The sequence below is a fragment of the Quercus lobata genome, chromosome 1 (genome assembly GCF_001633185.2).
Source record: "Quercus lobata isolate SW786 chromosome 1, ValleyOak3.0 Primary Assembly, whole genome shotgun sequence".
In the NCBI taxonomy this organism is placed as follows: domain Eukaryota; kingdom Viridiplantae; phylum Streptophyta; class Magnoliopsida; order Fagales; family Fagaceae; genus Quercus; species Quercus lobata.
The window spans coordinates 17032817-17093764 of NC_044904.1; the positions used below are offsets into that span (position 1 = coordinate 17032817).

The 60948-nt window shown below is 38.7% G+C and overlaps 4 protein-coding genes across 14 annotated transcripts in view; 1 reads left to right on the forward strand and 3 right to left on the reverse strand.

Moving 5' to 3' along the window:
* The window catches only part of LOC115981393 (pentatricopeptide repeat-containing protein At4g28010), a 5425-nt gene extending 5323 nt beyond the window's left edge, over positions 1-102 (reverse strand). Inside the window, exon 1 of the mRNA XM_031103533.1 lies at positions 1-102. This exon is cut by the window's left edge and continues 2492 nt beyond it. The gene's annotated coding sequence lies outside the window, so the exon portion shown is untranslated.
* Positions 103-1610: 1508 nt separating this feature from the next.
* LOC115949906 lies at positions 1611-2643 on the reverse strand. Its single transcript, XM_031067171.1, has 2 exons — positions 2299-2643; positions 1611-2216 (listed from the first exon to the last, which is right to left on the reverse strand). Exons 1-2 carry the CDS (start codon positions 2641-2643, stop codon positions 1611-1613), a joined length of 951 nt encoding a protein of 316 aa, XP_030923031.1.
* A 176-nt stretch (positions 2644-2819) lies between these two features.
* LOC115949911 (putative nuclease HARBI1) lies at positions 2820-3981 on the reverse strand. Its single transcript, XM_031067177.1, has 3 exons — positions 3896-3981; positions 3363-3577; positions 2820-3250 (listed from the first exon to the last, which is right to left on the reverse strand). Exons 1-3 carry the CDS (start codon positions 3979-3981, stop codon positions 2820-2822), a joined length of 732 nt encoding a protein of 243 aa, XP_030923037.1.
* Positions 3982-31009: 27028 nt separating this feature from the next.
* On the forward strand, positions 31010-60273 carry LOC115981402 (rho GTPase-activating protein 7). Of its 11 annotated transcripts, none has more exons than XM_031103551.1 (23): positions 31010-31111; positions 31444-31597; positions 33041-33077; positions 35449-35525; positions 37240-37310; positions 37390-37468; positions 37584-37722; positions 37853-37972; positions 39179-39256; positions 39420-39475; positions 39555-39624; positions 40927-41014; positions 43508-43751; positions 44161-44382; positions 45202-45555; positions 45654-45703; positions 46269-46329; positions 46413-46496; positions 53657-53788; positions 53858-54027; positions 54995-55064; positions 59110-59349; positions 59654-60273. In XM_031103551.1, the coding sequence occupies exons 2-23, from the start codon at positions 31547-31549 to the stop codon at positions 59837-59839; spliced, it is 2679 nt and encodes an 892-aa protein (XP_030959411.1). In that variant the 5' UTR covers positions 31010-31111; positions 31444-31546; the 3' UTR covers positions 59840-60273. The 11 variants fall into 11 exon arrangements, with proteins under 11 accessions (XP_030959411.1, XP_030959415.1, XP_030959405.1 ...); XM_031103555.1 differs by having other exon boundaries at positions 31039-31115; XM_031103545.1 differs by having other exon boundaries at positions 31048-31357.
* The last annotated feature ends 675 nt before the right edge of the window (positions 60274-60948 follow it).

Consider the following 60948-nt stretch of genomic DNA (forward strand, 5'->3'; position numbering starts at 1 on the left):
AACTAATGTTGTTAGTAACACATCAACTCGAAATCCAAACAGTGATTTTGGTGTTTGGTTAGCATTTGGCACGCCAATTAGGGCTGTAGGCTTACTATGAACTTTGTTTTTGTTTTAATGGTAAATTACCCTTTAAAGTTTTGGGTTGACTCCCAAAATTTCAATAGCATGATTTTATATTTGAAGTTTGGGGAAATTATTAGGTATTTTTGAAGTACTATAAATGTGTAGTCATTTATCTTAGGCTCCGCTTGGGAGTTCATAAAGGAATAGAATGGAATGGAATGGAATAATCATTAAAGGAATGAAATGAAATTGAATGGAATGGAATGGAAAGTAAAAATGAATGAAATGGAATGGAATTGAATGAAATTTAAAAATCGTGTTTGGATGTTATAAAATAAAGGAATGGAAATGAATGGAATGGAATGGAAAGTAAGAGTCTGTTTGGTTTAAGTGTTTCCGTAACTTAATTCTCAGTTTCCATAACTCATAACTCAAAAATGGTGGGACCTAGAGCAAAAAGGTTGTTTGGCCAAACGATAACTCTGTTTCCATCACTCAATTCTCTGATTTTTGAGTTATGAGTTATGGAAACTGAAAACAACAAAATGCTGTTTTCAGTTTCCATAACTCATAACTCAATGGCATTTTCGTAAATAAACACACACGAGGGACCCACAGCCGCAACTTTTGACTACCTTTTTTTTTTTTTTTTTTTTTTGGGTTGGCGTTGGCTGTTCGTTCCTTTTTTTTTTTTTTTTTTTTTACTGGTTCGTCTGTTCTGTTCTATTCTCTTTTTTTTCTTTAGTACCTAGACTCACCAAACTTAGTGAAAAAAAAAAAAAAAAAAAAAAAAAAAAAACCAAGATCGAACAGCCAACCCAGGAGGAAAAAAAAAAAAAAAAGAAGCTGCTAGTGGAAAAAAAAAAAAAACTGCACTGTGATAGGCGTGGGCCCTCCAAATAGTGTGAAAAATAGTGAGTGATGGAAACTGAGTGATGAAGGCAAACGGATGTGAAAAATTGAGTGATGAGTGATGAGTTATGAGTGATGAAAATTGAGTGACGGAAATTGAGTGACGAAAAAGGCTTACCCAAACAGGCTCTAAGTAATCCTGTTTGGAAGTAACATTGGAAGGAATTGAATGGAATCTTTTTATAATAACATTACTATTATACCCCTCATTTTAAAAAATATAAAAAATAATTAATGAGAACTTATAATTACTTTGAAATGTTTAGAATTTAGTGGATGATGTGAAACTAGTTAGCCACAATTGGGTCTGTGTTAAACTATTGAATTACAATATAGTTTTTCAAGGTAAATAGATTGCATCATGCTAAGACCAGAGGTGATAGAACTATTAACAAATCAATTTCCTGATATAAAACTAAAATAATTCTAGTTTAAGGAAAAAATAAAATATTATTGTAGCTAAAAAACAAGTTATGTATATTTCTATGTTGTAAAGTAATTCACGAATCACATATTTATTCTTAACAAAATAAATATTCTCTAACAATGCAAACAAATATCTTAAAAAAATAAAAAACTCCAGTAATGAGTCTTGCTAAAATAAAACAAAATAACATAATCCATTCCAAAACTCAGGTTGGCCAAAAAATCCTACACTTTTTTAAATTTTTAGACCTAGACATCAGTGTCAATAAGACACATTTGCGCTCATGATCTGGGCAACCAAGGAACATCTCCTTATATGTTGGATTTTCCATCAAAAATATGTAGGCCTCAGTCTTTGATATTGGATCTAAGTCCAATATGCCCAAAATTGTGTGAACTTCTGCTCCATATGACTTTGAAAAGCACTTTGCCATAACCTCAGTCGCCCTATCAATTGCCTTTGATACATTATCAAATGATTGGGAAATTACATTCCCGAGTTCATCATCTTCTGCCAGTCGTCTTTTCTTGCTTTTAGAAGACATTGCATCTTGTGATGACACTCGAGAACGTGCAACATTAATTTCTGGTGACCTCTGATCATTTTCCACTTCAAAGTTCTCCAAAGAAACTTCATTTTGAGATATCAAATTATCAATCTCATCAATAGTGGTAGATGCAGCATACCTAGCACGTTTCTCCTTTGCAGTTTCAGCATGATCACCTTTTACTCTATCTTTAGCCCAAAGTTGTGCCATCTTAGAGTAATTAGGTATAGGTGTTGTCATCCACTTCTTGGCTGCAGGTTTAGACTGTTACAAACCAATACAAATGGTTAAACAACAGATATAATTATGTAATACAAAATTAAACTCACAAAAAATGGTAATTTACCGCTATGAGTGGCTCCCAAACTTCTGGTTCAGCTATCCACATATTTAAAGAATCATTCCATCCAAAACCACTCAATCCATCTTTAAATATGTCATAGCATTCATGAAAATTCTTTTTCAGTGTCTTCTGTCGATTTTTCACCTTATCCTTGTTAATCTCCATGTCAAATTTTTCAACTAACTCTTTCACTATGTCATCATATGCCTTAGAGGTAAAAGTTCCATTAACTCTATCACCTATGATCACCTGATGTAAAAAAGTATCCACTAAAGCATCATCCATAACACTATTCCATTGTACTTCTTTGCTTGGATCTCCACCATTCTTCTTTGATATCTTACCCATGCTATAATTAATAGGACAAAAAACACATATAAAATATTATGTAAATATTAATATTAATTATCAAAAGATAGAGAGCAATATCAAAATGAAAAGAGAAATTTGCATAACATTTAGATCAAAGTAATTGAAACATGGCATAGTCTTAAATGACATGACAACAATAAGCCCAAAAGCTATCACATTTGGACATAGTTTTGCCACATGGCTAATGCTATAGAATCTCTTATAATATCTCCTTGCCTAGCATCCTCATCATCTTCTCCTGAAGTAGGGGCCACACGTTTACGATGAAAATGCAAAACCTCTTCATCAACTTCAGCAATAAGACTTTCATCAAGATCGACACCCATTAAATAATTATGAAGTATGCAACATGCTAAAATAATTTCATTTTGTGTGTCAACACAATAATTAGGCTCTGTAGTACTTGCTATGATAGGAAATCTTTTTTTAAGTACACCAAATGCTCTTTCAATAGCAGTACGCAATGATGCATGTCGCAAATTAAACAATTCTTTAGCATTTTCAGGGGGACGAACAGAGTACTCTTTTAAATGATAACGCACTCCCCTATAAGGTGCAATCAAACGACTTCTATTCATGTATCCTGCATCAACAAGATAATATTTACCTAATAAACAATAACAACCATTAATTATATAAGACAAATTTTTTAATTATAAAGAATACACCCTAATACGTATTTGAATTAAATTTACCTTGTGGGATTTTTAAGTTATCGTTTCTAGTTAAAGCATTCTTTATTATTCTTGAATCAGAAGCAGTTCCTTCCCAACCTGGTAATACATATGTGAATTTTAAATCAAATGAGCATGCTGCCAACACATTTTGTGTTGTGTAGCCCTTCCTACCCCGATATCTTGGTGCATCCTCATTAGACACTTTGACACGAACATGTATTCCATCAAGTGCCCTAATACAATCCTGAGATTAACATTATATCTTAAAAATATTTACCTTAAAATATATTTGTACTAAACTACTATTAAATATAAATTATATGCATGATATATTTACCTTAAAATATGGGTTGAACCTACTACTTTGTAGTATTTCAAGTGGCACTTGGGTTCCATCAGGTTGTCGAAGGAATTGATCCTCTAACATAATTATTGATCTTAACATGTTATGAAAATGGCGACTAATGGTCTCACGGGAACGACAAAAAAAGAAGGACATTGTACGATGCGTCTGATTATGTGCTAGCATGTGAAGAAACTTGCCAACTTACTCTTCAACTGTGGCACGCTGTGTGTCTTGAAGATCACCATCTCTTCGCAAAATGTCACACAAACCTTGAAAAACTTGTGGACCCATGCGTATTACATCATAGCATTTTCACTATTCCTAAGTCGAGACATTATTTCATCACGAACTTTTTGTTTTTCTATGGTTGATTGTGTAGGAATGTGGGTAACACGTCTTCTTTTTAGTCGTTGCCTTTGATGGATAATGTAACACAAATAACGGCATGCAGCATGAACTAAGGCTAGTTTTCGCATAAACTCCGAAAAAATTATGGTCTTAAGTACCTCATCATTCAAATTCATCTATGTAAAAAAATAGTTATGTTATCAGTCCAACTTAAAAAATTATGGGCACATTTTCTAAAAAAATATTTACGTTATTAGTCTAACTAATTATGAATGTGTTACAACTAATTTAAAAATAAAATTGTTTAACTATAAACATTAGCATTCATTAACACAAAAGACAATGACAGGAATTAAAGCACACATAATAGAGCAAAAAAATAGAGAACACCCTATTGTATTTTGACAAATTGCAAGACAAATTGCAAAAAAAAAAGTTATATATATAATATATTTATCTATATATTTTAATTTAAAAAAATTTAAGCATTTTTATTTGTCAATAAAATACATTAAAAAAGTCACATTGTATCCTAAAATATAGTACACTATACAATGACAGTGCACGTCCACTAGCACCTGAGAGTGCGCCAAAGCCCAAAAGGGCTATAGTCTTTAAGTCTTCACCACTTATATTGCATGTTCATTTTTATACGTGTGGCACTTTATTATGCTCAACACTAGAATGTGTTCGGGTTGGCTACTCTAAATCCTTTGGTTCAAGACATGTCTTTCTTTCTCAAGAGACCAAAATAAAAAGACAAAAAGGGGATGACAAGACAAAAAGGGGATGACAAGACAAAAAGTAAATTTTCTTCTTCCATCTACAGTGATAGCAACGGCAACATAGAACTAGATGAAGCAAAATAATTTTCATTGCATGTACAAACTTATAGCTTTAAATGTTAAGAGCATCTCCAGCAATCTCTCCAAATTTTTGCCTAATTTTTGCTTGTTTGGAGAATGAACAGTGACATTTAGCTTTTAACTACCCACTTTTTCAAATACACTTTTCAACAGACTCTCTATCACATTCTCTATCTCATTTAAATATTATATCTTCATTCATTCTTTATTCTTTTTTTATCATCATTTATTCTTTCTATATTCATTACTAACAATTATATTTTTCAATGAAAAGTATTATATTCACAACATTTTTCGCAATACTTTCACAAGAATCACATCAAAATCTTATGTGAAAAGTTGTTACTAGTTCTAATTTGAATCCACCACTGAAATTATATTTTTACTCACCAATATTAGTTAATTACTTAAAATTTATTGTGAAAATATTGCGATAGAATTTCTAAGTGGTTATTTCTTATTCTTTTCCTTCCTTTCATCCACACGTTCCCTTTTATTTATTTATTTTTTTTCTCTTGGTTTTTCCTCCACCACACACGTATCCCACTATCTCCACCTACCCTTCTTTTTCTTTTTCTTTTTCTAGATCATTCCGGACCACTTGTGTGGTAGCCTCCAGAACAAGAGCATATCTCCACTTCTCCCTCTCTGTTTCTTTTTCTTTCTTTCTCTTTCTCTTACACAAACACACAAATTTCTCTCTCTCTATCTCACACAAACAAATTCTCTCTCATACACACATAGATCACCGGCAGAGAAGTGGAGATTGGCGTTCTACACAGATCGGCGTTCTACATTTTTTTTATTTTTTTTGGTTTGATTAGTTTTATTTTATTGCTCAGATTTCATTAGGCTTATGAGAAATATTGTTTTTGTGTTTCAAATCTTTCGATTGGGTTTTGCGTTTTTGTTTTGATTGTGGTATGTTACCGTTGAGATAGAGAAGCACGAGAGAGTGAAGAACGAAAGCGAAAAGGAATGAGAGAGAAAGAATTATTTTTTAATTCAACCGGTATTAGTTTAATGAGAAATAATCTTTGCAAAAGCTACAGTGATTGCTACAGTACTCTCCAGGCCTAGAGAGCTACTGTAGCAAATCTAAATTTTTTTTTTGGAGATAGAGAGGCTGTTGGAGGGCTGTTTTTGTGTGAACAGTGGCTTTTCTCTCCAAAATTTGGAGATGGCCAGCCCTGTTGGAGATGCTCTAAACCTATAGCTTTAAATGTTGGTTGCATCTACATGCTTTTATGCCTAGCTCAACATAAACGGGTAAACTGGGGAGATTCAAACAATGGGAGTATATATATATATATATTTTCTGTGTTGTGTTTGTTGATATATACAGGTGTTCGGCAATAAGCAAATAAGCAATTTAAACTTGTTCAAACAGGTGTTCGGCAAGCCACCACTACAATCTAGTCATATCACATGGTTGTTTCACGTAATTTACAGAATATGTACCCTGTTCCAACATACTGAATACAGGGGAATGAAAGGAAAAAAAAAAAAAAGAAAAAAAGCAAAACAAAACAATTGAAACAATGAAAGCAAAACAATTGAAAAACTTTTTAATAGTAAATAAATCAATGAAATCAAAACAATTGAAAAACTCACAGTTGGGATTAGCAGTAGCGTGAGACAGGAGCAGCAAAGAGATAGCAAAAATATTGGTACGGCTGGTTGTGATTAGCAGCAACGTGAGAAAGGAGCAACAAAGAGAGGGCAAAAATATTGGTATGGCTGGTTTGGTTGAGAATACATAGGGCTAAGATTCTAGGAATTTCAATAAAATTTTCATTAAACCTAAATCCATTCCCTCCTATTCCTCTCAATTTTGGGGGAACAAAAATTTGAGATTTTGAGGCCTTAGGAGGGAATGAGTATTTCCTCTTAACCATTCCATTTCCTTCCACCTAAACTCGCAAACAAGGGAATGGAAAGCTCATTCCCTCCGTTAAAACTCTCAAGCAAGAGGGAGGGAAGAATATTCTAAAAATATTTTTTTCATTCCATTCCATTCCATTCTATTCCCTCCTCCCAAGCAGAGCCTATCATGAATTTAATTAGTGGAATCTACTATTCATATGAGAGAAGGGAGTACACATTTATGATATTCTGGAAGTATACAATAATTTTCCCTGAAGTTAGGTTTCGTTAACAATTCAACCTATAGTTAATTTTTGTTGTTAAGTGACACATCGCCTTGCTAATGTCTTCTATTTTTACCAAATAAGCATCAAAACTAGTCATTTTAACTGTCTCCTACTCTAAAAAAAAAAAAAGTTAAAAATAAATTATAAACAGCGAAAAATATCCTGCTATATTTTCACCGTGTAAATTAAACTAAGTGAAGTGATTGGTCATCCAGTTCATTGGTAGAAGAGAATTCCCCGAAATATTTTTAATTTAGTAAAGAAAAAAAAAAACCTATAAATTTTACACCAATGAGATAACATTATCTTTTTTATTTTTTATCTTTCTCTTGGCATATCTACAATTAGTCCTCCAAATGCACGTGATCCTACGGAGACCTTTGGATCCAAGCTTCGGTGCTCAAGATAATTTTGGTCACGAGAGACGATGTTTTGACTTGCCTTGATCAAGCTTTGATAATGATGCATCGTAGAGGAGTTGCAAAGCAGAGGAGCTAGGTTCGTGGGTTTCACCAAGTTGAAGAATTGGATTTGTGGGTTGTGTTTTGGATTTTAGAGTTAGGTCTTCACGGTGTCAATTAAGCTAGATGTTAGTATTTTAACTCTAGGCTAAAACTACGTAGTTTTGATGTTTATTTGGCAAAAATAGAACATATCAGCATGATGATGTATCACTTAATAGTAAAAATTAACCGTGGGGAGTGAATTGGTAATAGAACCAAACTTCAGGGTGTAAAATCAAGTTTTTGAAACTTTAGGGTATAAAATCTAGTCAACCCCAAACTTTAGGGGTGTAATTTGCAATTTACCCATTTTTTTCCTACATTTTTCAATTAATTACGATTTTTTTTTTTTTTTACATTTTATAGATACTGTAAGGACGCGATTTGCAATGAACTGTAACAATGTTGGGTTCGCACGTAAAAAGGCCCAGACAATATGATTTGTAGAGCGTGGGTGTAAAGAACTAGGTTAACTGTGGTCTCTTCAAAAGATTCACTCTCACGTATATTAAAGGTCTAAAGTTGGTACAACGATCGTTTTCTTTGATGATCAATACAATTCTTTTTCTCTCCTTTTGCTCTCCTCCTTTTTTTTTTCCTGTGCTTTTCTCTCTTTTCTTTTTGTGTTTCCATTCCCCTCTTGCATGTTCTTCTTTCAGTTTATATACCACCCTTTGCCTTCCATCCTTACCGTACACGTGTAGGTTGGGTTCGGAGGATTTCTTTCTGTCCCATCCAGCACCTCCTAGAACTTCCTTACAGCTGCCTCTTTACTGTTCAGGTATCACCTCCACATTAATGCTGCCAGAGAGTTGGTTGAGAAGTCATTAATGCGGAGGCAGCTATGGTTACAGATATTTTGTTTATCTTTTCCCTTTTACCCTTGGTCTGTGATCCTATCTGTATTGGTGACATGATTCTGAGGCCCGGCTGCCACAAGGCCGCACCCTGTTCGTCCTCAGACGCACAGTGCCGAGGAGTATGGCATCCTCGGTCGAATACAGCACCTCACTCTCGTGATATTGATTACCCCCCCTTCAGTAATTACCTTATGACTGGATTTGGCCTCCTTGGACGGATACGCATTCTCGGATGGGCCACAGGCCCAACAATCCTGACCTTAATGGGTCTATTGATCGAATTGCCCCCCACAATAGCCCCTAAAAATCCTACTTTTCGACTCCTCGGGAGAGAAGGTGGATTTTGACGTCACAAGCTTGTACCGATGCGTGTTTTGGGGCATGCCCTTGACGCTTCAACATCCCGATTTTGGCAGCATTAAATTTTGACAACGCCCCTGTCTCTCACGTTCGACGGTGAGATCTAAATCCAACGGCAAAAGGCTTCCCTTGTTTTGTGAGCGAGAACTTCACCGCTCACAAACCTCACATGACTATAAAGGCGTTCCCTAATTAAACCTGTACTTCACTTTCGATGATGGTTCCAGAGCTCATACATTGAAATTGCCCTTCTCCAGCCTTCGTTATTCTCCTGGTGACTACAAATAATCGTACGTTGTCCGAGGTCCTTCATTTGAACCTATAAGTCATTTTGAAGTTTTTACCACTTTCGTTTCAAACCCAATAGTCCTTTCTACTAAGTTTTTTAGAAAAATGGGGAAACAAAAGAATCCATTTCGATGTCTCGTTGAGTCTGAGGAAGGTATTAGAAACTTTCGCTCTAAGTATAAAATCCCCCCAACGGTGGGGATGAGGTATGCCGCCCAAGGGGAGTGGGTTGATGCTAGGCAAACTGGGGAAGTAGTTATCCCCATGATCGCCTTTATAGAGGGCGGGATGACTATCCCCATGGGTAGTATTACTAGGAGTTACCTCAACTTCTTTAGGCTATCCCCCACCCAGTGTGCTCCAAATATGTTTAGGGTCTTGAGAAGCATAGATGCTCTGAATAAGAGAATGGACCTAAAGCTAACCCATCATGACGTGAATTGGGTGTACAACCTCCATCGCTTAGCTGACTAGGGATACTATCTCAAATCGAGATACCCTGAAGTAAGGCTAATTCAGTGCCTCCCTACCTCAAATAAGAACCTAAAGGAGGATTTCCTTATTCTCTCAGGGGAATGGCATGATGGTTTGCCCTGCCCGACAGTGGAGGGAACACCAGGTGGGCGCGTAATCATAGATCTATACTATTTAGTTCGTGAACACATTTTGTTCGCTTTTTCCTTTTTTTATTATTTTTTACTCTTACAATTTTAACTCTAGAATCAACGGTTTTGCAGATAGACGCTACACGAAACCCAATCTCAAGTTGGTCAATAAGGCGAGCCTAGATAGGTTATTGAAGGCTGAAATATACATGAATGAGGCTGACGGTCAGCTTCGGGCAGCACACTTAATTCTCGGCTATACCCCTATTTCTTTTGCTTTTCAGGCGCCGAAGTGTGTGATTAGGGCACGCGATCCTCGGCTTCACCGTATCAGTGTTGTCTACGAAGGGTTCATTGTTCCAGAGGGTATTCCGCTTCCCCAGCACACACCTCGCACAAAGCCTCTTTTCGTAGCCAGCGTCTCGGCGGGAACTTCTTCACCCTCACCTTCCCTCAGGAAAAAGGGAATAAAAAGGGGAAGGAAAAAGGAAAGAGGCAAGGAAACCGTTGTAACAGTATCTGAGTCCTCGGACGATTTCGGGGTTTTTGATCAACCCACAAGCCCCGAGGAAGACCCCGACGAGATGGGGATACAAAGAAAACCCCAGAAAAGCTTGTTGGAGCTGATGGAAGGTCAGCCGGGAAAGAATGTACCTACAAAAACAATACCATCCCAGGCTTCATCTCTTCCAGCTAGGTCTCTTCCTCCTGCTCCTCGCCACCCTTCTCGGTCATCCCCACAACCAGCGCTTCCCAACGCTGCTGAGCAGAAAAAGCGCAGAGAACAGAAGGGCAAAGAGGTGGCGGATACGAGTAAGTCTCGTTCCACTCGAGAGGAGGATGTCCAACGAGCTACAAAGCAGCAGAAAACTAAGCACCAAGCCCCGCGGGGCCAAGAGAAATCTGATTCCCCACATCCTGAGCCACAAGCATGGTTGCCAGTACCTATGCACGGTGGGGAGCCCCTGCGAGATGATGCCTCTATAAGGGACTTTAACGGCGGCATTGGGTGTCACGTTGCCTCGGCCATAGAGGAAGCCTTATTGCTTCCGAAAGATATGGCCGAGATAAAGAATATGAGGAAGAATGAACTTATCCTCGACAACAAACGATATTTGGGAATGGTAAGAAACTATCTTTTATCCTTTTCATTCTATGACTGTTACTCACTAATAGGCACTTTTCATTGACTATAGTGTTAACCCCCCCTTTTTTTTTTTACAGATCATCTAAAATACTTTCAAGCTAGATGAGATGCTCAATGCTTGCTCCGATCAGCTAGATGGCGAAAGGAAAAGACGGGCAATGGCTATACAGACTTTGTCCAAATCTGAATAGGACTTGGCCGACGCAAGGAAAAAACTACAGGTCGAAGAAGAAGCTCGCAAGAGCGCTAAGTCGGCATCAGAAGGCTACTAGAAGCAAGCCGAGGAACAAGCAAGGCTTCTGCGCGAGGCGAATGCCGAGCTGAAGAAGACTCAGGAGCAAGCTCTTGCTCTTAAGAAGCACCTAGAGGAAACTCAGAAGCTAAGGGAGCGAGCTAAAAAGTTCAAAGAGCAAGCCGAGAAAGCGAGAATCAACGCCGAACAGACAATGAACGAAGCCGAGCAGAAAGGCTACGAAGTTGGTATAGTTGAAACTGAGAAGGCTTTGAAAGCCGAGATTCTGGAGGTATGCCACATCTACTACGCAAGAACTTGGAGCGAGGCTCTTAACCGTGCTGGGGTTGAAGCCTCATCTAAGCTACGTAGGCCGGAGAACGTATTCTATCCCGAGGCAATACGCCCCTCAATTCTTCAACCCTGTCAGGCTGATGCTCCTTCTCCAATTATTAACCTCAACGAGGAATTTTTGCCTCGCAATTCTCCTCCTCGCGGCCAACCGGGACCAACTAAAGAGGGACTGGCCCCTCCAGGAGCTTCCCCAGACAAGATCACCACCGCTTCGGAGGCAGAGACGACATCCCTGGGTTTTCAACAGGAATTGGACTCCACAGTTCTACCAACTGGGGGCATTACCAAAGCCAAAGATGGAATCGCAACTTTTGAGGCAGACCTACCAGCCAGCCAGATTCCACAGATCCAGTTGAAATTAAAAAAGTAGAACTTGTTTTGTAACTTTAAATGGACACTTAGTAGAGGATTTCCTTGCTCATTTTCTTATCGCTCTTGCGGCTCCATGTTATCTTTGCACTCAGTCACTTTGTCGTTGTAATTTTGTATGGGTTCATTTCAACCACCTTCTTCATTGTACGCCAACTTGCGTCCAAAGCTCTCTCTCTGACTCCTCAATGAATGTTATAGGGCATTATTTCCCGTCAAGTTTATGATTAGAAGATTTATCACAACTCTGTTACCATTCAATAATTCAATACACAACATAAAAGGTTAATTTTTACCAAATTTGCGGTCCGAGGACCTGGCATAACTTAATTTCTTTTTAACAATTCAATATAAATCATAGGATGTTAATTTCCACTAAGTTTGCAATCTGAGGACCTGGCATAACTTAGTTTCTGTTTAACAATTCAATATAAATCATAGGATGTTAATTTCCACTAAGTTTGTGATCCGAGGATCTGGCACAACTTAGTTTCTGTTTAACATTTCAATATAAATTATAGGATGTTAATTTCCACTAAGTTTGCGATCCGAGGACCTGGCACAGTTTAGTTTCTGTTTAACATTTCAATATAAATTATAAGATGTTAATTTCCACTAAGTTTGCGATCCGAGGACCTGGTATAACTTAATTTTTGTTTAACAATTCAATATAAATCATAGGATGTTAATTTCCACTAAATTTTCGATCCGAGGACCTGGCACAGCTTAGTTTCTGTTTAACATTTCAATATAAATTATAGGATGTTAATTTCCACTAAGTTTACGATCCGAGGACCTGGCATAACTTAGTTTCTGTTTAACAATTCAATATAAATCATAGGATGTTAATTTCCACTAAATTTGCGATTCGAGGACCTGGCATAACTTAATTTCTGTTTAACAATTCAATATAAATCATAGGATGTTAATTTCCACTAAATTTGCGATTCGAGGACCTGGCATAACTTAATTTCTGTTTAACAATTCAATATAAATCATAGGATGTTAATTTCTACTAAATTTGCGATCCGAGGACCTGGCACAGCTTAGTTTCTGTTTAACATTTCAATATAAATTATAGGATGCAGGAGTACAGGATGTATGATTTGACGTAAGTTAAAAGAAAATATTTGAATTGAAACACTTTTATTAATAATAATACCTCTTGAGATTATTTACATTCCAAGGATGGAGTACAGGTTTTTTATCTGGGTCCTCTAGCTAGTAGACTCCTATTCCTGCTATAGAAGTGATCCGATATGACCCCTCCCAATTAAGTCCCAGTTTTCCCCAATTTGGATTCTTAGTGGCCCCTAGGACTTTCCTCAGCACCAGATCTCCTATGACTAACGGCCTCATCCTCACATTACTATCATAGCCCTGCTTAAGTTTATGCTGGTAGTAAGCTAGTCGAACCATCGCACTCTCCCTTCGTTCTTCAATCAGGTCTAAACTTTTCTCCAACATCGCATCATTATTACCCGAAGAGAACGTACTGGTCCTTAACGTTGGGAACCCAGTTTCCAGGGGGATGACGGCCTCGACCCCATAGGTCATGGAGAAGGGAGTTTCCCCCGTCGAACGTCAGGATGTTGTCCGGTACGTCCAAAGCACATGTGGCAATTCTTCCACCCATTTTCCTTTCGCGTCATCCATTCTCTTCTTAAGCCCATTAACTATCACTTTGTTAACAGCTTCAGCCTGCCCATTGCCTTGTGGATAAGCTGGAGTGGAATATCTGTTTCTTATTCCCAGCTCTGAACAATATTCCCTAAAGGCATTGCTATCGAATTGGAGTCCGTTATCTGAGATAAGAGTTCGGGGAATTCCAAATCGTGTAACAATGTTCCTTCAGACAAACTTCTTCACATCTATGTCCCTGATATTCGCCAAGGGCTCAGCTTCAACCCATTTAGTGAAGTAGTCTGTACCGACCAGCAGGTACTTCTTGTTTCCTATGACTTTAGGAAAATGACCGACAATGTTCAGCCCCCATTGCGCAAAAGGCCAAGGGCTAGAGAGAGGGTTAAGAACTCCCCCCGGTTGGTGGATATTCGGAGCATATCTCTAACACTGATCGCATTTCTTAACGTACTCCTGCGCTTCCCTCCGCATGTTCGGCCATCAATAACCTTGCGTGAGGGCTCGGCATGATAGAGACCTTCCTCCTGTATGGCTTCCACAAATGCCCTCATGTAATTCTTCCAGGATTGACTCTGCTGTCTCAGGAGGCACACAGAGCAAGTATGGCCCAGAGAATGACCGTCTATACAACTTTTTATCCTCAGATAACCAGTACCAAGGAGCTCTCTTTCGTATTTTCTCAGCTTCCACCTTATCTTCGGGCAATATGTCACTTTCAAGAAATTTTAATATGGGTTCCATCCAGCTTGGCGACAAACTAGCTTGATGGATTTGGCAAACCTCCTTTTCTGGTGAGGAGGGAGTACACAAGTCTTCGACGATAATCACCCTAGGGAAATTTCGTACTGAGAAGGTGGCAAGGGTTGCCAAGGAATCAGCGTGGGTATTTTCACCTTGGGGAATATGTAATACGTCGAAAGACTCGAACTCTGTTCGCATACGCCTAACGCGGTCCAGATACCCTTGCATCCTCGGGTCTCGGGCCTCCAACTCTCCGGTCGCCTGGCCGACTACCAACCTCGAGTCTGAGAATAATTGCACTGCCTTTCCACCCATTTTATGGACCATGCTCATCCCCATTATCAAAGCTTCTTATTCCGATTCATTGTTAGTAGCCGAGAACCCTAGTCTTAACGACTTCTCGATAATGATCTCTTCGGGGGATATCAACACCAATCCCAATCCTGCTTCCCGTTGGTTTGCGGCCCCATCCACGTACACTTTCCATAAAGACTCTCCTTGTGCGAATATTAGGCCAACCGATTTTTCATCCATGTGATCTTGATTCCTACTAACTTCCTTGGGGCACTCAGCGAATTCAGCCACCAAATCGGTAAGGACTTGGCCTTTTACAGAGATGCGGGGCATGTATTTGATGTCAAAAGCACCCAGAATCGTGCCCCACTTGGCAATCCTTCCGGTGTAGTCAGCACTTCTGAGTATGGACTTAAGAGGCAGTTGGGTCAAAATAACCATAGTGTGAGCTTGAAAATAGTGCGGAAGTTTACGTGTTGCATGGACCACCGCCAGTATGGCCTTTTCTAATGACAGATATCTCACCTCGGCTTCATGGAGGGATTTACTTACATAATAAACTGGCCTTTGGACGTCATTGTCTTCTCGTATCAAGACGAAACTAACTGCATGAGGGGCTATCGCCAAATAGGCATACAACACCTCATCCACCTCAGGGCTAGACATGATAGGCAGCCTGGACAAGCAATCTTTCAACTGCTGGAACGCTTCAGCACACTCCACGGTCCATTCGAATCCTTGCCACTTGTGTAACAGGCGGAAAAAAGGACGACACCTCTCAGCTGACCTGGAGATGAACCGGTTCAACGCAGCAGTCATCCCAGTCAGTTTCTGCACTTCTTTTGGATTCCGAGGTGCTTGCAAATTGTTAATGGCCCTAATCTGGTCTGGATTCACCTCAATTCCTCTATAGGTCACCATGTACCCCAAGAACTTCCCGGAACCTACTCCAAAGGAGCACTTCGAAGCATTCAAGCGCAACTTATGTTTTCTCAGTATCCCGAAGATACTAGTGAGGTCCTCCACATGTTCGGACACTACTTTAATTTTTACAACCATATCATCGATATAAACTTCAATATTTATGCCCATTTGTGGCTCAAACATTTTCTTCATCATGCGTTGGTAGGTAGATCCAACGTTTTTCAAACCGAAGGGCATCACCTTGTAATGGTAGTTCTTAATCGGGATCACGAAAGCAGTCTTTTCTTGATCGTCGGCAGCCAGCGGTATTTGGTGATACCCTTGGAAGGCATCCAAGAAACTCATCCTAGGGTGACCCACGGTCGCATCCACCAACTAGTCGATCTTTGGCATAGGAAATGGATCATTGGGGCAGGCCTTATTAAGATTCGTGCAGTCCACGCACACCCGCCATTTTCTAGTCTTCTTTTTTACTACCATCGTATTGGCCAACCATTAAGAGTAAAAAATTTCCTTGATAGCCCCAGCCTGTTTGAGCTTGGCAACTTCGCTTCTAACTGCCTCGGCATGTTCCTTCGATGGTTGCTGAGGAGGTTGCCTCCTAGGGACAACGGCAAGGTTCACGTTGAGTCGGTGACAAATGAAATTCGGGTCCACCCCTGGGGCTTTGTACGGGTCCCATGCAAAAACGTCCACATTGGTTCGGAGGAATTCCAGCAAATTCGCTTTCTCTTACAAAGACAACTTGGCCCCAACCCGGAAGAATCTTTCTGGATCATCAGCAACAACTACCTTTTCCAGATCTTTACACTCTACCCCATTGGCTGGCACGTTTAAGCCTGATACTGGGGACTTTAATTGCTATAACTCATTGTCGGCCGTAGCCGAGGTTTCTGCTTCTGGCCGATGCTGTATAGCCGCTATTAGGCATTGCCGAGCAGCCGCCTGACTCCCTACTATCTCCAGCACTTGGTCTCCGGATGGGTACTTCACCTTCTGATGTAGAGTGGACGAAACCGCTTTAAGAGTGTGAAGCCAAGGTCTGCCCACAATAGCCGTGTACGGAGAAAAAACATCTACGACAATAAAGTCCACCTCCACCACATCCGTGCCTGACTGTACGGGTAGCCTGATTAGCCCCATGGGAGTGACCAACCTTCCCTCAAAACTTACTAGAGGGGAATTATAGGTTGTTAAGTCCTCTGGTTTCAAACCCAGCCCTTTGTACAAATCTAGATACATCACATCCACAGCACTTCCCTGATCAACCATCACTCTTCGGACATCGTACCCGCTAATCCTCAATGCCACCACCAAAGCATCCTCATGGGATTGTATGGTCCCAACCAGATCCTCATCTGAAAAACCTAAAATCAAGGGGACACGCCTCTTGGCTCTCTTCACTGCTTGAGAATGGTCCTCGGCCGGGGATCGGGACACCGATAACACTCTGGAGGGGTAAGATCCATTCCTTCCCGGGGCCGCAAAGATAACGTTAATCGTACCCAGGGGGAGCCTTGATGAAACGTCCCCACGCACCTCGGAACCTGCTTGGCTCGCCCTTCCGCTGGAGTGATGCAAGAGATGCTTTAACCTCCCTTTATGGACCAACTGTTCCAAGTGGTCCCATAAATTCCTGCAGTTGTCTGTCGTGTGCCCATGATCCTGATGGTAATGGCAATACAAACTCGGGTTGCGTTTTCTAGGCTTTCCCGCCATCTTTTTCGGCCATTTGAAGAATGGCTCGTTCTTTATCTTCTCCAAAACCTGCTAAACAGGCTCCCGAAATACTGCATTAACAACCTGAGCGTCCACTGAGCCCGACTGCCCAACAAAATCCCTCCTTGGTCGGCTGTTATTATAACGATCCAATCTGAAATCCCTCCTCTCCTGAGGGATCATCTTGGCCTTTCCTTTCCCCTGAAGTTGATCTTCCTCTACCCTTCTGTACTTATCTATTCTGTCCATCAGCTGGCGCACACTAGTGACAGGTTTACCCGTCAAGGATTTCCTCAAATCGTGATCAGCTGGGAGACCAGCTTTGAAAGTGGTTATAGCCATGGGATCATTCTTTCCCTCTATTTCGTTAAACATTTCCCAGTACCTATCCGAGTAACTCTTGAGAGTCTCGCCCTCTCGCATAGACAAAGTCAACAAGGATCCTAAAGGCCGAGGAGTCCGGTTGCATGTAATAAAGCGAGCACCAAAAGCCCGAGTCAATGTTTTGAAAGATCCAACAAAATTGGCCCTTAAGCCATTGAACCACCTCATCGCCGTTGGACCCAAACTCGATGGAAAAATCTTGCACATCAAAGCATCATCCCTGGAGTGAATAGCCATCTTCTGGCTGTAATAGCTTACATGTTCCATCGGATCTGAATGACCATCATACAGAGAGAAAGTAGGTTGATGGAACCGCCGAAGATGGGTAGTATCGTCTATGCTTCTCATAAAGGGTGACTTGAAAATTTGACTCAGGGCTTTGTTCATGGCATCGTTTCCCAAGCCCCTACTAGTTGGACTTCTACGCCTACGTCGATGGCGATGCTCCTCTTCATAGGAGAAAGTCTCGCTTTGTGGAGTTCTCGACCTCTGCCTATAACTAGTTCCATCCGACTCCCCAGACGATGGTTCGGAGCAAGGTGGGGAACGTTCCCGCCGTGCATGGTGCAACTCTCTCTTCAAGTCTGCAATCTCACGTTGCAGATTCCCATCATGCTTCGCGTGGGAGACGTGACTCTTCCCCCGTGAGTGGCTCTTGGTGGTATGAGTTGTACGTACACTCCCCTCCCAGACTTCTCTTCGTTCGGGACTCCTTCGAGGACCACCATGCTGAGAGCCCCTTGACTCCGCCTGATGCAGGTTAACATCATCCTGATGCGGTCCCGCTGCAGGGTGAGGTGGTTCCACTCCTTCCATCGGAAACGTTGTACCCGAAGTTCTATAAGCTAACACAAGCTCTCCCCACAAACGGCGCCAATTGTAAGGATGTGATTTGCAACGAACCGTAACAGTGTTGGGTTCGCACGTAAAAAGGCCCAGACAATATGATTTGTAGAGCGTAGGTGTAAAGAATTAGGTTAACTGTGGTCTCTTCAAAAGATTCACTCTCACGTATATTAAAGGTCTAAAGTTGGTACAACGATCGTTTTCTTTGATGATCAATACAATTCTTTTTCTCTCCTTTTGCTCTCCTCCTTTTTTTTTGTACTTTTCTCTCTTTTCTTTTTGTGTTTCCATTCCCCTCTTGCATGTTCTTCTTTCAGTTTATATACCACCATTTGCCTTCCATCCTTACCACACACGTGTAGGTTGGGTTCGGAGGATTTCTTTCTGTCCCATCCAACACCTCCTAGAACTTCCTATGGGCAGCTGTAAGACTGCCTCTTTACTGTTCAAGTATCACCTCCACATTAATGCGGCCAGAGAGTTGGTTGAGAAGTCATTAATGCGGAGGCAGCTGTGGTTACAGATATTTTGTTTATCTTTTCCCTTTTACCCTTGGTCTGTGATCCTATCTGTATTGGTGACATGATTTTGAGGCCCGGCTGCCACAAGGCCGCGCCCTGTTCGTCCTCAGACGCATAGTGCCGAGGAGTATGGCGTCTTCGGTCGAATACAGCACCTCACTCTCGTGATATTGATTACCCCCCCTTCGGTAATTACCTTATGACTGGATTTGGCCTCTTCGGACGGATACGCATCCTCGGATGGGCCACAGGCCCAACAATCCTGACCTTAATGGGCCTATTGATCGAATTGCCCCCCACAGATACAACTTGTACTTTTTGCTCAAAGAATATAAACTCTTCCAATCACACATAATAACCAATTAAGTATATTAAATCTATATAATAAAAAAAAAAAAAAAAAGCAAACTTGACTACAAAAATTGAAGAATACATCCAAAAAAAAAAAAAAAAAAAAAAAAAAAAAAAAGAGAGGAGGAAATGCTTTTTTTTTTTTTAATTGATAAATACAATGGGGGGAGGATTTGAACCCTAATATCTATAATGAAATCATTAAGATGTGTTACTTGAATTGCAAGGTTTTTGGCAAGAAATACCATTTTAAAGGCTCTCAACTTCTCTTCCAAGTTGACCATCAATCTATCATCTCCTTTTGAATTTTTGCATTTTATGTGTTTTGGTTTTGCTTGGATCATACATGTCCTTATGGTTGTTTATCTTTGAGGGTGGGGGCATTTCTCAACAATGTTGGTCCATAATTTTAAGAATTTGTGGAAGTTAATCAAAGTAGTTTTGTTTTATACCCCTGAGGTTATAAAATGAATTGAGTTATATATGAACAAGTTGAAAAGCAAAAACTAAAAACTTGTTTATATATTTTTGTTTAACAAACAAATCAAGTTCAAATCAAAGTTTATACTCAACTATTAAACAAGTCCAATTCAAACATAATGTTGTTTTAGTAAATAAACTTGTATGATCTTTATATATATATTGTAAGAACACGATTTGTAACGACCCGTAACAGTGTTGGGTTCGTACGTAAAAGGCCCAAACAATATCATTTGTAGAGCGTGGGTTTGAAAGGCTAGGCCTTAGATGCCAAACGGTGGGTTTTTCGTGATATCCATGCATGGTTAAGTCGTCTTTGCCCTAGGAGTCTTTCTCCTGGAGGCGGGCTGGGAGGCTCTGGTTTTTGGCCATTTCCCCCCCCTCCTCTCTGGTCTGCTTACTTTTTCTTTTATACTAGCCTACGTTCCTTATCCTTCGTCCACGTGTAGGATCGGCATTCCAAGACTGATACTTGTCCCATCAGCCCATACCTAGAGTGGTTGGGGGTGGTTGTAAAAGTTGGAAAGTATGGCTCTGTCAGGTGCAGAGTATTGAATGACAGTAAGGACAGCTTTCCCTGGTCGTTATACTTTCCAGCATACCCTTTTCTATGGACACAGATATTTTTAAATTTTTTCCCAAACTGTTTTCTATACCATTTTTGCCCTTCCTTCCTGTGAGATCTCGGACATGCCGAGGACTGAATCGTCCTCGGCTGTGTCTCAAGGCTATTTTGTACTTGTATTACCAATCTTGGGCTATAACTCTTCTCGGCTTGGGCCTTAGGCCCCCATGAATAAATGGGCCAAGGCAACCAACCATTGGGCCCCACATATATATATATATATATATATATAGAGAGAGAGAGAGAGAAAGGGAGGATAATATATATAGTCTACATTTTAATCAAGATTGTATATCTCTTAACAATATAAGGTTGGTAAATCTAATTTTCATAAGCTCACAATTGAATATAATTCTATATAATTCGCTTCAGTAATATATGTGGGGGGAATCCAAGGATACAAGCCTAGTTGGGCCAAGTCCGAAGAGTATGCAAGGATAGTCAACTTGATCCAAGTGAGCCTAGATACCTTAGAAGAAGAGCTTCATGGCGAGGAGCTGGATAGCCCAAGGAAGACCTTTAGGTGAGGACCACCCGAAGAAGATGAGATGAAGATCACACAAAACTATAATGTAGGAAAGAGGAAAGCTACAGTGACAAGTGTGGATAAGGGGGACGGGAAACTTCACAGGTTAAAAAAAGTTAGTAGTGATGTTTATTATATATAGGAAAATAATAGCTTAATCAAATAACTTGTAAGGACACGGTTCTTTGGCGGCCCAATAATGATGTTGGGCTCGCACATGAAAGATCCCTCACAATATGATTTGTAGAGAGTGGGCTTGAAAAACTTGCCTTTGGTCACGGGGCGATATTCTGGTCTTGATTTTAGAGGAATTCCTGTAGAAAAGGGAGTTGGGTTTGAACATTTAAGCCCTACAGCGTCGCATCCTATGGGGTTGGACTCCTCGGACTTGATCCGAGGATCATTCAGGTCTTACCCCGGTTACCCAATGGTGGGTTTTTTTTTTTCTGTGATGTGCATGTGTTGATAAGCCGTTTTCCCCCATGGAGTCTTTTTTCCTGGAGGTCGGATGGGAGCCCCCCTTCTAGATTCACTTACTTTTCCTTTTATACTAGCCCGCGTTCGCTGTCCTTCGTCCACGTGTAGGGTCAACTTTTACAAGACTGATATTTGTCCCATCAGTCCAATCCCAGAATTGTTGGGGATGGTTGATAAAACTGAAGAATACGGCTCTGTTAGGTGCAGAGTCTTATCTGGGAAGGGTAGTAAAGATAACTTTCCCAAGATATTTTAGATATCCTTACAAATTTGTTCCTATATCTCTTTTTTACCCCTCTTCTCAATGGGGCTTTGGGTTTGCCGAGGACTAAACTGTCCTCGGCTGCATCTCCGGGCCATAACCTTTTTCGGTTTGGGCCTTTGGACTCCCCGTGAGCAAGTAGGCCTGGCCCATAAATTATTGGGCCCCACAATAGCCCCTCAAAACCCTGCTGTCCAACATCCTGGTTGGAGTGGGGGGTTTTGGTAATACCGAACCTTTATTGTAACTCGCTTAATTCAGCCTTTGACTGACGCTGGTGACTCTTCACCTGCCCAGGAAGTGTACCGGTCTACAAGATGCTGCTCTTAATTTCTTCATGATGCGCCTATGCCGTTTGGTTATCCGAAGCGCGTCTTTAATATCTTCCCTTTACGAGACCTCCCAGATTTAACGGTTATCGATGGCGTGGGGGAACGAAACGGGTGTATTTTTGTTTGCAGATTTCCTTGGGGATCTGAACGCATTAAGTACTCTCCCCTTCGTCCCCTATATAAAGAGGAGAAACAAGAGTTGTTTCTCCCACAGATGAATCCCTTAGATTTCTTCCGGAGTTTACTTTTAATCTCCGGTTATACCTTAACCTGAAATACACTCACCAAAGTAGTAAGTAATGAAAAGACCATTCCCCTCCCAGAAACATCATGTCTTAACGAAGCTCGAAATGGCTCGGTCAGGGCAAGGATGGCGGAGACTCGAGACTTGTCTCGCCTTCCTTTCAACCAAAATCCGAAGCAGGGGCTCATCACGTCAAACTTTCGGCGTGACTGAGTCGAGAACTCCCATCATCATAACCAACCGCTCTCTTACGAGCATACCTAATATGGCTCCAGTGTGTTAGGAGTCAGGAACGAGGCAGGGACTACGTGCCTCTGCTTCTTCCTCTCTTCGTTCACTGGTGCCCCCCTCCGCCTCCCTTTCTTAGTCTTCCCAGCACCAGTTCCATTCTGGTGCTTTCACTTCTCCCTCTTTTACTCTTTTTTCTTTCTTTCCATCTCTTCTCTCTTCTTCTCCTCCTTCTTTACTCATGTCCTCCATCTTCTTCATTCATCTCCTTCACCTTCTTCTTCCTTCTCCTTCATCTTTTTCCAAAGAAGGTTCTTATCTTAACATGAGCAATACTGAGGCAGAGATCGGAGAGACTTTGAGGACGAGTTTAAAAGACACCTGACTGTTTACTTATCTGTACTGCGGATGTTATCGTTGCTTCGGCAGTTCACCTTTTGTGTAGGCTTGTTTAAGCCCCTCTTTGTACGTTGTAATAATTTTTCATATTAATAAAAATTGTTGTTATTTTATTTCGCATGTTCTGTCTCTATGTTTTTATAAATTTGCGAGCGCTGCTCGGCACAATAATGTAGCATTTGAATCAATGACGACTAAGGCCAAAATACTTGCTAATAAAAAGATGTCACCATAACTTTAATAAAATTGTTTGTCATAGCAATGCGCACCTGTGAATAACGATATTTGCCCGAAACAATGCCGAGATTAGAACTGGATGCTTTATGCGATGTAGGAAGTAATCATTCGAAGACATATCACCCGCAAAAATGAACAGCCCCCTTAGGCTACCGAATAGTGGAGCGTCTCGCCCTCATCCTAGCACTCTTATTGGCCTTAACATTTTACAGTTTTTGAGCCGAGGACTTTCCCATCCGGGTAGTTGGTTTCCCCGTAGGCTTGAGTCCGAGGACCATGCAAGGCCTTGATTATGTCCAAAACTTCTTCCTCTTTTTTTTTTGGAGTACTTGGTTTCCCCATAGGCTTGAGTCCGAGGACCATGCGAGGCCTTGGTTCTGTCCAAAACTTTATTGAGTACTTGGTTTCCCTATAGGCTTGAGTCCGAGGACCATGCAAGGCCTTGGTTTTGTCCAAAACTTTTTTTTTTTTTTTTGGTATAGGCTTGAGTCCGAGGACCATAGTTAAGTTTCTCCCTTTCCTCAGGTATTTCACAAGGTGCCGAGCAGGAGGTTGTCCTCGGCAACGGCTATCCCTCGGCGTGGGTCGTGGTCCCTGGGCTCCCATGCAGAACGGGCCTGGGTCGCGAATTTACTAGGCCCACAGATTAAGAGGTATTTCTGTAGTCTTTGGTCACGCGGTACTTTTTGGCGTCCCAGTGTTCGAGGTGTGCCTTCATGAGACTCCTTTAATCTCATGGTTGCAGATGGCGTTGGAAATCGAGCCGGGGACATTTTGTCTGTAGCATTCCTTGGGACGCTGCGTGAATTAAATGCCACCACCTTATCTTTTTAAATAAATAGGAGAGAAAGTTGGTTTACCTATGCACAAGTCCTTCAGTTTCCTCCCTTAGTATATCATGTTTGAGGCGAGGGTTGGGGAAAAGGAACTCTCTCCGCCACAGAGGCGCCGTGTCCTCCTGAGACTCAAAATAGTGATGTACGGGCAAAGGAGGCATAAATTCAAGAGAATATTCCGTTTCGACAGAGGGGAAAGGGTGTTTCTCCCTCTTTTAATCAAAATCCGAAGCAGGTTCTGTTCATGCCAGAATTTTGGTGTGTCAGAAGAAAGATTCTCCGCCATCAGCGCCTCTGCCTTGTTGCAGGCAAATTTTTGGTGGAGGCTCCTCAACTTCCGGCTCCCTGCATCTTTCCTTCAGCGGTGTGAGGCTCAAGTTGGGTTTCATGCACCTTTTCCTCAGCTACGCTAGCCTGAAGCTGGGCTCTCTCTACACCCTTTCTTCGACGGTGCAGGCCCCAAGCCGAGTTCTTTTGCTGCATGAGCTATGGGTATGCAAAAGCATTGAGGAAGAACCAGGTCTTGAAGCAGTAGCCAACTCCTCCTCTGTGCTACCTCCTCGGCTTTATCTTATTCTCTTGTATCTTTCCTTTTCAATTATGTAGTGAGCTTTGACGTAAGCTGATTCCAGCTTTTCATTGTACGCTGTACTATTTCTTTGTTTCAGTAAAAAAGGGAAATTTATTTACTTGTTTTGAATACTATTCTTTTTGCAACACTATTTTTGTGAAAGGGTGTGCTCCATGTGTACGTTTCTTCAATGATACTTAGAGCGGGAAACCTTGAAACGTAATTCAACTAATTCTGATTTACCAACACTACCAGGCATTACGACGATAATTCCTAGTAAGTTAAACTTAGGAAACTAACCGAGGTAACAATTGAATATTTTGTGATAAGTGCGAGAATACCGTCCGATAATGATAATCTCTAAATAATCCATCCGAGGGGTTGACTGAGCAGTAGAGAACTCAGATTGTTTTTCAGGTGACATGTTGCTCTATATCGCATCGATCCCTTTGGTGCTGCAGATCCGAAAGCAGACTTGAGAATCCTCGCAATTTAGGAACTAACCCAATTGTTAGTGGAGAGTTTTCCTCGGATAAATCCCAAAGTCCATGTAATGTAGTTTTTCCTTACAAGTAGTCGGTTTCCCCAAAGGCTTGGGTCCGAGGACCATGCAAGGCCTTGGTTTCTGTCCAAAACTTTTTGGAGTACTTGGTTTCCCCATAGGCTTGAGTTCGAGGACCATGCAAGGCCTTGGTTCTGTCCAAAACTTATGATTTTTTCTTCTTTGTACTTGGTTTCCCCATAGGCTTGAGTCCGAGGACCATGCAAGGCCTTGGTTCTGTCCAAAACTTATGATTTTTTCTTCTTTGTACTTGGTTTCCCTATAGGCTTGAGTCCGAGGACCACGCAAGGCCTTGGTTCTGTCCAAAACTTATGAGATTTCTTTTTTGTACTTGGTTTCCCCATAGGCTTAAGTCCGAGGACCACGCAAGGCCTTGGTTCTGTCCAAAACTTATGAGATTTCTTTTTTGTACTTGGTTTCCCCATAGGCTTGAGTCCGAGGACCACGCAAGGCCTTGGTTCTGTCCAAAACTTATGAGATTTCTTTTTTGTACTTGGTTTCCCCATAGGCTTGAGTCCGAGGACCATGCAAGGCCTTGGTTCTGTCCAAAACTTAGGAGATTTCTTTTTTGTACTTGGTTTCCCCATAGATTTCTTTTTTGTACTTGGTTTCCCCATAGGCTTGAGTCCAAGGACCATGCAAGGTCTTGGTTCTGTCCAAAACTTACGAGATTTCTTTTTTGTACTTGGTTTCCCCATAGGCTTGAGTTCGAGGACCATGCAAGGCCTTGGTTCTGTCCAAAACTTATGAGATTTCTTTTTTACTTGGTTCATTTTTCGACCATAAGCCCCTATACTAGGGCGGGGAAAGTTGGCTTGAGGCCGGAAGCCCCTAGAGATGCCCGCGCCCTTGGCACTGCAAGGCGTAGCCCCTAGCAGAAGTTTATGCCGGAGCAACAACTGTATGTCGCCGGAGACGGAGGAAACCCCAAGAATTTCTGCTTGCTAGAGAGTTGACTCCACCGCCACCTGCGCCAACGCGCAAGCTTCCCACAGACGGCGCCAATTGTAAGGACACGGTTCTTTGGCGGCCCAATAATGATGTTGGGCTCGCACATGAAAGATCCCTCACAATATGATTTGTAGAGAGTGGGCTTGAAAAGCTTGCCTTTGGTCACGGTGTGATATTCCGGTCTTGATTTTAGAGGAATTCCTGTAGAAAAAGGAGTTGGGTTTGAACATTTAAGCCCTACAGCGTCGCATCCTATGGGGTTGGACTCTTCGGACTTGATCCGAGGATCATTCAGGTCTTACCCCAGTTACCCAATGGTGGGTTTTTTTTTTCTGTGATGTGCATGTGTTGTTAAGGCGTTTTCCCCCATGGAGTCTTTTTTCCTGGAGGTCGGATGGGAGCCCCCCTTCCAGATTCACTTACTTTTCCTTTTATACTAGCCCGCGTTCGCTGTCCTTCGTTCACGTGTAGGGTCAACCTTTACAAGACTGATATTTGTCCCATCAGTCCAATCCCAGAATTGTTGGGGATGGTTGATAAAGCTGAAGAATACGGCTCTGTTAGGTGCAGAGTCTTATCTGGGAAGGGTAGTAAAGATAACTTTCCCAAAATATTTTAGATATCCTTACAAATTTGTTCCTATATCTCTTTTTTACCCCTCTTCTCAATGGGGCTTTGGGTCTGCCGAGGACTAAACTGTCCTCGGCTGCATCTCCGGGCCATAACCTTTTTCGGTTTGGGCCTTTGGACTCCCCGTGAGCAAGTGGGCCTGACCCATAAATTATTGGGCCCCACATAACTCATTAACAAGGTCATATTTGTTTGACAAGAGAAATAACCAATAGTGAACACGTAGTTTTGTTTTGTGTTTTATATTATTTTAATTTTTTTATAGTTCGATGGATGAGATAGAAATGGATTTAAACCCTAAATGTTTTTATTAGAAACACAAAGAAGTATCAATAGAGGTGTAAAACACTTGATAACGTGTAATTTTATTCAATAATATGCTTGAATCTGTTTGGAATAAAATTTAAGGAATAATTATAAACTTCTAATGCTAGGTTATGCCACTATGTCGGCCTTTAATGGCTCTTGTGCTCAGCTACTTCATGGTGACTTCAAGTGACATTTGAAACTTCAACGTGCCCAACCCAATCACAACCCATGCGCACAACCAAACCCCTTATCCACAATAACAATTTTTTCTAACTAAATCCTATGCTTCAACCACCCACATTTTCAACTATAAAATCAAAAGATAGTTTTTTTTTTTTTTGAGAAGCGAATCAAAAGATAAAGTTGAAAATGGGAATGCACATCCATTAAGACACATCACCCATATATGCCATACGTTGCAAAATTGTTAAATATTAAAATGGAATTGGATGAAAGGGTCGATATGAAAATAGAACCAAATATAATATGTCAAAATGAAGATGATCAAAATTAAAACAATGCAAAATTTAAGGAAAATAAAAATAATTTAGTAAATTATATTGAAACACACAATACATTGAGTTTAATTATTTTCAGGAAAATATAATGTTTTGAAGCTTGTAACTCAATTGACACTTTTAGAGTCTGTTTAGTTAGGAGTAAAACAGGCAGGATAGAAAATAAAAGGTCCATTCTAGGCAGAAATTTTATTTTTTAATGAATTTGGATGATTGCCTTTTCTTTTTTTTTTTTTTTGGTTGGTTGTTTGCTACTTTTTTGTTTTAATTGAGCATCATTTTTTTTTTTAGAAACGAGCATAATTTTTTAATAAGGTGTATAAGTAAATTTATACAAACTTATTTTTTCTATCCCTTCACTTTTTCCCTCTCAACAAAACACAAATGAGGGAAATTAAAATATCTTCTATTCTCCCACTTTTTTATTTTCCCAACCAAACGAACCCCCTTAATGTTTTAAACAGAGATATCTCACCATTAACTATCGACTTATAAAAAAAATATTTATAAAAAATACAACACTATAGGTGTAGGGACACGATTATTTAACGACCCAAGAATGACATTGAACTCGTAAGTAAAGGGCCCTAACAATATGATTTGTAGAGAGTGGGCTTGAAAGGCAGGACCTTGGTCACAAGTCAGCGGTTTAGTCGTGGTTTTTATGGAAGCTTATATATGGGTGGACTTGGCTTGACTAGCTAAGCCTTCCATTAGTGCGGATTGTAAGATTTAAGTCCTCGGATAGCGTCCGAGGAGCATAGTATCCTTCCCCTTCTCCCTTTTGTAGGGTTTTCCCCTCCCTCCGGGGGATCCCTTTCCTCTTTACTCTCTTTCCTTTTTATACTAGTGTTCCCCTCCCTTTTAGTGTCCACGCATAAGTTTTACTTTCTGGGGTGCAGACCTGTCCTGTCAATCCATACCTAGAGTGGTTGGGGATGGTTGGAAAAGTTAAATAGCATGGTTTGGAGTATGGCCCTGTCAGATGCAGGATTCTGTACTACGATGTTGACAGCTTTCTCCCTTGTCCTGCCCCTGTACTAAGTTTGTCATTTTCTTCAGGCGTTTTGTGAGGTGCTGAGCATAAGATCGTCCTCGGCCATATCCTTGGGCCTTTTTTGGGCTTTCATTATACGTCCTCGACAATAGCTCTCCTTGGCTTAGGCCTTGGGCCCTAATGTAGAGTGGGCCTAAGCCACGAATTCTCTGACCCCACAATAGGTGTTGCATTGCACAATATAACCATATATTTGAATTTAATTGAAAAACATATATAATAACTCTACATAACATTTACCGGTAAAAGTATAGCTTTTAGTTAGTTCGATAAAAAATAAGAGTACAGCAATAAATAATATATATATATTATTTAAATGTATGTTATTGGTTTCTCAAAAAAAAAAAAATGTATGTTATCAAAATTTAGCTTAACAAAGAAGTATTGTACTAGATTATCAAAAAAATAAAAAAAGTATAGTACTTCTTTTTTGTCTCTTAGTAGTATTATATTAAGCTAAAACCGGCAGAAAACTGGGCACCCACAACAAAAGTATTGATAACTCCATCTAAATTGTAGGCTTGCAATGCAAGTGACACAAAATATGGTGGAGGCATCAGCACCGTCCATTACGCATTGACAGCCGTAAAGTCTAACCGGTTATTGGAACCACCCCCAACGCTCAAAGACAATGCGTCAAGGACATTTCAATCACGTTCCAACCCAAGTTGACAAAAGTCTAGTAGACATCCATTAAATGTCTTTTTCTGTTTCCAAATGAAGAGTATATGGAAACATTAACCCCACGCCACATAACGATAATAACAACAAAAGTAATATCGTGTAAATCACTTAAGCGTCGTTATTTAAACCGCTCAATTCTAGTTATAACTAATATCATATCAAGTAATACGAGGACTTTTTCCGCCAAACTAGATTTGTGATGGTCACGATTACAATTTTCTTTTTTCTTTTTTGCTAAATGAAAAAGGAAGTCTCTAATGTAGATTTATTAACCTTATGTCACGTGACCACAATCAACAATAACACATGCACCACAATTACAGTCTAATAAGCCAGCAAATACTACATATATAGTATTATAAAACAAACATGTACCAAGCACATATATTCCCTCACGTCCTCTCTACTCACTCTGTTAACATGTGGTCCTTGGTTCCCCTGAGCTGTTACTGCTCCCCTCGTGATTGTGTCGCGTGTACACGCGTTATAATCGAGAGTGTGTGGTCGCCATAACCTGAGTCCAAGGTAAAATTTTTGTTAACGTTTGTCGTTTTTGCGGTTCTGTTTGGACAGCGGTACTTTTATAACTCGGTAGTAGTATTTTCTTTTAACAGTTGATGAGGTGCCCTACTGTACTGTAACTGTGTCTGTGTGGTTGTGTCCTTTATTCTGTATTATGGCCAACGGACCAATAAATAGTTTCTTATGTCTACCAGTTTGCTTCAATTATTAAACCTAGCCACCTTAATTTAATATACAATACCTTTCCACCTTCTGTTCATGGGTCCATTTAATGGGATTAGGTGTACCATAAATTATACCATTTAAATATCTCCTAACTCTCTAGCTCTTTTACTATTATTGTTTTGGCTAGCTTTTAAGTTTCATGTGCATGCTTCCTCTCAAAACTTTAATTTTGTATCCACATTACTTCAAATATAATGTGATTCATCTAACCATGTTCTATCTAGTATTTAATTAGAGTAAGACTAAATCCCAAAATCATAGCAACAACTCTGATTAAAACCACAGTTTCAACCCCTCCAAAGCTCCAAAAAATAGAACCCAAAAACCCCTTTTTTCCGATCTAAGAATAATATAGAAAGCTTCCTCTTTTTTACTATTACATAAAAAAACCTAGCAAAGTCCCATTGTCTTTTTCATTTACTTAGCAACTACAACAATATTAAGGGTCCGTTTGGATACCGTTTATTTTGCTGAAAACTGAAAATTAAAAACAATAAAAAAGTTACTGTTCACGCGTTTGACACTATTCATAAGCCTAAAATCACTATTTATGGACAATGAACAGTACCAGACGTGCGTTCAGGACCAAAAAAAAAAAAAAACGCAACACAAGAAACGCAATATCCAAACGCCACCTAATTCCTTAAAAAGGAAATCTCTTAAATACTATACATTAGTTTCTTAGTTGTTTCTCTAAATTTTTTTTTTTGTTTCTTAGTTAAATTCCACTATACATTTAAGAAGTCATAACTAAGTGTTCATTTATGAACAATTTATCTAACTTCCTACTAAAAACTTTATACTAAAAGTAAGTTAAATTATAATTATTTTGAAAAAATTAAGAAGAAATGAAATTTTAAAAAGATGTAAAAAAAGCTAAAATAAAAAATATATAATTCTTATAGAAAATTAATGAAATGCCCTTTTGTCTTAATTAAAATAAGTACAAGATTTTGAAAATGATTTTGTTTTTACATTCCCATGAAAAGAAAACTCTAGATTCTCTCCTCCATTTCAAAGTGCTAATATTCCCTCTAAAACAAACAAGAAAATTTAAGAGCTCTGAAACTTGTGACATTGCCTACGTGGCACTTCATGGTTGGAGAATTACCACAGTAGGACTAGAACTTGGACTGTACAAGACCAAAACCTCTCTCTCCTTCTCACACACACTACTACTACTACTACTACTACTCCTACAGGCAACAACACTCTCAGCATAACCCATTTTCACAGAGTAGGTGAAAAGCAAAAACCCCTCATCAGCCCCAAATTTCAACTACTATTGCTTTTGTCATTTCTTTCTCCACCTAATCTATACCCAAAATTTTTTCATTTTTTTTTTTTACTTTCTCTTCTTCCTTCTGGGAAAAGCAAAACCAGTGAAATATAGAGAATTTATAATATTGTTTTATATATATATACAAAAAAAAAAATTTGAAGTAAAGAGAGAAAGTTTTGTACCTGTTCAGTTTGGTTGTTGGTGAGTCTTTATCAGGTATCGAAATCGCAAACCCTAGAAAAATAAAAAGTTTAACTTACTTGCTCGCTCGCTCGCTTTCGCTTCAGATCGCGGCGATTCTCTCACTCGGCCGATCTGATTCAATGGGGTTGTTCGATTGCTTCGAATGCTGAGTGAAGAATGTAGCTCCGGCGATAATCGGCGGCGAAAATGTCGGCTCCTGTAGCGGCTTTCGAGCGGCCCCGCCCTGGGCTTAACACGGTATTTTGACCTTTTTCCTGTTTGGCTACCGAGAAATTTTTTAGAATTGGAAGGAAAAGTTTAGTTTTTATTTAGGAAATGTATTTACTTAAATTGGTCGTTTGCTGTGAGAAACTAAGAAAAGAAAGTAATTGAAGATTGAAGTCCAAACTGGGCCCTTGTTAAATTAAATTGTTGATGTTAGGCTTAGTTAAAGTTGTGGATTTAGTGTTTTATTGGATCCATGTTAATGAAAAATTTTAGGAAATTTTGAAAGTTCGATGACTTTCTTCTTGCTAAATTTGATAATATATTTTTGATATTGTGTTTATTAATGTAATATTTCTGTAGTGTTATTTTATTTTATTTTTAATTGGATTGTATTGTTATTAACTGATTTTTATGGGACTGATGTGGATGATATGACTCGCGGGTCTTACAATGTTGGTGCGGAGAATTTTTAGGAATGAATGTTGAGTTTGAGGTTTCTAGTGTGGCACCAAGGGGCTTTACTAGCTAGGATTGGTATTAGCTTCCTAATAATATGTGAGAAAATTTGTTATGCTTCATACTAAAAATAGGCATCAAGATGTGATGAGCCTTATTGGGAACAAAAGTTGGGTCCAAAATCTGTGGTTTTCAATTAATTTGTCATTTGGACAAAAAAAAAAATAAAAAAATAAAAACAATTTTTCATAAGAGAACTGCTAACATCTGTCTGTGTTGTGTGAATGTGTGTTTGCCTCTGTCTGTGTTCACTGTTCATGCACATACATAGGTGTGACCTCATCGTTTATTCAGCACAAAGTTGTTTTGCTGCTTGTTACGTTTTTCAGTGACTTGGGAAAACAATTTTCCAGTTGAAATTTAGAAAATAGAAGTAATGAGGATTTAGAGGGGACTCCAGTGAATACAAATTTGATATTGTTGGATTTCAAAAAGTTATTTGGGTTTTTGCACACTTTGCTAGAATTTCAAAGTTACTTAGGTTATTGTTTTTGTTCACCATATCCCAATGGGTACTATACTGAGCTCTGAGTATTAAATGCCTCAAACATGTAGGCCATTCTTAATTCATTTAAAAACCAGGTATCTCATTAAGCTCTCAAACTGTTTTCTGTAAGCTTTTAACATCATTAACTGAACCTGTCCAACCCCAAACTATTTGGCTTATGTAGTAGGATATCTTTTGAAAAACAACTAACTTTTATATGAAGGTTTTCCTTTGCTTTTCAAATGGCAGTTAATTTAATAATTCCCTAAATCATTCTAGCTTAACTTTTAATTATTTGGATTTTATTGATGGGTTTGGTAATGCATGCTTCGTTAACTAATTAAATCATAATAGGTCCTCTAAGCATGTAAAATTTTTTCCATCCCCTTTGTAATGCTAAATTTAGTTTCATTCAGCACTAGGTAGGCAGTGATTGTTCATGGTTTCTAACACATCAGATGTTTTGACAGGTTTTCAAGAGTGGCCCTCTTTTCATATCTTCAAAAGGTCGGTAAAGAAATATTTTTTTTGCTTTTTCTTTTATTAATTTTATTTGTTCAGGTTCTCCAGCATATATATTTGTTGTGATTGTTATCACATATACTTTTAATTACATGGCTTTTGTATGATAATGGAGTAGAAGTATTCATAAAGGATTATTAAATAAAAAAAGTAATAGGGAAAAAGAAGCACATGGATTGGAAGTATTTTTATGATTATGTGGTAAAAGTATATTAGAGTATTTTTTTTTTCCTAAAATATTTTTGGTAGCTTTTGAGAAATTTGTTGTTTTCAGTAGTTGGAATCGCTCATGAGCTCTAGCTCAAATTGTATTTCTTCTCTTCATAAGAACTAGGTGGAGGACAAGATCATGAATTCGAGACTCATTGGGTTCATTTGTAACTCGCTAGTAGAAAAAAGTAGTAGGAATATTAAAAAACATTACAGAACTGTTGAAATTTTAATGAAGGAATTAATTTTCTTTGTTGCTGCATGGATTGTGTGGAAAAAATAAAAATTCGAATATCTTTGATGGGTTGGAATCTACTATCTTAAGAAGAGGTTAGAATATCAGATTTACTAGACTGGTTCAAGATTGGGAGTTAGAATCATTTGCATCCTTCATGGACCTTTTATATTTTGGATCTTGGAGAAGGAGTGGGGTGGATAAAATGTATTGGAAACTCTCTCCTAGGGGTGTTTTTGATGTTCGTTCTTATTATAGGGCCTTACAACCCCCAAACCTTGATTCGTTTCCGTGGAAACCGTTGTGGAAACCAAAAGTGCCTATAAAGGTTAGTTTCTTTATTTGGACAGTGGCTTTGGGGAAAATTTTAACCATTGATAATTTAGGGAGGTGAAAGGTGGCAGTGGTGGATTGGTGTTGCATGTGTAAGAGGAATAGGGAGACCACTGACCATTTACTCCTACATTGCACAATAGCTCAAGAGTTGTGGAACATGGTGTGTTCACTATTTGAGGTTCTTTCGGTCATGCCACGTAGTTTTGTGGAACGTGGTTTGCTTCCCTATCAAATTTGGAGGTTTAGGGATCCTGGAGCTAGTTATCTTTAACCAAGCTCTTTAAGGGAAGCTGCTTTGGCATTATGCTACTGAGAGGGATTCTCTTTGGAGAAAAGGTTGTGGGGGCTAAATATGGGGAAGGGGAAGGTTATTGGTGTTCAACTGAGGCTAGGGGTCTTACAAGGTGACTATGAGGAAGTATATTAGAGGATGAGGGTGACTCTGTGGAAGTATATTAGAAGATGATGGGATATATGTGCAAAGGGTGTGGGGAATCTGTAGATCATCTCCTCCTTCACTATCCTATTGCATCTGAGATATGGAGTATGATCTTTTGTTTGTTTGGTATTTGTTGGGTGATGCCGCAAAGGGTAGTGGATTTGTTGGATTGCTGGTCTTGCAATTTCAGGCGGCATCGTAATATAGTTGTTTGGAGGATTGTGCCACACTGTTTGATGTGGTGTATCTGGCGGGAATGGAATTCGAGAAGCTTTGAGGATCGTGAACGGTCCATTCTTGAGTTTAAGTCTTTTTTCTTTTCTACTCTTCTCGAATGGTGTTTGGTTTTACCTTCTCTTTCTTGTATTTCCCTTTCTGGGTTGCTTGAGCATTGTACTTTGATTTTTTGATGTCTTTGCCTTTTTAGTACATTTCCTATGTACGGGGCTGTGTTTTTTTCAATATACTTTTAAGTTACTTATCAAAAAAAAAAAATCTTATTCAAGGGATCGAAATTGTATTGAGTTTTAGATGATGTGTAGTGTGGTGATGAACCTCTTAGAAATGGCCTCCCCGATTTTTATGAGATCGTAATTAGTAAACAAGCTACTTTTGCTCGGTGATAGCTTACCAATTTTCCAAAAAAATTAAGTTGTTAGGAAATGGAGAATTTAATCATAATTAATATTTTAACACTCCCTCGTGTGGGCCCATACTCCCCCATAATAAGTGGCCCAACACTTGAGATTTTTAAGTTCTTAAATGGGAGTTAGAGAGAAGACAAGGTTCAATTTTAGGACCACCTACTTTGATACCATGATAAATTATTCTCCTAAAAGTTTAAGTTTTTAAGAAATGGTGAATTTATTCATTTATTGTCTCCCATCAATGTTTAATCTTTCAATTAGTGTTGGGGTTGTTTTGGACTACAAATTAGTCCTAAACAATCACATTGTTTCACCCATTGGCTCCATCTTCTTATAAAATAGTTCATGCAAGGTTTCTTCATTGTTGCAGTTGGAGTTTTCCCGTTGTATGAAGTTCTTTTTACAAATAACTGTATTATGCTCGTTTTTTTACTTTTACGTAAAAGTTGTTTGGTATTGCTTATGCTATGCTTTATTGAACTTCTGCAGGAATAGGCTGGAAATCTTGGAAGAAGCGGTGGTTTATCCTCACACGCACTTCCCTAGTTTTCTTCAAAAATGATCCTGTTAGTAGTAGTAGATAACCTCTATCTCTCTTTTTGCTTTGGATTACGTTCATATGTTTATCTACTTTGCCAACTCTTAATTTTATTTATTTTTTAATTGTTCTAAATTATTGGAGGATGCTTCTAGCTGCAATTTGTTGCATGAGTATTTTATTATTGGTATCTATCAAATTTTTTTTTTTGGCATGAGTATTTTATTATTGGTGGATTGTGTATCCTTTTTGCATTACTAGGAATGCATTATTGGAAATGTAGCAAAGTGGCATACTTGGCATGAATTGCTGAATCCCATAAACACATCAAGTCCTTGAATGTAAGTTGTGCCCAAAGCCATTCATTCAAAGGCATGTCTGCCTTTTTTTTCTGAATGAGTATCATAAATCTTAATTTTGATTTGAAAAACTACCATAAGCTTATACATGTTGCCAACCGGACAAAGAGAGACGTGCTTGACAGTTCCTCTGATCTTCCCTCCCCCACAAAGGACATGTAGTAGGACCTCATTTAGTTAAACTGGCTGTAGAAGATCAAATCAATTTTCTAATGGCTGCAGTTTAATATTGCACCTATGGTCAAACCTTGCAAGTATCGCTGCTGTGCAGGTTACATATAAATAGTGATGGGGACCATCTCTCGTACCCTCTAGTGCCTGCTGCAAACAGAAGCCCCTTCTAGAAAGGAGGCATAATCTGTTGTTGCCTCTCCACTGGGTTCTGCAATGTAGATTGACTGCAAAGAAACACTGCACTTCATTTTGAATGTCCTCTATGCTTTCTCTTTCATCTTTGCTGCCAACTTTGAGACTTATTTTTAGATTAAGAGATTCACACCTATATATATCGTTCAAAGCTTTAAGTCCTCTAAAGCTTAGAATATGCCCAGGCCTATGTTTTCTGAGCTTGTCAAAAGAAGATGCAATATTCTACTTTGTCAATTGTTGTTGAAACTCAAATTTTTCCCTGCCAAAAGGGATCCCTCTGCAGCTTTAAATTGTGGTATCAACATCAGTCCTCCAATTACCAATGCTCTAGCTGTTGAGTTGCATATATTCTTCCATTACTGGTTACAACCCTTTTTCTGGGCAATCAAATTTGGTTTTCCTTCATGATATAAGGAACCCCTTTCATCCCCGTCTCAGCTTTCACAGTGGGAACATCATTTGTTTGTATGGACTTCTTATTTAATTCCGGGATAATCCAATAGGTTTTTTTGGGAGGCACTCTGCAAAGCATTATTAAACTAATTTTCTAACTTGTTGTGAGAAGGGATTTAGAAATGTAGTTTAATTTAAGAACAAGAGAAAGCATAAAGTGTGACTTTATCTAACTGCTTTTCATCTCTTCATATGATAAGAGGTGAGGACCAAATATAAAGCTGAACAGTGAGGAGATCTTCCTTTCTCTTCTCTCATTGCATGCAAAGAAATTAAAAACTTTATGCTCTTCTTTTTGTCCTTTCTAAATGCTAGTCTTTATTAGTGGTTAGTGCTGCTAGTTTTGTCCTTTATCAAACCTTGAGTGTGAAAGATGTTAAGAATTGGTTTCGTTATCCACTTAATGAACAACACATAATGGGTAATGAGAGATGATTTGTTAGGCAATAAAATTGTGTTTAGTTATATGGTATTTCCAGCTTTTTATACACAATTTTTGGGACAGTAATAATTTTTAAATAAGTTAATTGAAACAAATACATCTTATTTTTTGTCATGTAGAGTGCACTTCCGCAAAGAGGTGGTGAAGTAAATCTGACTTTGGGAGGCATTGACTTAAACAATTCTGGGAGGTATGCATGATCACTGCTATTATTTTTGTAGAAGTATTATCAACCATGTAGCTTATAGATGTAATTGTTTGCCTTGCAGTGTTGTGGTTAGGGAAGATAAAAAATTGTTGACTGTATTGTTTCCAGATGGGCGTGATGGGCGAGCCTTTACTCTAAAGGTGCTTCATTTACTAGTTTATTATAACTGCTAGTTTCTTCCATAGTGGAAGGAAAATATTTATGTATCATTGTGTCTCACATTCCTGTAAAAAATGTTCATTTTCCAAATGCCAGGCTGAGACATCTGAGGATTTGTACGAGTGGAAGACAGCCCTAGAGCACGCCCTTGCACAAGCACCAAGTGCTGCCCTTATTGTAAATGGGATTTTTCGGGGTGACACTAATGATTCAATTGATGGGTCCTTCAATCAATGTTTGTACTTTTTATTAGAAATCTTTCTCATAATATCAGTTAATCTTCTTTGAGTTTCGTGTCTGTGCACATGTTTATTGTGCGTGTGTACACATAGTTTAATATTACAAGATTCATGTATTTTATCCAGGGAGGGATAAGCGTCCGGTTAAATCCTTGGTTGTTGGAAGACCAATTTTGCTTGCACTAGAAGATATTGATGGAGGTCCATCCTTTCTTGAAAAAGCTCTTCGTTTTCTTGAGAAGTACGGTAAGTTGTGGTATCAATTTTTGTCTGTTTTTTTATTTTATTTATTTTAGTTACTCTACACCAAGTGCTTTTTTTCCTTGTCGTAAACTTAAGCCTTTTCTATTTTTATTATTCATAAACAATTTTTTTGTTAGGCATCAATCTATGTTATTTCTCTCCCCGGATTCGATTGATTTCATTCCCTTTTCAAGTTTTATATATGCGTGTGTGTGTGTAAATTATTTTGTTTCATTTTGAATGACACCCATGCTAGTTGAACTAGGTAGGTGTCACATCTTTTTGGTTGCATTGTTGGTACGTATATCAGATTGCCTGTTAATGATTTTTGTAAAAAATATAAAAGCATAGGAAGATGGTATTTGAATGACTCATGACTTGATAGTAGTTTGGATATTTAAAAATGAAATCTGGCTGATTAATATATGTTAGAAAGTATAATTCATTTTCATGTCATTGAAGACCAAATCAAGATTGCCTGTTAATGATTTTTGTAAAAAATATAAAAGCATAGGAAGATGGTATTTGAATGACTCATGACTTGATAGTAGTTTGGATATTTAAAAATGAAATCTGGCTGATTAATATATGTTAGAAAGTATAATTCATTTTCATGTCATTGAAGACCAAATCAAGATATTGATTGCCAAAGAAAATAATAGGATTGGTTAATAAATCAAGGGATTGAAGCAATCAATATGCAATTCGAATTCAAATGGTCATTGACTTTTGTTTGTAATCTCCATTATAAATATGGATTCCGTTGTAATGTATTATCAGGAAAAGCGTATGAGATAATGTAACTTTTTGGGCTCTTGTAACGTGGATGTAGGCCACAAGGCTAAACCATGTAAATCATCATGTATTCTCTATTCTCTTTTCTCTATCACTCCATCACAAATTTCTACAATATACTTACCCCTGAAAAAACAAAATCTTGTTGTTTGAAGTGAATGCCAGCTGGATGATACTACATGACTGACTGAGCTACCCCAAACAAACATTAGCAAAGGGTTACCCGTGTTACTTTGCAACTTTGATGTTCGTGAATTTAGTTTATCTTGAATATCATCAGTGCAAAGTGTTACATAGAACCATAGTGGAAAAGCAAATTTGGAAATTCAATTAAGGAGAGAAATTAAAATGCCAAGAAAATGTCTTCCTCCTGATCCAACACTTTTTGCTTATTGACCTTGTTTTATTCAACAGGAACTAATGTTGAAGGTATTTTACGACAGTCTGCAGATGTTGAGGAGGTAGACCACAGGGTTCAAGAGTATGAACAAGGTAGCTTTTCTGCTCAAGCAATTACTAGAAGTAGGAAAAAATTATAGATGTTATTTTAGTTTTGTTGAATGTGTAGTTTGTTTTGAGTCTATGTTAACTGGTTGTACACATACCTTTCTAATTGAGGTTATTACCTTCCTGATGATCTTCTTATCGTATTTAGGTAAGACTGAATTTGCTCCTGATGAGGATGCTCATGTTGTTGGAGACTGCGTTAAGGTAATTGCTGACTACTCAATGCCCTTCATGGCTATTAAATTTTAGAGTTCAAGATTCATTGAAACTGTTTAATCTGCAGCATATCCTTAGGGAGTTACCCTCTTCTCCAGTTCCAGCATCGTGCTGCACTGCATTGCTGGATGCTTACAGTAAGTTCAACTATTATTATTATTATTTTGTGTCCTTTCTATTATATTTTTTCAGAAGGGATGGTTCATGGTTGTAATGATTTGTCATTATTTTGTTGAGAAGTCTGTAGCATTTATCTGGGAGACGGTTGTAAAGCAGATTGTAGTCATTAGACTCTTTACTTTAGGTGTGAAAAAAAATGAACGAATCAATCATGCAAAAAGGATGATAGTTTAGGATGCAAGTTGACAAAAGCTAAAGACTTACAGTGTTAATATATTTAGAGGTCCTTTGTGTTTGCCTTATTTGGAGTCTCTTGAGTTATGCGAAAGATTGTGTCTCAGATGCTTTACTGTTGGCAAGGAAATTCCATCGTCATAGAGGCGCTAAGATATGGAAGGTAAATTCCACCGCCATAGAGGTGCTAAAATATGGGAGGTGGTCCTGTTTATGTGTTATGTGGGCAATCTAGTGAGCATGATAACAAAGCGTTTGAAGGGGTTGAGCATCCTGTCACCAAACAATACTGTGCTGAGATGTTTCTTTGAACGGAAGACAAACCTTGGCAGTATTCCTTGTCATTTTCTTGATTTTATAGATACTTTGAACTTGAGTTTGTAATCCTCCTGGTGTAGTTTGGTACACAATTATTGCTACTTTTTTTTCTTAATAAATTTATTTTACTACTATAGCTCTAATTTTTATTTTATATTTTTGTACCGCCTTCATAAAAGACAGCCAAAACACACGGGAAAAAAATAAAGATATGTGTTAATCAAAGGCAAAGTCACTTTTTAGCATTTGGGATTCTTTCTTCTGCTTTTCTTGAGAATGCTATGTTGGAGACTGGATCCTTCCATAGTGCTAGTTGCTCTGTTTCGTTGGCTCTAATTGAACATGGGTTTCCACTTTCCAGTCAGGTTGTGTGTTGATATAAACTGATTGCATGTTTAAATAAAGATGCATCTTGGATCATTGACTGAACTTGATGTTCATGCCTTGGAGGAAACAATTCCTATGTATACTACTGTGTGTGATGCAGTACTCCATTTCTGGGGTTAGTTTCTCTTTTGTATGGAATAGTAAAGTTCTTTATGTTCTGTCAACAGGATATTGGAACTGGTACACATATATTAAAGAAAGACTATGGATTATGTTCAGCTGTTTGGTTCAAATGATTTTCTGTTTTTCAATATATTTTTGTTTTCTAATAAAATTTGGGTGCATAGAAATTATCAGCTTATATTTTTTTATAGTGGATTTGATTGTACATATATACTTAAATAGTTAATGCTGTTGCCTTGCTTTTCCTACTATATAAGAAATTGATCGGAAAGAAGTTCGGATAAATGCAATGCGCGCAGCAATATTGGAGTCATTTCCTGAACCAAATCGGCGCTTATTACAGAGGTAATCCCTTTCTCTCTTTTACTTGATGTCTATTTTTGAGAGTCTGTAAGGCATATAGCCCCGCCCCTGCCAGTGCTGTATCAACTTGACCATGGAAGGGTGAAGGTTATGGGTAATTTGGTGCCTGTATAGCTTCTTATTGCGGGAGCAAATTTGAGCTTAGTTGTGCTTTTTTGGGGATCACATAAAGGAATGCTTATTTTTCTCTATAGCCCTTTTCCAAAGATAAGGAAATTCCAAGCATTTCCCAGGTCGTCTCTGTCAGCTTTTGGCAAAAGAATGGATCTTTCTCTTATTTAAATTTCCTTAGAACTCCCCCACAAGACCATCTGACTCTGTCCATATTGATCTCTGTTCCATAACACTTGAATTCAACTAACAAACAGAAATTAAATTATTCCAATAATATCCTGGAAGGTTCCATTAAACTTCAAATATTTCTCAAGAGAGGCTGCCAAACCAAACTGGCTGGGATTAATTGGAGGAAGTTGGAGTATTATTGGACATTTAAGCTGTAAAGGAAAATGGACTGTATTTTCTCTAGATTTGTATATATCAACCCATCTGTGTCCTCAAGGATGTACAAATTTCTCGCTTCCTGGGTGATAAAAAAAATACTAACACTGAAGACAAATCAGAACCAGCATGAAACAAATTCAAAATTTCAATATCGAAATGGGAGTAAACTGAAACCAACTGATGCTTATCTCAGTGGGAAGATCACTCTCCTTTGTGAGCTAAAAATGGAAAAGGATACAATGTACAAATTTTCTGCCTTTCGCTGATTAATCAAATTTGAGGCGAAACAGCAGTGATATCCATCTGTTTGAGCATGTGTCCTATATCTAAATCTTTAAGGAAAATTCTTTGAGAACTTGGATTTGGGATGTACCGTAGACCCAGACATACTGGGTTTGATCCCCACTAGGAGTTCCTCTAGATTACTTGATACATGGTTCTAGCAGGTGGGGTCATGTATCCATGGTTTACTCCTTAGGGGTGAGTCCAAAGGACCCTGCCTTGGTGAGGTTCCACATCATAAGAAAAGGGATAAGAAAAGAAAAAAAAAATCTAATGATTGGATAAGTGAAAAATGTGTCTAAGGCTGGCAATTACAAATTCCTTTGTTAATGAATAAAAGAATGAAGGACCTTTTTTTTTACAGAGACTTGTTCTTTTGTTAATATCTATATGAATATATGAAAGAAGGACCTAAAGCAACAAAATTATGAGAAGGGCTGAAATATTTTAATCTTATGGGGCTAGGAGCAACCTGGGGAACCTTGGAGGTAAAGACATTGATACTGATACTATTACTTGAAGGTGAATTATGTGGTATTTCTTTGTTAACTCATTAAAGAAGCTGTTAGAATTATGGTTTAATGATTAAATTCACAATTTCCTAATAACTTAAGCTCTTGTGACAGTTGATAATTTATCATGGTATCAGAATAGGAGGTCTTAAGTTTGATCTCAGTCTCCACTCTACCTCCCATTTCAAATATAAAAAATCACCTATGTTGGGCCCCACTTATTAAGAGGGAGTTTGGGCCCACATGTGAGAAGGAGTGTTAGAATTATTGTTAAATGATTAAATTCACAATTTTCTAACAGTTCCTGATAGCTTAAATTTTTGGGACACTTGTATATTTATAATGGAATTAGAGTAGAAGATCCTAGGTTCGATCTTTGTCTCTACCTCCCATTTAAAATGTTAAAAATCTCATGTTTTGGACATTACTTATTAAGGGGCAGTTTAGGCCTACATGTGAGGAGTGTTAGAATTATGGTTTAATGATTAAATTCACAATTTTCTAATAGCTTAAGTTTTTGGAACAATTCTATCATTTATCTCAAAAAAAAAAAAGTTTTTAGGACAATTGGTAATTCGTCAGAAGCGATAGCAATCAGTGCAAATATATTTTGTGACAACTGTATTATCATATGAAGAATATTGGCTATGTAAAGAAGGATTGTTCATCGTTCCCTTAGACATAGTTTGGAAAGGGCATCTAAGCTTCTTCCACACAGGCCTTATTTAACAGAAATTTCTTAATTATAAGCTTGGAGTTACTATTTTAAGAATTCCAATAAAGATTATGTTCTAACTATTTATGTGCTCTACCTTGTAGCTAATTTACTATTCGAGCACTCTCTTCTTGAGACAATCTCTATTTTATTGGCAAAGATAAATAAGCATTTAGTAAAAACTGATGCTTATGTTTCATTAGTTGAATGTGGAATGATGGGCTTTAATAAAAGTGATTTACTTTGGGTGTACCCTAATCATGTGCTCTAGTAAAATTAAAATAACAAATGCATCCGTGCTTGGTGGCATTCATGTTTGTCAGTGTTGTAAGATAAATATGATTAAAATATGCATATTTTGTGAATGAAGACTGAAGATGCTAGGGATTCTTCAGTGAAGCTTGTTGCAGGACTATATTTTCTTATTTTGATTGTAGTTACTAACTTCATGACATTTTTCCACAGAATTCTGAAGATGATGCATACTATCTCTTGTCATGCTCATGAGAACCGGATGACTCCATCAGCTGTTGCTGCTTGCATGGCGCCTTTGCTTCTACGCCCTCTATTAGCTGGCGAGTGTGAGTTGGAGGATGACTTTGATATTAATGGTGATAGTTCAGCCCAACTTCTTGCTGCTGCAAATGCTGCTAATAATGCTCAAGCAATTATTACAACTCTCTTGGAGGAGTATGATAATATTTTTGATGTAAGATACTCTTCATCCAGCAGCTTTTTGATTAAAAGAGTATAGTTTAAACCGCTTTCTGTGTTTACCTTTTTCAAAGGTAAACATTTGGTTTGTGGTTATCCTTATTGCAGATTATGTTACATGGACTCAGCAATGTAGCCTAATAAGTTATTGACGTCACAGTAATGTGTTAGAGTCCTCTCCCCTTCCCTCTTAGTTTTTAGATCTTTTTGCTTGACAGAGTGTTGTCTCAACTTGGGTACCTCAATTTAGACTGCTCAGTCCATGTAACATGCTAGGATGAAGACCTAATTCTGATTTTACTTTCAGAATTATGTTGACTTTGTCATTGTTGGACTCTCAAGCAAGTGCTCTACTGTAACATAATTAAATGTTAATGTGTAGCTACTGTGATCTGTTGTTGCAGGAAGAAAATCTTAACAGATGCTCCATTTCAGCTGATTCTCGGATTGAAAACAGTGGGACCGAAGATTCAACTGATGATGAAAATCTAGATATGAAAGACAATGGATACCATGATGCAGAAAATGAAGTTGATCCAGAAACAGATGATGATCCGGAACGTGTGCACAGTGGAAAGTTGAGTGAAAGTAGTGGTTCTGCTGGGAGTGATCTTTATGATTATAAGGTGCTCTCTCTCTCTCTCTCTCTCTACAATCACACATGCAGGCAACACTCATTAGAGAAGCCCAGATTTTTAAATATGTTTATGCATTAGATATTTGCTTTATTCGTGCATGCATTTGTATATACACATAGAGACATCTAACAAACATTTGATTGCAATCTTGTGTTCTGTTATGTCTTCAATGGTCTTACCATTGCTGCTTCAAGTTTAAGATAGTAGATATGTCAAATTATGTTTATCTTGTCCTGCATGATGTGTTGTAAATGTTATCTTTTGCTTCCAAATGCTGATCTTGGTTTTAATGTTGATGCTTTTGATCTAAATGAGCTATCTTGTTGACAATTAAGTGAGCTCTCATAAAAACTAGTCAAACCTTAAATATTGGCCATCTATCTTAGTTCCCTTCTGAAAATGAAAATACAGAACTTTTTAACAAATATTTTACTTTCAGTACAATTCTTTGTTAAATTATAGTGGGAAAAGGTTCATTGTAATAGGCATCTCCCAGAGTTTTTCTATTGATGGAAGCGTCAAAAGTTTGATAATCCTATTTGAGTTGAAAGTTGTCTCCTTGTTGATGTGCCTGGAAAAGAAATGAAATCTCACCATTCTAGACATCTGATTTAGTTCTAAGTTAAGCTAATTTTTTTTATGAAGTGATGTTGTCATTTGGGCGTGTGGAAGGTTATAAGGTGTAACCAGTCATAGTACACGTACACATCCATGTTAGGCACACACTCGTGTATACATGTGTAAGATTTTTTTGATTATGGTAGACCACATTTGTTGATGTTTGCTTTCATTCTGTTCGCTTAACAGGCCTTTGGGGGTGATGATTCAGATGTTGGATCCCCTAGTAAAAAGAATCATGCTTTGGCTGAGAGTTCAAATTTATGTGTTGATCATCAACAGATAAGGGATCCTAATGGTCAACTGTCCGAGGAACAAGGCAAGCAGAAGAATGTAAGTGATAACTCCATTAATGAAATCAACACTCCAAGTGTCTCACCTGCTGGCGAGTCTTACCGATCAATGGGGGAGATCCTGTCCGCAATGGATACAGCACATCCTTTGCCCATGCCTGCTTTTGAATCAGGTGCTGGAAAGCCAGTGGGTAAAGTTACAGGGTCCAATGTTAATGCAAAGCGAGCAACATTCTGGGGACGGAACAATGTGAGTTGCCATATGCTTTGTTTTAATAATCAAGAGATGTTCTAGTCTACTTTCTACGGTTTTGTATCTTCAAGTGCAACGCTTTGATTGTTATGCAGGCCAGAAAGACACCCTCAATGGAATCAGTTGATTCTTCTGGAGAAGAAGAGTAAGATACTCATAATATGCATTAGCACATTGCTTAATCCATGTCGGTCAATGTTTTTTTTTTTTTTTTTGAGAAACCATGTTGGTCAATGTTGAACCTTTATTATTATTATTATTCTCTCTCTCTCTCTCTCTCACACACACACACACACACACACGCACACACACACAGTCTCACTTACGTGATGAGAATGACACTATGGTCAATAACATCGTGTTATTAGGGAAACATAGACACTATGCACATTTTATGATTTTAACTTTTTCACTTGATTTTTCTTTCGTCAGAACCTTTAAACCTTGGGAATACACTGTTTTGGGATTTGGTTGTTACTAGGAAAAAATAGATAATCATTGGCTTCTAGTTTTAATTTTGGGCATCTATAAAGGCTTGAATGTCATTTATATTCCGTTTTATATTTTAAAAGTATTTTTGCACGGACTTGTTTATTTTATTTTTTAGAAAGCTTTGGCAACTGTACATAAAAAGCTCTTTGTTTAATGTGATTTGCTCAATACAGGTAATCCCATTTGTGTAAAAAATTAATTTGGTGTATTGTTTGTAGGCTTACTATTCAGAGGCTTGAGATTGCCAAAAATGACTTGCAACACAGAATTGCAAAGGAGGTAACATTGCTTTTGCTGAAACCATTGTATTCTAAATCATAATTGTGTTTTTTACTGACAGGATTAACCATCAATATTCACAGGCTAGAGGAAACGCAATTTTACAAGCAAGCTTGGAGAGAAGAAAGCAGGCTTTGCATGAGCGGCGCCTGGCACTTGAACAAGATGTATTTCCTCCTTGCCCATTAAATATTCACATATTATTAATAAAATAAAATAAGAAGTATTCCACATATTATGTCAGGATTTGTTGTCTTGATGTTGAATATATTCTTGCTCTTTGGTACATATGCTATAAACACTGATATTCTGCCTTATATGTTCTTGTTATTTTCTAACCATCTTATTATGCTCAACTTTTTGACAGAAAGCTCCTAAAGTAATTTCATGGTATTCATTTCTTAATCCGTGCACCTACACTTATGTGTTAATGCAAGTTGTAATTTAGAATAAACAAGTAATATAGGTGAAAAAAAAACCCCTTAAAACAAAGGAGATACTTCTCGATATGCTGAACAATTTTTTGAATTTCTAGAGGCCCGACTACCTCAAATTAGTCAGAAATATTGTTCCCGGTTATTTTTTACGTCTGTCTTGGATTGTTATGGGTGGATTTCGCAGTTTTTTTATTGAATCGAAGTTGTTTCAATTGGTGGTTGAGGAAGGGGGGAACTTTTTTTCCCTTAGGATTTATGAACGGGGAAAGTATTTCATGCAATCAGTTTTTATGGGTAAGAGTGCAGCACGATGGTTAATGCAAAGCTTGGAACACACAGTGATTGGGATTAACCCCAAACACTTCTTCACGCTCAGGGAAGGAGACACTGCTTACACAGTGCAACGGGGCTCTAACTCGTTTGGGCAATATTTGTTAGTAACAGAGTTAAAAGTTGGCGGGATGAGAAGATCGATCATTATTCCTGCAGGCAAGGCACAAGGAGGTTGGAGGGCCTTTGGTATTGAATTAAGGAGAATGCTTGAACCTTCTCCTTATGCGTTGGGTGTTCCAAAAGCTGTATTGTCTAAGTTGGGTTCAGAGGTTCACCCTTCTCGGTCTTTTGTTGATACGGTAAAAGCGTCTATGCAGGGACGGAAGCATGCGCTCCAGCCCTCCATTAAAGAGACAGAGAAGATTCAAGTAGTGGAGAACACTATGCCGCCTCCGAGAGATGAAGATGGGATTCAGGTGGTGGCTTTTGAAGTTCCGACTAATAAGGCTACTCCGATTGCCGGGGGTGGGGTGGAGGGGAGTCACCGTGGTATTAATGTAGATGCTAAGGTTAAGGAGAAAATCCCGGAACAAAATAAATTCAGATTGAATAATTTGAATTTGAAAGAGGTTGATTTTGGTAGGGAGCGTCAAGTTAGGAGGTCTAGTTGGTTAAGGAAAGGTTTGAATGTGGAAGTAAATGAATTTGGCAAGAGGCGGGTGTCTTGGCAACGTTTTAGGAGTGATAAGCAAGCTGTAAAGTGGGTGGCACGGGATGATCTTTCTGCCCAGGTTGGCATTCAGGGTATGAACAATGGGTTTTCTGAAACCCAGGCTGATAAGAGCTGCTTAGGCCCACTGCTGCCTAGCCCTTTTTCTTTTGAGGCAGGGGCTTGCTCCAAGCAGTCCAATAATAAACCCAGCCCAAGTTCTACAGGCCCATTTGTGGAAGGTGGTAAGGCTCAGGCAAACACATCAGGCCCGAGCTCCACATCAGATGGTATAAGTGTTAGTGTGCCACCTGCGAGCTCGGCGATTGATCTTCTACCGACACGGAGGACGGCGATGGCTCCGGTGGCTGACTTGAGCTCGAGCTCACCCATATCGGTACCGGAAGTCCACGGCGGGAGTGGGTCTTGCGTCCAGGTGAGCCCGAGCTGGATCACCCAGCATCCCACCTTGCCGATACCGGTAGCGGAAGTGGTCAAGGCCACTCGTGAGCTGGGTTCACCACCCTTAGCTCCGACATGCCTCTCGCTGGAGCCGGCGAAGGTGCTGCCCTCAGAGGATCCGGTACAAAAGCTGGCAGAAGCAGTTTTGAATGTTCCTCAGCGATGGGTTTCGCCGGTGGAAGAGCTGGGGTGCACCGGGATTCTTCCGAAGCTGGGTTTCAGGCTCAGTTCTGGTCGGAACAGTTTGTTGGGTCATATTGAGTTGTCGGGTGGGTTGATTTCTGAAGCAAAGAGGTTAGTAATTCTCGATTTTGTGCCGAGATGGATCGGAACTCCTTTTTCCGATCAGTTTCTGGAGTTTCTGCGAGCTGGGTCGATGGGTTTCGGAGTATCGGGTCAGGAGGTTAATACTTTCTCTAGTAAGGAGCTTTCAAGCTTTCCTAGGGAGATTGTGCTTGCAAGGGATGCAGCTGATTTTTCTGTGGGTTTTGGTGAAAATGAAGTGTCAGATTGTTTACCTCTGCAAATCATTGATCCGGGTGTGTCAACAAATTTGGAAGAATTGAAGGAGGCCACTGAGGTATTGAGTATTGAGAATAAGTTAGATATTTCTAGTTGGGTGAAGCACAGAATTCCTGGGTTCAGTAAATTGGTTGGGTTGTCAATGAATCGACATGAGAAGTTGTGCATTGCTCTCTTACAGAGGCTAGAAACTGAGATGGAAGCAGCCAATGTGTTACACAGGAGAGAAATGGGTAGTAAAAAACTGGCTAAGTCCAAAAACAAGGGACGTAGAGAGTTGCAAAACTTGATATGTTCGGTGAATTATGAGAGGAGATAAAGGGTGGTTTTGTGTTGGTGTCATTAGTTGGGGATAGTTTAGTGTCTATGAAGATAAAAATGATTTCGTGGAATGTTAGAGGTTTAAATGATCCTCAAAAACGACTTGTAGTGAAGAATTTGTTGCGGGAGTGGAAGTGCGATGTTGTTTGTTTACAAGAGACGAAAATTGCTAGCATGAATAGACAATTGGTTTGTAGTTTGTGGGGTTGTCCATATGTGGATTGGGCTGTTTTGGAGGCTGATCGGACTGCTGGTGGTATCTTGCTTACGTGGGATAAAAGGGTTTTGGAGAAGGTAGAGGTTATGGTCGGCATTTACTCAGTTTCGGTTAAGTGGCAAGGGGTGGGGGACGGTTTTATATGGACATGCTCAGGGGTTTATGGCCCAAATGAGAATGTTGAGAGGGGTCACATGTGGGATGAGTTGGTGGGTATTCAGCAGTATTGGAGGTTACCATGGTGTTGCTTTGGCGATTTTAATATTGTTCGCTTTCCTAGTGAGCGTAGGGGTGAGGCACGTTTGACATTGGCTATGGAAAAATTCTCTGAATTTATTGAGGATCTTAACTTAGTAGATTTGCCTTTAGACGGAGGTAGATACACATGGTCCAGTGGCACCGATCAACCAGCGATGTCTAGGATTGATAGAGCATTGGTCACTCCAGATTGGGAGGACCATTTCCCTGGTGTTCTTCAAAGGATTTTACCACGTCCTATCTCAGATCATAGTCCAATTCTTTTGGAGGTAGGGGGAATGGCAAGGGGGAAAAGTCCGTTCAGATTTGAAAATATGTGGTTGAAGACGGAGGGATTTGTGGATAGAGTTCAGTTCTGGTGGAATCGGCATTCTTTTGTGGGTACTCCTAGTTTTGTGCTTGCAAAAAAGTTGAAGGCTCTGAAAGAGGATATTGTGCAATGGAATCGCCGAGAGTTTGGTAATGTAGAGCGTCAGAAGAAACAATTATTGGAGGAACTAAAAAAATTAGACGCCAAGGAGGGGGATTTTGGTCTCACTGATGGGGAGAAAGGCCATAGGGTAGCTTTGAGGTCCCAGGTGGAACATCTTCTTTCTTTGGAAGAAATTTCCTGGAGACAAAAATCTAGGATGTTATGTATCAAGGAAGGGGATAATAACACCAAGTTTTTTCACAAAATGGCTAATTCTCATAGAAGGTTTAATCATCTAAGGAGTTTGGAGGTGGATGGGGTGGTTTTTGAGGAGGAATCCGAGGTGTCTAATCAGGTAGTACAATTTTATAAAACTTTGTACAAGGAGACTGAGAGTTGGAGGCCTTTTGTGGAGGGTTTGGAATTTGATCGTATTGGGGATGTGGAGAGGGTTTGGCTTGAAAGGAAGTTTGAGAGGGAGGAGATACTTCAAGTTGTACGTGATTTGGAAGGGGACAAAGCTCCAGGTCCGGATGGGTTTACTATGGCTTTTTATCATCTCTGTTGGAGAGTAGTGGAGAAAGACGTCTTAGCGGTCTTTGAAGAGTTTTTTCAACATTGTAAGTTTGAAAAATCCCTTAATGCTACCTTCATTGCATTAATTCCTAAAAAGAATGATGCTTCTAATATTAGAGATTTCCGACCTATTAGCTTGGTGGGGAGTGTGTATAAAATCTTGTCTAAGGTTTTGGCAAATCGATTGAAAGTGGTATTAGATCAGTTGATCTCTGAGTCTCAGAATAGCTTTGTGGGTGGGAGACAAATTCTTGACTCGGTTCTTATTGCGAATGAGTGTGTGGATAGTTGAGGGAAGAGTAGGGTTTCTGGAGTCATTTGTAAACTTGATATTGAGAAAGCCTACGATCATGTGAATTGGGAGACTTTGTTGAATTTGTTGCATAGAATGGGCTTTGGAGTGAAGTGGTGTAAATGGATCCGTACTTGTATATCCACAGTTCAGTTCTCTGTTTTGATTAACGGGTCTCCAGCTGATTTCTTTAGTAGTTCAAGAGGTTTAAGACAAGGGGATCCGCTATCTCCTATGCTGTTTTTGATTATGATGGAGGTGTTTAGTAGGATGTTGAGAAGAGTGGAGGAAGCCGGTTTGATTCGTGGCTTTAAAGTTGAAGGTAGGAGGGGTGGTGGGGAATGTGTTACACATCTACTGTTTGCAGACGATACTATCCTATTTTGTGATGCGGATGTGGAGCAAATCCTTCACATTCGATTGTTGTTACTTAGTTTGCAGGCGGTAACAGGTTTGAAGGTTAATGTGCATAAGAGTGAAATGGTTCCAATAGGGGTGGTTGATGATGTGCATGCCCTTGCTGAAATTTTGGGTTGTAAAGTCGGTAAGTTACCTATGACTTATCTTGGCATGCCTTTAGGGGCTTCACATAATTCCCCTTCAATTTGGAATCCTATTCTGGAAAAATTTGAGCAGAGATTAGCTGGGTGGAAGAAGCTGTATTTGTCTAAGGGGGGTCGATTGATGTTACTCAAGAGTACATTATCTAGTCTTCCTACTTATTTTCTATCGCTATTCACAATTCCTACTCATGTGGCTAATAGAATTGAAAAACTACAAAGGGATTTTCTTTGGGGTGATAGCAGAATTCATTTGGTAGGATGGGACAAAGTTTGTGTGCCTATAGCTAATGGTGGTTTGGGGATAAGGAAACTTACTACTTTCAATAAGGCCTTATTGGGGAAATGGTTGTGGCGGTTTGGGAAGGAAGAGGATCGACTATGGAGGAGGGTGGTGGTTCAAAATATGGGGAAGAGTGGGGGGGGGTGGACCTCAAAACTGGGTAGGGGAGTTCATGGGTGTGGTTTGTGGAGAGGCATTCGCATGGGTTGGGAGGATTTTAGTAAGAATTGTCAATTTGTTGTTGGGTTGGGGAATAGAGTGAGGTTTTGGCAGGATGGGTGGTGTGGGGGTCAACCTTTTCACTTGGCCTTCCCAAGGTTGTATGGTATTGCTATTGATAAGGAGATATCTGTTGAAGCCTCCTTGTCAAGGCAAGGGGAGGAGAATAGACGAACTTGGGATGTTCGTTTTATTCGAGAATTTAATGATTGGGAGATGGAGGAAGGGCTACATTTTCTTTGTATGCTGGGAGCTAATATTCCTCCTATGGATGTGGGAGACCGGATGAGATGGAAGTTGAAGGTTAATGGGGATTTTGATATCCGGTCATGTTATAACAAATTAAGGAATTCTCCTTCAATTGTCTTTCCGTGGAAAGCTATTTGGAAAGTAAAGGCCCCTAGGCGAGTCTCCTTTTTTGTTTGGTGTGTAGCTTGGAATAAGATCCTAACGGGTGATAACCTAAGATTGAGGAGACTGGTGCATTTTGTGGACTGGTGCATTATGTGTAGACATAGTGGAGAGTCGGTAGATCATTTACTTCTTCATTGTGAGATGGCTTATCGGTTATGGAGCTTTGTCTTTATAACTTTTGGCGTGTCTTGGGTTGTACCTAGTTCGATCCCAGACTTGCTTTTTGGTTGGTGGAATTGGTTGGAGAAACACTCGTCTCAGATATGGAATTTAGTTCCGTTGTGCATCTTTTGGTGTATTTGGAAGGAACGGAATCGGCGGACTTTTGAGGATTTGATTAGCTCCGGTGATCAGATGCTGGCTTCTTTTAGTGGGACTCTTTTTGATTGGTCTCGGGCTTGGGGACTCACGACTAGTGATTCTCTCCCTTCTTTCATTATCTCTCTCTCTCTTTGTAATTAATTTGTGGTTTGGTTTTCTTTTTTGCTTTTTCGTTGTTTCCTCCTTGTACTTTCTGGGTTTGCTCTATGTTTTTTATGCATAGAGTAGCCATTCGTATATATAACATTCTTACTTATCAAAAAAAAAGTAATATAGGTGAAAGGCCATACCTACTACCTGTATAATTCTCTTGCTTTTTGATTATTCTTGGGTGCACTCTTCCATTTGACTTTTGACATCAGGAATGTTAAAGAGTGTGAGGTCTCTATGTCTGTGGTAAAGGAGTGTGGGCTACAATCTTTCTAGACATTTTGAATGTGATGGGTTCCTATGGTGTTATATTTACCTCATTTGATGGTCATTTGAGAATACCTTTTAAGTTATAATCCCCAAAATGTGTTGAGACAACTGTGCAATTAATCTTAGATACAATTGAACAATTTGAACTACAAGAACTTTACTTTTTAAAAGAAGCATATTATTGATTGTAATTGTATCAAGCTCAACATTCTGGCATATTGGTGTGTTAGATGCTAGTGCATTCTGCACAAATTTCTATAATTTTTTTATCGTATTATGCCTTGGATCTGAGTTCTTCTAGAACAGGTAAAGAGTGGTGCAAAGTTAAGATATTTGAGATTTGTGATAGATAAGTTATCTCTTAATACATTAGTGTTTGAATCTGTTACAATTTAAGTATCTGGCTTATTTTTCAGTTTGACCTTCCTTAGTATTCCTTTGAAGAAAAGTAATTGTAGCATCAATGTATGACATAAGTAACTATTATTTTTATTTTTTGTTTTTAACACACATGCACTTATATGTTGAAGCCATATCGACCTTGCCTGTTTTCATGTGGAGCATATTTAATACCATAGATTAATTGCACCATCTACTTTGTTTGAGTCTTCTGACTTTTAAATGACTATAGGTTTCAAGATTGCAAGAGCAGTTGCAAGCTGAAAGAGACCTTAGAGCTGCACTTGAAGTTGGTTTGAGCATGTCTTCTGGACAATTTTCCAGTTCACGTGGCATGGATTCTAAGGTTTGTATAGATCTTAAGGTAGTTTTCTTTACCTTTCATTTCAAATGCTTGTATAACACATGCTTATGACTTCAAACTGATGTGAAGACAAGGGCTGAGCTAGAGGAGATTGCACTTGCTGAAGCAGATGTGGCCAGGTTGAAGCAGAAAGTTGCAGAACTCCACCATCAACTTAATCAACAGAGACAGCATCACTATGGTTCCCTCTCTGATGCATGTGACCGTTATCAAAATGTCCAAAACCATAATTCTCAACAGTGAGTTTTAGAAAACATGTTATCTTTTTTCTATGGTCAGCTTATGGTGTTAAGTTATAAGTAGTTGCATGCCTTGTTTTTACTTATGTCGTAGGGGCTGTTTCTCAAGCTTACTGGTTTGAGTTTTCAATTTGCCCTATATCTTGGCATGTATATACCCATGTTATAAGTTGCGCACCAAGGGACCTTTTTTTCCTGACATCATGAAGGTTGTTTGCGATCCACATGTGATCTAATTCTATCTAATGTCAACTCTTAATCTGTCAATGTCATTGTAGCAATATGTGTATTTATGTATGCCTAAGTGTACTGAAACGGAGACAGGAAACATGTATGATATGGTACGGGTGTCAATGGGCTCTTGCTCAAATTGCACCTCCCCCTTTTGTAAAAGCAAGATGGTGGGCGAGGTTGTGGGTTCAAGACCCACTGGGTGTGTGTGTAACTTAACAATGGAAAGAAATATGTGATATGGTACAGAAATGGCAATATGTTAATTCTAAAAAATTTGGTATATGACACAACATGAATACCTTGATCAGTGATTCTATAAATAAATATTCTTAAATTCATACTATGCTAATTTTTAGTTTAAAAACAACAAATGCTGAATGGTGTAAAATATCTTTTAATAATAAAACCAATTAAGAAGCCTTTAGTTTCATAGAAAGAGAGGGAGAGAAGAAAAAGAAAGTTAAAGACGTATCCCTCTGTATCCAAGAGTACCCATATCGGATTTTGATGCTCGATATGGCTATCTCTGTTAGTTTAGTTTGATGTATCTGTGCTTGTAGGTTTATATCCATGTCTGTGCTTTTGATAGAGTGATGCTGGAGCAACATAGTGCATTATGAAAATTAAGGATGTTAGTACTATTTCAGTTTAATATGGAAATTGCTGCAATATTTTATTTCAAAATTTTGTTAACTGACATTCTTGTTTGACCAAATAAGCATATTTACTGCAGGAGATTTCTTCAGCAAGATTTTGATACAACCCTTGCTTATTGTAATCAAGAAAGGAAACAGAGGACCGAGGTATGTTCTATAAATTTTCAGCATTTTGTCTATATCGTAAATGAGATGAGCTTTTATTAGGTAGAATTTTGCATAGTATTGAGGTGCTAATCTTTCTAATTCATTGTTCATCATCCTATTATTTAATTTCCATTTTCTGTCACCCTTTCAAATCTGTTTAAACTTTCTCTTTCTTCATTCTTTTGTTGTTTTCTTCCTCATGGTCCTTGGTTATTGGTGTAATGTCGCCTGATACCAAATCAGAAATGGTGGCATAACACTTGTAAACAATTTCACTATTCCTGTTGCTTTCATGGACTCCCCCCTAGTGCAGGGTGTAAGAAAGGGGGTGGGGGGATCCCCGCTTGGTGGATCTAGATGCCATCCTGCTTCGCATGAGTGGACATTGAACTTTAGCTTGGTTAACAAATGATATCGCTGTTCTCATCTGAGACCAGTAATTTATGAAGCTTAAGAGGCTAGCAATGAGCTAAGTTGCACCAACACGGACATGGGTACGGATATGACACAGGTACGGATACATGGGTACGACAATTTTTGAAAAATAAGGGGATGACACGGCGTGGGTACGGCAATTAAATAATTAATTAAATTTTATATTTAGGCATATTTTAAAATATTTTTAGACATAAAATACTTTTATGTCTAGAATTAAAAAAAATATAATATTTACAATAAACAACAAGTGAAGGAATGAATGAATTAAAGCCAAAAAGAAGAAGTGAAGGAATAAAAGAAAAAGGAAAAAAAGAAAAAGAAAGATAGACACGTGATTACTCTAAAATAGCAAAAGATATACAGTAAGTGCATTAAATTGCCTATAGAGTTAGATAAGAACATTTGAAAGACACAAAGCTGAAAGCACACAGTTGTAGACTTATAGTGCATTAGCAATGAAGAAACCAAAGACGCAGGAAAAAAGGAGAAGGAGAATAAAGAAGATGTAGCAGCAGCTACAATGGAGAGGAATGGGATCTAAATTAGAAAAGGGTTTAGAAGGAAAAAAAAAAAATGAAAGATTTGGATCACAGATCTCAGTCATTAGGCACCAAGTCAGTGAGTCACAGACCCATTTTTCTCATCTTCTTCTTCCTTTTCTTTTTCTTTTTTCTTCTTCCTTTTCTTTTTCTTTTTTCTTCTTGTTTGTACCGGTCCAAAATCTCCTTACCGTGTCAAAGAAGCGAAAAAAAGAAAAAGAAAAAAAACACCGATCGGACACCAGTTCGGCGAGTCTTACCGGTATCGGTTCCAACATGTGTCGGACACCGGTACTTAGCCAAAAATGGCGTGTCGGTGCAACCTAGGCAATGAGTACTGTCGGACACCGTTACTTTGCCAGAAATGGCGTGTCGGTGCAACCTAGGCAATGAGTACCTGAGCATTAACTAGAATTAGCTACTATAGTTGGCTTGGCAAACGTCTGGGCCAAGGCTGCTTATCTTTCCTTCATTTATGACATTCAGTTCTTTACGAATTGCTTAATCCTTAACTTCTCTCTCCATAGGGGAGGTTGATGATGTGCATACCCTGGCTGAAATTTTGGGCTTCAGAGTTGGAGAGTTTCCTATGTCTTATCTTGGTATGCTGTTGGGGGCTTCACATAACTCCCCTTCAATTTGGAATCCTATTTTAGAAAAATTTGAGCGGAAACTAGCTGGGTGAAAGAAGTTGTATTTGTCTAAGGAGGGTCGATTGATGTTACTCAAGAGTATGCTATCTAGTCTTTCTACCTATTTTCTATCGTTATTCACAATCCGTACTCATGTGGCCAATAAAATTGAAAAGTTGCAAAGGGACTTTCTATGGGGTGATAGTAAGACTCATCTGGTAGGATGGGATAAAGTTTGTGCGCCTATAGCCAATGGTGGCTTGGGGATAAGGAAACTTACTACTTTCAATAAGGCCTTATTGGGGAAATTGTTATGGCGGTTTGGGAAGGAAGAGGATCAGTTATGGAGGAGGGTGGTAGCTTCAAAATATGGGGAAGAATTGGGGGGGATGGACCTCAAAGTTGGGTAGGGGAGTTCATGGGTGTGGTTTGTGGAGAAGTATTTTGTATGGGATGGGAGGATTTTAGCAAAAATTGTCAGTTTGTTGTTGGGTTGGGGAATATAGTGAGGTTTTGGCAGGATGGGTGGCATGGGGATCATCCTTTTCATTTGGCTTTCCCAAGGCTGTATAGTATTGCCATTGATAAGGAGGTTTCTGTAGAAACTTCTTTGTCAAGGCAGGGGGTGGAGGATAGAAGAATTTGAGATGTTCGTTTTATTCGAGAATTTAATGATTGGGAGATGGATGAAGGGCTGCATTTTCTTCATATATTGGGAGCTACTACTCCTCCAATGGATGTGGGAGACCGGATGAGATGGAAGTTGAAGTCTAATGGGGATTTTGACATCCGGTCATATTATAACAAATTAAGGAACTCTCCCTCAATTGTCTTTCCTTGGAAAGCTATTTGGAAAGCAAAGGCCCCTAGGCGAGTTTCCTTTTTTGTTTGGTGTGTAGCTTGGAATAAGATCCTAACGGGTGATAACCTGAAATTGAGGAGATTGGTTTTTGTGGACTGGTGTATTATGTGCCGACATTGTGGAGAGACGGTAGACCACTTATTTCTTCATTGTGAGATGACTTATCGGTTATGAAGCTTTGTCTTTATAACTTTTGGCTTGTGTTGGGTTATACCTAGATCGATCCCAGATTTGCTTTTTGGTTGGTGAATTGGTTGGGGAAGCACTCGTCTCAGATTTGGAATTTAGTTCTGTTGTGCATCCTTTGGTGTATTTGGAAGAAACGGAATCGGTGACTTTTGAGGATTTGGATAGTTCCGGTGTTCAGATGCTTGCTTCTTTTAGTGGAACTCTTTTTGATTGGTCTCAGGCTTGGGGACTCACAACTAGTGATTCTCTCCCTTCTTTCCTTAGCTCTCTTTCTCTTTGTAATTAATGTGTTGTTTGGTTTTCTTTTTTGTTTTTTCTCTGTTTTCTTCTTCTTGTATTTTCTGGGTTTGCTCTTTGCTTCTTCATGCATAGAGTAGCCTTTCGTATATATTTCATTCTTACTTACCAAAAAAAAAAACTTCTCTCCACAGATATTGGGGGATGAATGATGCAGGGCAAAACCAATATGGATGCAACTATAAAATTGAAGAACAAAAAAAATGAAAAGGTAACCTAGGAATCAACACCTAGGTTTTCTTGAAGTCAGCACCAAGCAAGAGAGAACCATCTTGTGTTGGATGGAGTCAGTATTTGACCATTGGGAAATTTTCTAGAAATTTTATCAACCAAGCAAACAGTCTCCATTGGAGTACAATATTGTGCTTATATATTCTTTTATGACTAAATCCTCTTTGACTTAGAAAGGCCTAATTATTGCTTTACAAAAATATCCTTGACTCTAGGAAATTAAATAAAATTTCAATTAACCTAATTGACCAAAAGCCTAAAATAAACCGCAATTGATTTCCAGAATTAAACAGAACTAAATTGAAATTAGAATAGGATGCTCATTAGCCTCAGGCTGCCACAGATGGGGCTACCTCTCTATATATCCATGTGCTTGTGTTTTTACCCTCCTTTTGGTATTGGGGTAGGGTTATTTGTTCCTCAGCTAGCTTTATATGAAATTGAAAAATCTTGATGCAGAACTTTTAGACCACATTCTGGAGGTAGTCATTATCTGCATTATTCTGTTTAGCTGATTGGCTGTTGTAGTGCTGTTTGTTTCAATTTAAAGCAGAAATGAGGAAACCGGATTATACATAGGACTGGATCGCCTCACCCAAGCCATCCGGGTGCAGCACATTGATCCTCTTTTTTCCTTCGTCTGTTAAATTGATTATAACAGTAGAAAAGAAAATTTGCTGGTTGATCACTACTGTTTGCATTCAGATGGCAATCTACTAGTCATAGAAGCATCCTTTCTAACCTCTCTCAATTGCCTTCTAAATTTCTACATAATGCTTGTTCATATAATGTTGTCCCTTTTAATATCCTGTTTGACCTTTTACCTCATTTATTTTTTCAAAACCCTTGTTTCAAAGAATGTACATCTTCAATTGGCCATATTGCCACAGGAGAGTTTGTTGGGCACAGACTGGAGAAGTATTAAAGGACAAGCGTTAGCACCTGGCAGCAGTATCAAGCAGCCTTCTCGAAAGCAATTTATAGATTCAACAAGCCTGAGTGATTCTAAAAGTACAGAGGCTTCGACAAGTATGTCTATGGATGAGCTATGTGCTGTTGATTCTGCCTCCGTGCCCTCCACTTCCAGAGCAGCAGAGGCAAGACAACATTCTAACTGTGAATCAATGGCACTTCAATAGCAAAATATTTTGACACGTGTTTTTGACTTTTTCTGATAATTAAAGTCATTCATATATTTTATTTATTTGATTTGAAACCTGAATTTACCTTGTCAAATCCAATGATTTGCAAATCATTACAAAGACCCTAATCCTTTTTTTTTTTTTTTAAATAGCATTCTATATGTTGAAATTATTATCAATTTTAGTTCAGAGTATTCACTTAATTTATATCTGCCTTTCCAATTACTGTCTAGATATTGACCATGCAACCTGGTTCCAGGTGATAGAGTATCCAAGACATCCATCTGCAGCATCGTCTACATTAGTAGAATTAACATCTCGTCTTGATTTCTTCAAGGAAAGGCGTTCTCAGCTTATGGAACAGCTCCACAACCTTGATTTGAACTATGGCACAACGTCTTCTCAAGACTTTGTCTATAGACCGTCATCCCCACCATGGAATTGACTGACTGGAGATGATGCTTCATTGAATGTGTTGGGAAGAAGTTTGCCTGACTTCTTGATGTTGTATATCCTTTGACGCCATTGCGTATATCTGTAGCCTCTGTAATCCAATGTAGTTTGTTTAATATTATTCTCTTTTTCATATTTAAAGTTTCCTTTTTCCCCTTCTCCACATTTGTGAGAGAATGTGATTGGATTTTGGATGAGAAAGTCTTTTTCCTTTTGTTCCTTGGGTTCTTTATTTTATGTTGGTTTTTGGTTATAAACAATGTAAGTAGGGTAAGTATTTTATCTTGTTAATAGTAGGTGGTGGATGTATGTTATTGAACAAACATATTTATAGTGAACAATAGTTTTCCTGTTTGAGAAATTTTTACATAAACGTGCATTGCTGAATCACTATTATGTAACAGACCTTCAAGGCAATTTTAATTATATCATCTACTTAAATTCTGATACCTGACCTTGCCTTTTTAATATCTGCTACTTCTCAGGGTTTGTTCTTTGTTTACTAATTAATATGGTTATTTTAGTCCACATCCTTTGGGAAAGCAAGCATCTTAGAAGCAATCTCTGAAAGATCAAGTTAAAAGTGCAGTGAAAATGTATGAAGGGCCTCAAACTATCAAATAAAAAAGGGAAAAAAAGGAAAGATTCCAGCAAAGCAAAGACTTCTGATTAACTTTACTAACTTCATTAGGATATTCACAAGGCACCTGACTAACTTTACATGAAAATTAACAAGAAGTCTGTTTATAAGTATTTTTTCTATGTTCAAAATAATCTCTCTGAAATCTATTTTCAAACATCTCAAACTTGAACAGGCACCTGAACAAGTTTACCTTATTTATTTACGTTATGAAATAATTATTAATTAAATTATTATAATGTTATTGGCTCAACCACCACTAGAACTCCGCTTAGATTAGAAAACAGAGAACCATTTTTTTCAAACTCTACATTCTCTATATGCTGGGTTGCCTTGCTAAACAATGTACTTCCACTCGTGTATACATGCTCTAATTTTTAAAAGCACTAAGAGATTTAGGGTAGTTTGGTAATATTGTTCTAGTAACGTTGTCTGTATTTTTTGGAAATATGTGTGGATAA

What these genes read in the sequence shown, in the direction of transcription:
- LOC115949906 (XM_031067171.1), bottom strand. Translation starts at nt 2,643, where the DNA reads ATGGGTAAGATATCAAAGAAGAATGGTGGAGATCCAAGCAAAGAAGTA. An exon ending in TTTGGGAGCCACTCATAGCG is followed by an intron (nt 2,217 to 2,298) that starts GTAAATTACCAT and finishes GGTTTGTAACAG; the next exon opens with TCTAAACCTGCAGCCAAGAA.
- LOC115949911 (XM_031067177.1), bottom strand. Translation starts at nt 3,981, where the DNA reads ATGGGTCCACAAGTTTTTCAAGGTTTGTGTGACATTTTGCGAAGAGAT. An exon ending in CAGCGTGCCACAGTTGAAGA is followed by an intron (nt 3,578 to 3,895) that starts GTAAGTTGGCAA and finishes GGATTGTATTAG; the next exon opens with GGCACTTGATGGAATACATG. An exon ending in TAACTTAAAAATCCCACAAG is followed by an intron (nt 3,251 to 3,362) that starts GTAAATTTAATT and finishes TTGTTGATGCAG; the next exon opens with GATACATGAATAGAAGTCGT.
- LOC115981402 (XM_031103551.1), top strand. Translation starts at nt 31,547, where the DNA reads ATGTCGGCTCCTGTAGCGGCTTTCGAGCGGCCCCGCCCTGGGCTTAAC. An exon ending in CATTCTGGGGACGGAACAAT is followed by an intron (nt 45,556 to 45,653) that starts GTGAGTTGCCAT and finishes ATTGTTATGCAG; the next exon opens with GCCAGAAAGACACCCTCAAT. An exon ending in CAAAACCATAATTCTCAACA is followed by an intron (nt 54,028 to 54,994) that starts GTGAGTTTTAGA and finishes TATTTACTGCAG; the next exon opens with GAGATTTCTTCAGCAAGATT.